General features: G+C 43.7%; 1 non-coding gene across 1 annotated transcript; it reads right to left on the reverse strand.

The window, feature by feature from the left end:
- Positions 1-9262: 9262 nt before the first annotated feature.
- Positions 9263-9337, reverse strand: Trnas-cga. Its single transcript has one exon. It is a non-coding gene; the product is annotated as a tRNA-Ser (tRNA).
- Between the last annotated feature and the right edge of the window lie 62752 nt (positions 9338-72089).

The following is a 72089-nucleotide window of genomic DNA, read 5'->3' on the forward strand; positions in this document are numbered from 1 at the left end:
AGGTTTTCAGCCTCTCCTTTCTCTATCATCACCCAATACAAACACTCTCCTGCACTCAGGAGGTACACTTCAGACGCAAGTCTCACATACCCCTATCACAGGGGCCATTATACGCATAGGACGAAAAGACTTTCTGATTCGACGGCTGCTCAGCCACTTGGGCGTCTCCTAGCTAACAAAGCCGTACGGCGTATTGTTTCTTTCGACAGAATTCATCTTATTTGATGAAGAAAATGTGGGTGGCCGAGCGGTTCTGGCGCTACAGTCTGGAACCGCGCGACCGCTACGGTCGCAGGTTCGAATCCTGCCTCGGGCATGGATGTGTGTGTTGTCCTTAGGTTAGTTAGGTTGAAGTAGTTGTAAGTTCTAGGGGACTTATGACCTCAGCAGTTGAGTCCCATAGTGCTCAGAGCCATTTGAACTATTTGAAGAAAGTGTGGCCCTGTGTTCGGCTGGAACGACTCAATTTCTAATATTAATTACATGTGTTTTCTGAAGTTGAACGAGATGCAGTATCTTGCGTCTGTATACATTGCTTGCCAGTATAATTTCTTGCTATCTTCCCTCGTTTAGCGCACGTTAATTTTCACTAAGTCATGGATTACAAATAGTTCGTATGATTGTCACGCTGACACTACTAGATTGTCGATATTTTTAGAAATATCGGGTACCTGATACATCGGTATATAAAATAACTATTATTGTCGACTCCCGATGTATCGGAAAGACTATCGATATAGTGATAATTCAATGGGTAGCATATCGACGTACCGGCTCCTCATTGTAAATATACTGCCGATTTTAGACCTGCATATTTAAATACTTACTCATTGTTAGATATTCTGTACATAAACAAGCTAGCAGTCTGCCAACCTCCGCAGAGCAAGAAAAGAAAGGGAAACGGCGCACGTTCACGATTGGCGATAGCCACTTTGATTACAGTGGTAACTGCAGGTAAGTGGCACAATAAAAGGTGTCCGATGTGTCCGTCGTTCGGTTTCGTCACGTATCGGGTTTGTCTGTAACACTTCTTGTCGACTTCCCTGCTGTTTCACTTCTGCCAACAGCAGCGACGTAGCAGTTGTGTTAAAATTGCCTGGGGAAGCTAAACGTTGCAGTTTATGTTGGTAGCGCCGATTACGTCAGCACGTCCCCTCACACGTCTCCGGCCACCGCAAACCAATCTTGCTGTTATTTAGCCTTTTGTGTATCATTTTCAGCAGCTTTCTTTGAAGAAGTCTAATGTGAAGAAACAGCACACCAGTTGCGTTAAAAAAAAATTTAACGCAACTAGTGTGCTATTTCTTGACACAGGAAATGTTATTCCATTCACACCGCCAACCCCCAGTGCAACTGGACTACTACTTTTGTGCCACCTATAATTGTTTCACGCAGTCAAACAGAAAGACTGGATTTGATTAAAGTTCAAAACGTAGTATGACTCCTTCACACAGTGAAGTAACATTATGTTATACTACAGTTTCAAAAGAAAAACTTCAAATATTTTTCGAAAATTGTGAAAAGATATAAAACAAAAATATCGATTCTTGATGTTGCTGTTTTTATATCACATCGAAGTGAACGTTACCTTAATTTGTCGGTATTTGTGCGAAGTTATATCGATACTTAATCGGCAGCTCTATTACTACTTTGCTTAACAACATGCTTCGAAACGCTAAAGAGTTGTTCTTCTAGCTGAGTGGAGCAGTTAGCAGCAGTACACAATTTGATTGCCTCTCCCTTCCGACCACGCATCAGCGGGGGCACATTATATGTTGTTTTTGTAAACGTAGCATACTGTGGCGAAATGCTTCTTCCTTCTTGGGTTAGGGACCTATCCACTCCGTAAACTTACTTCTACATTCAAGAGCAATAACGTCAATATCTAGAGTTTGGTAAACTTTTTAAATGCAAACTAAAACTGCAGTTGCGCTAGACTTAGCAGTCAATACCTGTAACTAAACGAAACTGTAGTTCTTTTAAGTCCTGACGTGATTAGGGCCTTTAACCTCACTCTCGTCGGACCAGGGAATACATAAAAACACTGCGAAGTATTGTATACCACCTTCTCATTTTATACACATATCTGTGGAAAATAATACTGGTTGGTTTATTTGGGGAAGGGAACCAAACAGCGGGGTTATCGATCCCATCGGATTAGGGAAGGATGGGGAAGGAAATGGGTCGTACCCTGTCAGAGGAGCCATCCCCGCATTACCCTGAAGCGGTTTAAGGACATCACGGAAAATCTAAATCAGAATGGCGGGACGCGGGTTTGAACCGTCGTCCTCCCGAATGCGAATCCAATGTGCTAACCACTACGCTAGCGCCCTCCGAAATATAATGGTGGAAAAATGTGCGTGTGAATACCTAAGGGACCAAACTACTGAGGTCATCGGTCCCTAGACTGACACTCTACTTAAACTATCTTATGCTAAGAACACACACACACACACACACACACACACACACACACATGCCAGTGGTAAGACTAGAACTTCCGCCTCTAACCGCGCGGCTAGATGTGGTAGGTAATAATTTTAATAATACTAATAATAATAATAGTGATAATAATGGTAAGGTAGTAGGTAAGGTAATAAAGAAAACAACTTCACGAGAAATATTAAAAAATATCAGACAGGATAACGTCGATTTACAGTCATTGCGCAACTGGTTGATGCACGCAGGTCAGAGATTTCTCATAGCGATACAAGATCAGGCCATCGTAACGCGAGACTATCGAAAACATGTCCTGGAAGAGCAACGAGTACATCACAGATCCATGATGTGGCGGGATCAATAAGACATCATATTAGCATCAGACCCGGTTGTGATACCTTGACCCTCGCGGGATGTTGAAACAGCATGCTACAGCAGTAGGAGTCTGTATTGCAGATAGGATCCTCTCACTGTTGTAGAGAACGAAAATGTTAAACTTTAGGCGAATCGCAGCATAGCAACTGATAAAACGATCCGTTATAACCGATTTGACAATAAAGTGATCAATAGACATCAACAAGCCACCTTTCTCATAGACATCGTTGTTTGCAACACATACTTTGCAAACCACTTCCAACGAGGAGATCCCGAGGTAAAGGCACGTAGCGTATTTTGGTAAAAGTCACGTCGAAACAAAAGTCTGTACACAAGGTCCCTGTGGTAACATCGCACATTGACAGACTGTCAAAGGGGACTGCGGGTAGCCTACAGCATTGGAACTTGCAACCTCGCTCTGTTGTCGACTGCAGAACGAAGTTGTACTGTACCGAACACCCGAGGAACAGTTAGTCGGGCTCTTGGAGACCATAATCAGGTCTTTATGTAAACCGCTGTTGTCATATCAACATCATGTACAGACGAGCGAGCCAGTAAATAACAACAACAACAACAATAATAATAATAATAACAATAATATCACAGAATACCAGACTCCACATAAATAATGAATAAAAACCTCTACAACCACAAAGATAAGAAAGTGAATACATCAGGATTATTTCTTGTCTCCATTCTTTCCAGACAAATTAAAGGATGTAAATCTTCGTGTTCTAGCGGCGTAGTGCTTGATCCATAAAACTGATAGAATTCATCCGTGGCCGAATATTGTCTTTTGATTTTATTTCAGCAATAACTTGTTCAGTCATCTTCAGGGCGAGCGCTAAAGATTGTTCGTTAAATGCGTCCGACATACCAGGTGACAATTATCGAAGTATACGAAAAAGTAAAAAATGGTTCAAATGACTCTGAGCACTATGGGACGTAACTTCTGAGGTGACCAGTCCCCTAGAACTACTTAAACCTAACTAATCTAAGGACATCACACACATCCATGCCCGAGGCAGGATTCAAACCTGCGACCGTAGAGGTCGCGCGGTTCCAGACTGTAGCGCCTAGAACCGCTCGGCCGCTCCTACACGAAAAAAATCTAAATTAGTTACAAATTATGGCGCGCACACTATATGCCTGCCATCACTGCCAATGATGTGGCGCCTACTAATAGCGAAATTCTGCATGACTAGCTGAAGTGTCGGAACATCGATGCTGTCGGTGACTTCCTGAATGGCTGTTTTCGGCTCAGCAATAGTTTTTGGGTCATTTCTGTACACCTTGTCTTTAATATAGCCCCCCAAAAAGGAGTCGCATGTGTTCCAATCGAGGATTACGCCAGTGGCCTCTGGGTACCCCAGAGCCAGAATACGTTCCCGAGAGTGCTTCTCCAGGGCATGAAACACTCTCCTGCTTCGATGGGGTCGGGCTCTGTCTTCCATGAACCACATCTTGTCGATATCAGGGTGATTTTGGACAGTGGGGATGAAATCATCTTCCAAAACCTTCACGTACCTTTCGGTAGTCATCGGGCCATCAAGGAATATCGCACCGATTATTCCGTGACTGGACACTGCATACCACGTAGTCACCCGTTGAGGGTGAAGAGACTCCTCAATCGCGAAATGCGGATTCTCAGTCCCCAAATGCGCCAATTTTGCTTATTGACCAAACCATCCAAATGAAAGTGACCGACAACAACAAGACGCGTGAGCATGTGCATACTAATTCTCATCATGCCCTTCGGCCAATCGTGCAGTTTGAACGTCCTAACGCAAACCGTTCAGAAGTTATGACGATTTTATTTCATATAGGTCAATAATTGTCACCCTGCATGAGAAGTCAAGCTGAGAAGAAATTTTACACATACCTGCCTCCCACAGAATCAAGTAATCCTTCAGAGGCAATGAGTGTGGCTGTATTCGAACAACAACATCGACTTTATATAAATCAGTGCACCGGCAATCTATACGGCTCACAACGAATATCGCTGAACGGTTTGGCCCAGCTGAACTATCGCAGTTTTATGGCTCAAGTAAACGGACTCTCTTTCGGCTATAGTTTACACGGTAACCAGCAGTTAAATGGTCACCTTTTTTATACAGAGGAGTTGTAGCTATTAGCAGGAAATGTGAAGATCGAAAATGAAATGTCCAGGATTCAGAGCACGATGTTGAACACGAGACTCCGCACGCGAGCACAGAACCTGTCGTGGTAATCAAAGGCACCTTGACAACTGTCGGCTATGAACACATTATTGCTGACAATCTGCATCCCTTGCTACTTGAGGTCAATCCCGTCGAGCCGCGAGGGATTAGCCGAGCGGTCTTAAGCGCTGCAGTCATGGACTGTGTGGCTGGTTTCGGCGGAGGTTCGAGTCCTCCCTCGGGCATGGGTGTGTGTGTGTTTGTCCTTAGGATAATTTAGGTTAAGTAGTGTGTAAGCTTAGGGACTGATGACCTTAGCAGTTAAGTCCCGTAAGATGTCACACACATTTGAACACTTTTTTTTTTTTTTTCAATCCCGACGACCATGGTATATTACCGAAGGACGTCTATTCAAGTCACAAAGCCACGATCATGCTGCAATATTTTGACGAGCACGATACTGAATTCACGTTGATGTCTTGGCCCTCAAATTCGGCCAGTCTGCACACGGCTTAACACATCTGTGGCGCCATCTCTGCACCCACAAGCCAGTCGGCTCGTAATTTAAGTGATTAGTATGAACTGCGCTTAAACATCTGGTGCTACATACTTTCGGAAACCTTCCAAGGATCTGTCGAATACACAACACGGAGAGTCGCTATGGTCAAGGTTGCTGCTGCATTGTGTTCCAAAGGTGGAACAACTTGCCGATAAACAAGTAGTAATAATGTTTTGGTTCATCAGTGAATGTAATGAATTCACAAAAGAATTGAATAAAGACAGACATTATCGCGTCGTTACGTTCTTCTAGCTATCTAAGCTTTTTTTTCTTTTTTATGCAACTGTTCCAAACGAATTCGGCCACATGTGTACTTTTCACATTATAGGAAACAAGGAGTAGAAATCCGGCCAAATTGTTGGAAAATATAGACAATTAGGGGAAATGACGTTGTCGCGGTGTTTTTTTTTTCTAAATTACATTGTAACATAAAGCGCTTTGCTGAACAACAGGTTTAAAATTAATAATTACGGCGTCGCGGAAGAGCTCGTTATCCACGAATGTTAATTAGGTCATTAAATGCTGATTGCTAAACCGCCGCACTGGTGATTAATTATAATGGGATTTGTTAACGGCGTGGAAAGGCCCTGCGCTGTTTCACGCATTTTCTAGGCGGCAGCACCGCGTACTGCCTCAGTGCCCCACATACCACGCACAGAGGGACATAGCGGAAGGCGGGCAGAGACAGACAGGCAGACGAGACAGGCGCGTGGCCTTTAATCACTGCCCCCCCCCCCCCTCTACCACCCCCACTCCACCACCCTCCAACCCCTGTACTGCACCCACTCATCACGGCAGCGCCGCTGCCCTCTGTCTCGTGCGATACATCCACCCCCGTACCATCCCCACACCACCCCCACTCGGCTGCTCCCGTATTTGCTGGCCACTTCCCTGACGGCGAATCTTGGAGTGCGAACCGCGCTTTAGAGGGAAGGAGGCGATTCAAAAACAGCGCGAGAAAGAAAGACCCCGACACCACAAGCAGAGAAATCGGCAACAAACACACATTCGTTTCACACGCGAGCTGACGTGGGAACTTTTCTGGAAGTACGATTCGCGAGGGTGAAGGATAAGTTCGGAATTCAGCCAGCAGAGGCGCTGCAAGAGTTTTCGTGACGCGCCTGCAAAGCACTACTTTGCCGGTTCTTTGCCGATACGTGCTCTGTCCTAGCTCTGTCCTAGCGGGCACTACTCTGTCGGCCTCTCGGAATTGTGCGTACGTTCCAAACGAATCTTCCAGTCCGTCATAATCAAGCGTGTCTCACCTAAGAGCCGTACGGCGCATTTCATCTGGTGTTTGTGTAGCTCGAATGAGCCCAAACAGATTTCGTTCATCGAGTCTTTCGTGCGACGTCCATTCTGAGCGGTAAGCGTTGGGCGCGCGGGATTAGCCGAGGGGACTTGGGCGCTACAGTCATGCGGCTGGTCCCGGCGGAGTTTCGAGTCCTCCCTCGGGCATGGGTGTGTGTGTTTGCCCTTAGGACAATTTAGGTTAAGTAGTGTGTAAGCTTAGGGACTGATGACCTTAGCAGTTAAGTCCCATAAGATTTCACACACATTTGAACATTTTTTTGTTGTGAGCCCTACTGTCACCACCGCTCAAACATCTGGTGTACCGCACGCCTCTTGTTTCTACGGAGCGATGAAACATTTGTTGTACTCCATGAACTTCCATACCACCACTTGTTCCTCTAAAATTACCCACACAATTGTGTTCTATATGTTCATTGACTTTACAACATTTGCAATATTTAGACATCATCTCCACATTTAACACTTTATCGGTGTCTACACTCGTGGCAGTCACTACTCCATTCATAAAAGTATGTCCTTTTTTCTGCAACTGTAATATCCGAACATCCATCATTTTCTTCCACTCCTTTCCTAGCAGCCAGTTTCATGCTTTCCTGACTTACCTCACAAACAGTTTTCTCTAATATTGCAGTCAGTTTTTCAAATTTATTTGGTGGTTGATGTAAGTTCATCACTGAACAAAATGTTCTCCCTGCAGACATTCCCTTGCCAATGGAGCGTAAGGCATGAACTAATCTAGTATTGATTTCATAAGGGCCACTTGCATATGGTTTTGAAGAACTCAAAAATGAAATCACAGCTGAGCATTGAGTACAAATTAAACCCAAGGCAATTGTTAGTCTTTTTCTCCTACTGGCACTCTCAGAAATTTTTACACTCTGTGACTCACCACACTGTCTACATTGTACAAATTTAGAAATTACACCTGATAATATTCTCAAACTTATAATAATGTTACTGCACCCCTTGTCACTTACAGTAAATTCATTGTAACTCTCTTGAAATAGTGAGAGCTTCTAAGATGATGCACTTGTTGAACACTTACAATTAGAAACATCGTTGCCAGACGACATAACCTTTTGTACAGAAAGCTTTCTAAACTTGTTTCCTCTAAATTGTCATTTCTTGAAAATGCCTTTACGTTTCGTCATCTTGAGTAAACACAACAAAACACACTTAAACAAGCACTGCAAACGTAAGTATAACAACTGCTCGGAGTCACACTTGAACAAAACTAACCGCGTGTTTGAAAGCGTGTTGTTTGCAAACAGCAGACACAAAAGAATACCGACCGTTGCATTCCAAGGATAGCCAACACACTCGTGAGTAAAAAAAAAAAAAGTGCAATGTAGGGGATATAAAGATCTAATATATATGCAGAAAAGTAGGTGACAGGAAAGTGGGCGTGGCACATAAACACAAGTGGTAGGAAAATGCTCTTTAAATGCTCGAAAAAACTTTTTCAGCACAATCCTTTTCGGAGTACTTAAATGAAACCTTAATCTATCGAAATGTGATGAAAACCGAAAATCGATATTTTTCGACCTGCACCACGGTGTGTCCCCCTTAAAGTCCACTGTAGAAATAATTTCGTCTGTAACGGGCGTCGCACGAAACATCTGATCAGCAGTATCTATAAATTGCAGAAACTAAATTGAAAATGTCTGCCGAAACACCAGAGCAAATGTACCTGACGGCTTTTGGGGAACAAAACATATACGAGCCATTCTAAGAAAAGAAAAGACGCAGCAATCCGAAATGAGACTCAACAATGAAGATAATTATTCTCCAGTCAATACGATCCGAGGCTGAAGACATGCCTGGAGACGCTCCGGACACCGGGGGCATACCAGTGTGACCGTCACGCACCGTACGGCCCAGCGACCAGGAGTAATGGTCCGGGTTGCCGTTTCTTTTCACAGTAGAACCGCTTTGGTTGTAATCCGCGGCACACTTACGGCACAGCGGTACGTCGACGATATCCTACGCCCCGTTTTGTCGCCCTTCATGGCAAGCCCGTCTGGGGTTACATTTCAGCAAGACAATGCCCACTCGGACACAGACAGAGTTTCCTCTGCTTGTCTTCGTGCTTGCCAAAACATGTCTCGGTCAGGAAGATTGTAGGATTCCCCAAAAAATTGGGAACGTATAGAGCATTATTGACAGGAACCTCCAATCATCTCGCGATTTTGACTACCTAACGTGCCATCTGGACAAAATCTGGCACGATATCCCTCCGGAGGACATCCAACAATTCTCTCAATCAGTGTCAACCGAAGTAACTGCTTGCATAAGGGCCAGAGGTGCATCTACGCGTTACTGATTTGTTCCATCTGTGAAGTTGTTTCTCTTGAATACTTCAGTCAATTTTTCTAAAATTGTAAGCATATGAAACTTCCTGGCAGATTAAAACTGTGTGCCCGACCGAGACTCGAACTCGGGACCTTTGCCTTTCGCGGGCAAGCGCTCTACCAACTGAGCTACCGAAGCACGACTCACGACCGGTACCCACAACTTTACTTCTGCCAGTACCTCGTCTCCTACCTTCCAAACTTTACAGAAGCTCTCCTGCGAACCTTGCAGAACTAGCACTCCTGAAAGAAAGGATATTGCGGAGACATGGCTTAGCCACAGCCTGGGGGATGTTTCCAGAATGAGATTTTCACTCTGCAGCGGATTTTCACTCCGCTGCAGAGTGAAAATCTCATTCTTGTAAGCATATGTTTGCGTGTAGATGTACATCACATCTACCGATTTCCGTCCCATTCGAATAATTCCTTCGTGGTGCGCCAAGTTATTTCTCATCCTCTATTTTATCCTCGGCACCTTCAAAATTTCAGAAAATATGTTACAGTCAAAGAAGTCAAATGCTTCCTCTATATTTACCATTACTGTAAACGTAGATTTGCTTTCCTCTATCTTCTAAGACACGGCGCTGGGCCCGTGTGGTTTCACACACAGTTTAAGCTGTGAATAAAGTCACGCAGGAAGCCTCCGATCCATATATATATTTTTACAGGTGGCCAACATCGCAAGTATGCCGTACATAAGATCAAAGTTGCAGAGATTATATACAAGTTACTCAAAAAATTTAACATCGTCATTTTTAATGCACGGTTTCCGTATGTGAAACCCTCTCAGGTAGAACATTTAACTATCCCGCTTTGCTACTCCGCGTATCTGATTCCAAAGACTTTTAAAGCAAAGTCGCTCCATACATTCGAAGTATTAGTAAATTTGCCCAAAAAATACAACAAAAATTTCACCTATCGAATTTAACGCAGCATTGATAAATGTACGTCAAAGTAAGGCAACTACAGCAGAAATCATTACCTCAGAATTAGTTAGACCCTTGATAGAATTAAATATGACGAAACTGTTTCTCATGATACGCAAGATATACGAAACAGATGAAATGGCCCTGTGTTTCGATAAGAACGTAATTTTTGCATCTCCACAGAAAGCAATTGCTCACAGGTGTGAATAAGGGAAGAGTTCAATAAATAATGCAAAACGTTTTTTCCTCTGAGAGTTCTGGTTGAAAAATGTGGAATTTGTTGTGGGACATTGTATCATGTTCCCGCTTCATCCCCTACAGTTTGATGAGGTTCCGCTCGGTGGCGGCGCTAAACGAAACCTTCAAAATGGCGTCTATGATGGAGGTGCATTCCAAGCAGAGAGCTGTCACTGAGTTTCTTTCATCGGAAAACCAGAGCATCGCAGATATTCGTAGGTGCTTGCAGAATGTCTATCGAGACCTTCCAGTGAACAAAAGCACGGTGAGTCGTTGGGTCGAGGCATCTGTCATCATCGCAACAGGGTCGCGCAGTTCAGTCCGATCTCAAGCACGCTGGCCCGCTCCCCACAGCTGTGACTCCTGCAATGTTGGAACGTATGGACACTCTCATTCGAGGTGATCGGCGAAGGACAATCAAACACCTCGCTGCACGGCTGAACGTCTCTGTTGGGCAGTACTCAAAAGGTGTGTACCCACTGGGTTCTTCGTCATTTAACACAAGACCATTAAGGGCAACGAAGAACCATCTGCGCGAAGTTTCTTGGCGTTACGACGCTGATAATGACAATTTCTTGTTGAAGATCGTTACAGGCGATGAAAAGTGGGTCCATCACTTCTAACCGGAAATGAAACGTCAACCCACGGAGTGGTGCCACAGCGCCTCTCCTTCGAAGAAACAGTTCAGGGACGCACCCTCAGCAGGCAAAGCCATCGCGGCTGTTTTCAGGGCTGTGAAGGGTTTCTTGTGTTTCGTGTTGTCCCTCACGGTGCAACGATCAAATCTGAAGTGTACTGTACTACCCTCAGGAAATTCAACGTGTTCCTCCCCACAAAAATGTAAATCAACTTCTCTTCCTCCATGACAACGCACTCACAAAACTTCACTGGTGTGTTCTTTCTTATCTGCACTAGAGCTCTGATCTCTCACCTTCCGACTTCCATCTGCTTGTACCTATGGAGGGTGCGTTCCGCGGGAAGCAGTAAGTGAATGATGGGGAAGTTACTGATGCAGCAAGACGTTGGCTCCGACGTCGAACATTAGAGTGACCCATATGGGCATACAGGACTTTCCAGTAACGTGGCTTAGGGCCTTCGCATGGAACGGAGATTATGCTGAAAAATATAGCCAAAAGAGTGAGGAATAGTATGCTGTACTGGAATCCTGCAGAAGAAAGTGTTAAAGGTCCACATAAGTTCTTCATCTATAAAAACGAATTACCGGATAATCTGAGCAGCCATCTTAGCTCGTTTGCATTTGATGCTGTAATTTACCGTCCAGTAAAATCATCAGAACATCAAAATCAACTGCAAAATTATTTACACAGGATTCCTGTACGTTGCGAAAAGTGCTAACTGACCGTAAACAAAGGAAAGTGTGAGGTCATCCACACGAATACTAAGAGGAATCCCGTAAATTTCTGTTACACAATAAATCGCACAAATTAAAAGCCAGTCATTTCAGATATTTGGGGTGAAGAAAAATTGTGTCACGAAATTTTAACCCTCGATAGCTGATGTCAGTAGGAACCAAAATTACTGATCTACATCTACATGGATACTCTGCAAATCATATTCAAGTGCCTGGCAGAGGGTTCATCGAACCACCTTCACAATTCTCTATTATTCCAATCTAGTATAGCGCGCGGAAAGAATGAACACCTATATCTTTCCGTACGAGCTCTGATTGCCCTTATTTTATCGTGGTGATCGTTCCTCCCTATGTAGGTCGGCGTCAACAAAATATTTTCGCATTCGGAGGAGAAAGTTGGTGATTGGAATTTCGTGACAAGATTCCGTCGCAACAAAATACACCTTTCTTTTAATGATGTTCAGCCCAAATCCTGTATCATTTCTGTGACACTCTCTCCCATATTTAGCGATAATTCAAAACGTGCTGCCTTTCTTTGAACTTTTTCGATGTACTCCGTCAGTCCTATCTGGTAAGGATCCCACACCGCGCAGCAGTATTCTAAAAGAGGACGGACAAGCGTATTGTAGGCAGTCTCCTTAGTAGGTCTGTTACATTTTCTAAGTGTCCTGCCAATAAAACGCAGTCTTTGATTAGCCTTCCCCACAACATTTTCTGTGTGTTCCTTCCTATTTAAGTTGTTCATAATTGTAATACCTAGGTATTTAGTTGAATTTACGGCTTTTAGATTAGACTGATTTACCGTATAACCGAAGTTTAACGAGTTCCTTTTAGCAATCATGCGGATGACCTCACACTTTTCGTTAATCACTGTCAACTGCCACTTTTCGCACCATTCAGATATTTTTTTCTAAATCGTTTTGCAGTTTGTTTTGATCTTCTGACGACTTTATTAGTCGATAAACGACAGCGTAATCTGGAAACAACCGAAGACGGCTGCTCAGATTGTCTCCAAAATCGTTTATATAGATAAGGTACAGCAAAGGTCCTATAACACTACCTTGTGTATGTCGACAACGCACCATTTTTAAACTACGGAAACTTGGCGCCACGCGCTCCGATTGGCCATGGGATTGCCCTGTTGGCGTTAGCGCTATAGTTGTCAGCTCACACATACTAACGCCCCCCTCCCCGTCACTGCCCCAACGTGATACGCACCCGTGTCGAACAGGTCTTGCTGTTTGTATACACCTCATGTCAGAGGCACTCACACGTAAGCTTGGCTTCGGAGCACACACACGTCACCTGCGATTTAGTCATACAGTAAGCATGGCGGCACAGTATTTGTTTAAAGAACAATGAGATATGGTTTTTGTTTGTGGACTAGCCGACGGTAACGCGCATGAAGCTCGACGGTTGTATGAGGAACGGTACCCAACAATACGACACACCTGCAAACGTTTATAGCAATTCACCGGCGACTTGACCGAAGACGCTCGTTAGTGGGATATCATGGTGATGCTGGAACACCTCGAACACGGCGGGATGCTCCATTTGAAGACACTGTTCTCGAGCGCTTCGAGGAACCACCTACGATAAGTACTCGAGCGGCTGGACACGACATGGGGTCACTCATCGCTTAGTCTGGGAGGTTTTGAGGGATGACGGACAGCGCCGGCCGCTGTGGCCGTGCGGTTCTAGGCGCTTCAGTCCGGAACCGCGCTGCTGCTACTGTCGCAGGTTCGAATCCTGCCTCGGGCATTGATGTGTGTGATGTCCTTAGGTTCGTTAGGTTTAACTAGTTCTAAGTCTAGGGGGCTAATGATCCCAGATGTTAAGTCCCATAATGCTTAGAGCCAATTGAACCATTTTTTGGACGGCCAGCATCCATTTAGCTTCCATCCTGTCCAAGACCTAAATCCTGTGGCGGACTATGAACACAGGCTAGGGTTTTGCCGGTGGTTTCTGCGACGTGTTGCAAGAGATTCCGACTTCCCCACCATTGTGTTCTTTACCGACGAGGTCACCTTCCATCGTGATGACCTTTACAACACTCGAAACGTTCATTACTTGGCAACGGAAATCCTCACGTCACGTACGTCCACAGACACCAGGAACGATTTTCGCTCAACATTTGGGCAGGCATTGTGGGTGACCATCTAATTGGGTCAGTTCGTCCACCTCCTCGACTTGCCGGTGAAAATTACCTTCACTTTTTGCAAGAAACTGTACCTGGCCTGCTGGAGGATGTTCCCCCGGACATACAGCTACGCATGTGGTTTGAGCATGATAGGGGGCCGCTCAAAACAGTGCTGTGCGAAGATATTTAAATGAACTCTTAGACGGCCGGGTAATTGGCAGAGGTGCTCGTAGGACATGGCCCCCCGCGATGACCAGACCTCACGCCACCGGACTTTTTACTGTGCGGATTCTTCAAGGTTCTAGTTCACCAACCCAGACGCGAACCACCTAGAAACGAAGATGAATTAATGGATCGCATTCAACATGCCGCCAATCACATCAGGGCAATGCCAGGAATCTTTGAAAGAGTTCGTCAAAACACCGTTCGACTTTACCAAGGTTGTGTCTCGTCTGAGGGTAGCCAGTCCGAGTACATGCTTTAAGTAAACAATGTCCTCGTACAGAAAAGACCACTTTTCGGGCCGACACAATTTGTAAAAGACTTTCTGTACGTGAACTAACAGCTGTCGACAGGTTTGTTCTCGGTACGTCTTATCATGAACCTACAATGGATGTGTCGGGACTCCAGAGATTCGCTCCCTGGTCCCCAGAGTGGGAGGCTGGCGCGCTACCACCGAGCGTGCGGCCCGCCTCGGATACATCGCAGGCAAAGCATTGGCCGTCATGCGTTGTCCTGAGCATCCGGCAACAGGGCAATCCCGCGGCCAATCGGAGCACTTGGCGCCAAGTTTCTGTAGTTTGAAAATTGTGTGTTGCCGACCTTCGCAACATTAGTAATTCTTGTTCCTACTGATATCAGATATCAAGGGTTAAAATTTCGTGACACAGTTTTTCTGCTCCCTGTATACTTAGTGACTACAATTATGAATAACTCAAATTGGAACAACATAGATAATTTTATGGGCAAGGTGAACCAAAAACTACACTTTAGTGGCAGAACACTTAGAAGTGTAAGAAAATTAGTAAAGAGACTGCCTACAGTACGCTTGTCCGTCCTCTTCTCGAGTGACGCTACGCGATGTGGGATCCCTACCAGACAGAGATGACGAAGAAGATAGGAGAAGCTGAAAGAGTGACGATTCGTTTCGTATTAGAGTGAAATAGTGAAGAGAGTGTCGCGGGTATGGTACGCAAGCTACGGTGGCAATCATTAAAACAATGGCGTTTTACGTTGTGGTGATGCCTTTTCACGAAATTTCAATCACGAGACTTTCGTTTCGATTGCGAAAATTTTTGTCGACTCTCACCTACATATGGTGAACTGACCATAGCGGTGAAACAAAAGAATCAGAGCTCGCACGGAAGGATTAAAGTGTTCGTTTTTCCTGCGCGCTGCTCTGGAGTGGAACGGTAGAGATAGTCTGAAGGTGGTTGGATGAACCTTCTGCAAGGCGTGGATTCCAGAGTAGTCGTACAGATGCAGGTGAATGTCAAGCGGAAGCAAAACGTAGTCTGTGTTCTGACTGCTCTCTCTGGCGTCGGATCGTAGCTATGGGTTATGGAGAGGACTGTTTGACTGGCTTATTGTGGAAGCATAATATAGTACGTCGTGTGCGTCCTTTGTGGTATCTGACATTACAGCCGTCGGCACACGGACCGTGCTCTCGAACGTCAGCATTTAGCGTGCCAAGTCCACCGTGCTGCTAAACGGCCAGAACCGATACGACTCGAGCTTTCGGTACGTGCTCCTCAGCGTGGTACACGGGATCGCAGCGCGCTCCAGCGGCAGTCATCGGCTGTATCTGGCTCGCACGTCGCACCTTTTGCGATGTGGTCGAGAGTAAAATTTTTACGTTAGTTACATTAAAATGCCCATTTCCTCGCTTGTGCATGTGATGGTCATGTTTTTATGTCCGTAGTACGCACATATAAAAATTTCAATATCAATGAATGTGTTGTAAGACAGAACGGAAAGTACCATGTCCAGTCAATAAGTGCATCGGCTTATAAAAGTTCCATTATAAACAGTGCGATCAAAGTTTACAATAGCTTTCCACGTAAGATAAAAATTATGTCATCATTCTCACTTTTTAGTAGCAGTGTCTGTACAACGCGTGAAATATAGGATGTGAAATAAGTAAGTACAAAATATATTACTGCAAGTAGTGCAAGCTGTCCTGTAGATAAAGCCAATCGAACAAACTTACTCCTCAGGAAGACCTCAACTGTACTTACGTAACATTGAATATTATAGTATAAACTTATAGCAAACTAACAAAAAGGCACCACCAGAAAGTATTAGCAAAAGCGGAGGACAGCAAAAGGCTGTCTGGACCTTGCGTGACGCGAAACAGCAACACACAACAATTCTGCGTCTCTACTCATCACGTCACATCGACCGTGAATGTTTACGACCACACTTTATATCTTCCGATGTCCTAAAAGCTTTACTCGTAGATTGTTATTAATGGACATTTAATTATTACAAACTGCAATATGAACAATGCAATTTTGGTGGATCCTTATTCTGTCACTGCCTTAACACGTCATACTTTCGTCATGCGTAAGTTACAGTAACTCATTAAACACCAATATAACGTTTCCTGGCATTTTATTGCACAACAAATCGTAAATTAACGACGGGTTTTCGAGAGATCCCCAGTTTGAAAGCGCTTAGATAAGGCATTCAACTGAAAGCCAATGTGGTTCTCTCGACTTTGCACTGAAAGGTGATGGCGCCATGTGACGTAAGTGGCGTTCTTGCACCACATTGGTCTACGTTGAAATGTGCTTTCAGAATACCTGACATGCTAGATATTGCTCTGCACATTTAGGAAGACTCCTGGACGCACTTTTTCCGCACTGTGACGCCAGAAAAAGCTCAACGCCCAGTGTTAGAAGGCAGGGTTCGTGTGCCGGCAGCAAATCTGAGTGGTTCCACACTGCACACTGGCCTTGTCGTGTGGCGTCCTGTGTGTGTGTGTGGGGGGGGGGGGGGGGGGGGGGAGTCGTGTACCGTGTCTACCGGAGGACGCAGCAATAATTAGAACCTTCTGACTGCAGCACGCCGTCTGACTTTTACCTACTGGTGAGGAATCAAGTTGGCGTGCGCACACGCTACACCTTTTTGAGCCGTTGCGGCTTTAATTTTGGCGGGCATGGAATTCCGCTGGCGCCAGTAACAACTAGGGGTTGCCGATGTCGATCCGATCATATGTCGCGAGCTAGTCTTTGTTTGAGCCGTGTGTGGTTGGTTTGGCGGGTCCTGGTATATTTAGTTGGCTGGAGGGCACGTGTCTGGCAAGTAGTGGTTGTTGGAGGACTCTGACTGTGCGCTACCGGCCTCCAGAAGCCGCGAGTGGGTAAATCGGTCGGGGTCGGAGGCGAGCCTTGCCCACTCGCTTAAGGATTAGCAGCGGCGAGTTGCGGGAAGAGAGCGGACGTCGAGTGCAACCTGGTCGGCAAGTTCCCGGCCTACTCTGCAAAACTTATAACGGCACCTCAGAGACCGCCTGTACGGATTGGAGGCAATAACACCTTGGCTTCGAATCCTGGAAGTCACGGCTCCTTCACATCTGAGTGGAGTTAAGTGTTGTCTTCTTATTTTTTGGGTACTCTATATTGTAAGACCACCTCTGTGTTAATGTCGTTAATGTGGACCTGTTAAACTGACGCTCCTCCAAGTCATTGCAGGTATGATCATCGGTCAGTGTAACTGATGGTAATTTTTTGGTCCAGGCCATATACTGTGCAAGTGTACGACTATTCTCTGTTATAAATTGACTTGACGAAATCAGATTTATATTACAGGGTTATTACAAATGATTGAAGCGATTTCACAGCTCTACAATAACTTTATTATTTGAGATATTTTCACAATGCTTTGCACACACATACAAAAACTCAAAAAGTTTTTTAGGCATTCACAAATGTTCGATATGTGCCCCTGTAGTGATTCGGCAGACATCAAGCCGATAATCAAGTTCCTCCCACACTCGGCGCAGCATGTCCCCATAGGGTCAGGGATTTTCTCTGCCTCGTGATGGCTGGGTGTTGTGTGCTGTCCTTAGGTTAGTTAGGTTTAAGTAGTTCTAAGTTCTAGGGGACTGATGACCATAGACGTTAAGTCCCATAGTGCTCAGAGCCATTTGAACCATGTCCCCATCAATGAGTTCGAAAGCATCGTTGATGCGAGCTCGCAGTTCTGGCACGTTTCTTGGTAGAGGAGGTTTAAACACTGAATCTTTCACATAACCCCACAGAAAGAAATCGCATGGGGTTAAGTCGGGAGAGCGTGGAGGCCATGACATGAATTGCTGATCATGATCTCCACCACGACCGATCCATCGGTTTTCCAATCTCCTGTTTAAGAAATGCCAAACATCATGATGGAAGTGCGGTGGAGCACCATCCTGTTGAAAGATGAAGTCGGCGCTGTCGGTCTCCAGTTGTGGCATGAGCCAATTCTCCAGCATGTCCAGATACACGTGTCCTGTAACGTTTTTTTCGCAGAAGAAAAAGGGGCCGTAAACTTTAAACCGTGAGATTGCGCAAAACACGTTAACTTTTGGTGAATTGCGAATTTGCTGCACGAATGCGTGATGATTCTCTACCGCCCAGATTCGCACATTGTGTCTGTTCACTTCACCATTAAGAAAAAATGTTGCTTCATCACTGAAAACAATTTTCGCACTGAACGCATCCTCTTCCATGAGCTGTTGCAACCGCGCCGAAAATTCAAAGCGTTTGACTTTGTCATCGGGTGTCAGGGCTTGTAGCAATTGTAAACGGTAAGGTTTCTGCTTTAGCCTTTTCCGTAAGATTTTCCAAACCGTCGGGTGTGGTACGTTTAGCTCCCTGCTTGCTTTATTCGTCGACTTCCGCGGACTACGCGTGAAACTTGCCCGCACGCGTTCGACCGTTTCTTCGCTCACTGCAGGCCGACCCGTTGATTTCCCCTTACAGAGGCATCCAGAAGCTTTAAACTGCGCATACCATCGCGAATGGGGTTAGCAGTTGGTGGATCTTTGTTGAACTTCGTCCTGAAGTGTCGTTGCACTGTTATGACTGACTGATGTGAGTGCATTTCAAGCACGACATACGCTTTCTCGGCTCCTGTCGCCATTTTGTCTCACTGCGCTCTCGAGCGCTCTGGTGGCAGAAACCTGAAGTGCGGCTTCAGCCGAACAAAACTTTATGAGTTTTTCTACGTATCTGTAGTGTGTCGTGACCATATGTCAATGAATGGATCTACAGTGAATTTATGAAATCGCTTCAATCATTTGTAATAGCCCTGTATAACCCGTGTCAGAGGCTAAACACCCTTTGTCGATGAGTATGCCTTAATCATTCCACCAGCAGGCGCTGACATTTCATCTTTTAGTTTACAAGTAATTTTAAGGAGTGTCAAGCTTGTAAATTATATGAGTAACCGCTTCCGTGATAACTTAAAATTTCCTAAATCTTAGACATTCTCGTTTGTAACCTTATTTGTGCAGATAACTGTTCCGTTCTGATGTGTGTAGCAGGGTAGCTTTGGAAGCGGACGACACTTTCCTGTTCCCTGGGCCCGGAGCAGAGACGTGTTTGGTTTCTGCAGCGGCGGCACTTCGGTCCGCGCGACGTCCATGTTGGCCCGCAGTCTGGTGCCTCTACCATCCGTGTCGTGGTACCTCGAGTTAAGTAAAGTGGATCCTTACTGCGTGTCATGTTGGGGTGTCACCGATTAATCACGAACCACACACATCAAAGAAAATTTTGCATCACCCCGGTTCCCAGAACTCCCGAAGGCAGACGTTGACTGTAGATATTGTATCATAGACACAGTCGCTTTGACTGACTGTTCAGAGATATCACTAAACCCGCCCAAAGATGTAAACAACCACGCGTGAGAAGCGACTATTAGACAGAGGGGGTCAGACAGCCGATTTGTTCCAGGCGTTTCACCAGGAAGGAGGTACACTGCTCGTGTCGTCTGTGGTTCAACCGTGCCTAGGCGGTCAATACCGCGGTTCGATCACGTCCGCATTGTTAGTTTGTGCCAAGAGGGCTCTCAACAAGGGAAGTGTCCAGGGTCTCGGAGTGAACCAAAGCGATGTTGTTCAGACATAGACGAGATAAAGACAGACAGGAACTCCTGATGACATTCCTCGCTCAGGCCACGGAAGGGCTATTACCGCAGTGCATCAGCGCTACCTACGGATTATGGCTCGATGGAACCCTGACAGCAACGCCACCATGTTGAATAATGCTTTTTGTGCAGCCACAGCCCGTCGTGTTATTACTCAAACTGTGCACAATAAGCTGCATGATGCGCAACTTCACTCCTGACGTCCATGGTGAGGTCCATCTTTGCAACCATGACACCGTGCACTGAGGTACAGATGGGCCCAACAACATGCTAAATGGACCCCTCAGGATTGGCATCACGTTCCCTTCACCAAAGAGTGTCGCATATGCCTTCAACCAGACAATCGTCGGAGACCTGTTTGGAGGTAACCCGGTCAGGCCGAACACCTTAGACACACTGTCCAGCGAGTGCAGCTAAGTGGAGGTTCCCTGATGTTTTGGGGTGGCATTATGTGGAGGCGAAGTACGCCGCTAGTGGTCATGGAAGGCGCCGTAACGGCTGTACGATACTTGCATGCTATCCTCCGACCGATAATGCGACCATATTGGCGAGGCATTCGTCTTGATGGACGGCAGTTCGGGCCCCCATCGTGCTCATCTTGTTAATCACTTCCTTCAGGATAACGACATCGGCCAGAGTGTTCTCCAGACATGAACCCTATCGAACATCCCTAGGATAGATTGAAAAGGGCTGTTTATGGACGATGTGACCCACCAACCACTCTGATGGATCTATGCCGAATCACCGTTGAGGAGTGGGACAATCTGGACCGACAGCGCCTTGATGAACTTGTGGACAGTATGCCACAACGAATACAGGCATGCATCAATGCAAGATGACGTGTTACTGGGTAATAGAGGTACCGGTGTGTACAGCAATCTGGACCACCACCTCTGAAGGTCTCGCTTTATAGTGGTACGCCATGCAATGTGTGGTTTTCATGAGCAATAAAAAGGGCGGAAATGATGTTTCTGTTGATATCTATTGCAATTTAGTGTACGGGTTCCGGAACTCTCGGAACCGAGGTGCTGCAAAACTATTTTTGATGTGTGTGTTAATCTGCCCTGTTAGGTGGATTCAATAATCTCGCGAGGTTTAAGGCGTGTTCTAGAAGTCCTAAAGTCTTCCCCACTATAACTGCTCTTTAACTAGTCGTTTAAACCTCGCACTCTTATTGCTACTTCTGGAGTGCGTTAAGTTTTAAGACGGTTTACTTATCAATATGAACTATAGAGCCTTTTCTTTTATCCAGATTCTTTAGCTAATCCCACTCATTGTGAAACTTGCCCCTTTGTTCCCTATTGGCTATGATAGCGGGCTGCTGTAGTTCCGAACTTATGTTTTGGGCAATTATATATTTATGTAAGGTTCAAATGGCTCTGAGCACTATGGGACTTAACTTCTGAGGTCATCAGTTCCCTAGAACGTAGAACTACTTAAACCTAACTAACCTAAGGACATCACACACATCCATGCCCGAGGCAGGATTCGAACCTGCGTTCGTAGCGGTCGCGCGGTTGCAGACTGTAGCGCGTAGAACCGCTCGGCCACCCCGGCCGGCATTTATGTAAGGTTCATTCTCAATGTCTCTGATGGTGTGTACCAGTTGCGAATCGCATTTAGATTCTATGCCTTCCCAGCTTCGCTTGTGTTTTGGGGAATCCTGTACTTTACTGCTTAAGGGATTTTATTAAGGCTTATACGTTGTCAATGGCCTTCCAACACCAGTAATCACTGGTATGACTTGTTATTCCTGTATTTTGGCCGGGCATTATCCACTTGTCTAACAAGTCACCCACGTTTGGGAATTGTTATTACATTTGAGGCAGTCATTGTAATTCACTGTACTGATAAAACTCTGTTTGTTGAACCCGCTTGCAGCCACACCTAGTTGGTGTAACTTGTTACTTGTGTTTAGGGACTGGTTTGAAGCCCTACTCTTAGTGGTATAAATTGTTAAAATTTATTGTTAATGAATTGAGCATGTTCAAGCTTTTTAAATGATCGTGAACGTTGTTATTCTTTTAACAAGACTTTTTTTTCAAATTGTAATTATATTATTGTTATTAAGCAATAAAGTGTGTGCAATGAAACAACAAAAGACGAAATATGTGGCTCTACTTTTTCTGTGTCTTTCCTTAAAATCGTCCCATCTCTCGTAGTGAGGTACCACTTATGTTATAGCGGGCAGGTGGCGCTGCCCACCCCCAGGTGGCGGCAGCTGGCAGCTGTGACCGCCGGCCCAGGCTACGCACGGTAGAGCCAGCTAGCGACAGGATCAGTCCCTCTGCCCCTGGGGGATCCCAAATGTCAGCCCCGCTGCCCTAGATTCAGCGGCGCGCCACAGCCACCCACGCACAATCCCACGGCTCTGCGAGTCTCTGACACTGACAACGATAACTCCCCATGGCACCCCCTTGAGATTCAGTGGAAAAATGGCGCAGTGGATGGCCCGTCAGAAACCGAACACAGATCAAGTATGAACACAAGAAGAACAGGGAGAAAAAAGCAAAATGGGAACAGTGAACGGTCCAAGCTCAAGATATGCAACATCGAGTGAGCTGCAAGAACAATGGCGTCATGGTTGTGTGTTCATGCCTTTGAATTTCAAATTGGAAGATACAGGTTTAAACCTCCTTTGTACTCTTTTTTTCCACAAGTTTATGAACTGTCCGTCCAGAAACTGACGTGTCTGTTCTCCTTCTGTAGTCTTGGCAATTGTCATACTTTATATTGGTTATAGAATATGAGTCATCTGGTAAGAATATTTTACCGTCGCAAGTGAATGCGACGAATAGTGAGAGCAGGCGAGATATCTCATAGATCTCCCACAGAAATGAAAACAACTTATAAATGGTTGTGAATTACGTTACGAAGAAGGAAATCAAGTGTCTAAATTTCCAAAAGGTAACGAAAGAGGCATAACAGGTGGTACTTGTGTAGAACAAATAGGAGGTCCCTTCGTTAGATGTCGCTGTAGCAGACGGACGTTACACCACGATACAGACACAAATTTGAATACAGCGAACAGACACGTCAATGACCGGACGGACAATTCACAATTTTGTGAAAAAAAAGTGGACCACGAGGAAGATGTGATCCCTGATCCACCCTTCTGCTCAGCAACACCGTGAGCACATGACCAAAGCGCCACGGTCACTTAAAGTCGGTCGATAATACACATCTTCAGCTTGTACCGTTCACTGTTTCTATTTTGCTTCTTTTTTCCACAGTTCAGCACACCTTCTTCCAGTTTTCGTGCTTGATCTGTGTTCAGTTTTTGACTGGCTATCCAATGGGCTATCTTAGGCCGGTAAAACTATCATATTTCTTTGTCAATGTCGAGACGTCACATTTACACGTAAAAGAAATTTGTTGGTGTAATTAGGAACTTTGTAAAATCTCGCCTGTCGTCAAATAAATATGATCAAATCTAGGCCCTCGCCGTAGATATGATGATAAAAGTTGTTCGTCTTCTGTTCACTGCAATGTGAAATTTAACCGCTCGGAGAGCTGGCGTCCCTACAGCTATTTGATGTCTCTGTTTTGTGTTTGTAAACACGGATTCAAAGTTGGTATATTCCTTCAACTTTTTTTTCTTTTTTAATAAACTTGCTTCGACTAGAGTGATGGGTGAGCAAGGGGCACAGTGCATGCTATTAATTGTGTGTTGATGGTTAGACGGAATATGCTATAGGCGACTTCATATCCACAATCACAGGTACAGCCATCCACCTCTACATCTGGGAACATCCAGACAGCATTTAAGCAAGAATGAATAGAGGATGTGGCCACACTCTATAATAAAAAATTCTTTCTTAGGTTCCTACTTTGTTTATCTTTAAACTTTGGAGGCCACAAGTTAAAAAGCGCTTTATATGTTTCGTACTTTTTATTAATTTTGTGGTTGTTGGAACACTAAGTCCATTAACCAACTTATTCAAAAATAAAAATAGTTCTTATTGCTCATATAGTGTACTAAACATTTATTTACCTTCACTCGCTGCCACTTCATATTGCTTTATAAATCGCTTGACACGTTTCTGGAATTGTTTTGGTTCATGAGCAATGTGATATTCGAGTGCTGTGTTGTAAACTAGAGTCGCATCCTCCTGTAAAGCAGAAATCCCAGAGTTACAGTTTGCCTGTCTTCTGTGCGTATAGCTTTTCTCAAGAGAGTATTCTGTTTTGTAATATGAGAAGCCACTTTACTGAGCAAATACTGAGATGCTCTCTCATCCATTCGTAAGGAATTTATATACAGGGTGTACACAAAGTCCGGGAACACTTTCAATTTTTTATTGCACAAGAACCAAAGAGTGTAAAGATGTCATACGTATTGCATTTTGAGGAGAAACTCTGAAAGGTTTTTTTTACAAACATTCGGAATGCGAACCATGAGTGACCCGGCGGACGTCAACACTGTAATCGAATTTTTGCCGTACCCGTTCCAGCATGGCCTCGTCAACTGTGGCAGTCGCTTCCCGTATTCACTCCCGGAGATCTGCTTCATCACGTGGTGGAGGCGGTACACACACCAGATCTTTAATGTGTTCGCACAGAAAAAAGCCACACGGAGTGAGATCTGGTTCTTTTTGCAATAAATAATTCAAAGTGTTCCCGGTCTTTATGTACACTCTGTATAAGACATGACGTCTTCCACTTGCAGCTCTCGTAACAAATTTTGCTGAATGCTTTTACTACCTCGACGTGACACTTATGGTTTCATCCAAACATATTTCCTTTTTTCCCGCCACTTTTCTTCCAAAAACACACGCAGTCCAATTGTGGTACTAGCAACTGTAGCGCATAGTAACAAGTTATTGTCCGCCATCTTGAAAATTGACAAATAATGTGACGACAGTGTAATGCCCCTTTTTAGCGCTACGTCATAGATCTTTGTCAAATAAATTTGACAAATATTTGATCATATTTCTTTGTCAAAGAAATATGATAGTGTAATACAGGCCTTACCACTAAAATTAAGAGGGGTGCGACGGCGAATTTCCTTTGTGAGATTGTCCGTAATACAGGTTTCAGGAATTACTGCAACCAATCGCCGTTTTTCCTTCATGACCGGTTTCGAATCGCGTAGCGATTCATCATCAGATGATACGATTTAGTTTGGAGTATTGTGGGGGTCGTGCATCAGTGGCAAATATAGAGACGAAAAAGTGAGCGCTGTATGTGCGAAGAATATTAAGATCGTAAGATTAATTTGATGGTATTACTCACTTTTTCTATTCTTGTTGCAAGAACTACTTTGGAAAACATAATGTATGCTTTCCAGTAACGTTAAGCATCAAGTGGAGCAGGTTACTTTTCCACCTATGGCGACTCCCACATAATTTGCGAAGTATAAACAAACCTTAGAGTGTGGCTGTTGCTGTGTCCAAAGATTTTTGTGGAGGCAGAGGTTTTCTTTGCTCATTTTCCGTTTTGTGTGCCATTCGTAGTAAAAATATATATTACATTACTTTCTTTATACAAATTAGTATTATGTTTTTACATTGCAAATTTTTTTTCTCTTTTGCTATTTACAAAACATACAACCAAGTGTTTAGGACAATATTTCTGGTAGTGGTGTTACGTTTAACATGTTTCTCATTGCCCAATAAAGAGGATAGTATGCATATGGGGATGGGAGGGGGGAGGGAGGGATGGGAGGAGGGAGGGAGGGAGGGAATGAGGGAGGGAGGGAGGGAGGGATAGGAGGGGGAAAAAGAAGGAGAGAGGGAGAGAGGGGGTGGGAGAGAGGGGGATGAGAGAGAGGGGGATGAGAGAGAGGGGGGAGGAGAGAGAGGGGGAGGAAAGAAAGGGGGAGGAGAGAGAGGTGGGTAGAGAGACAGAGAGGAGGGAGGAGACAGAGGGGGAGGAGACAGAGGGGGAGGAGAGAGAGGGGGAGGAGAGAGAGGGGGGAGGAGAGAGAGGGGGGAGGAGAGAGAGGGGGGAGGAGAGAGAGAGGGGTGAAGGAGAGAGGGGGGAGGAGAGAGAGAGGGGGGGAGGAGAGAGAGAGGGGGAGGAGAGAGAGAGGGGGAGGAGAGAGAGGGGGAGGGGAGAGAAGGGGAGGAGAGAGAGAGGGAGTAGAGAGAGGGGGAGGAGAGAGAGGGGGAGGAGAGATGGGGAGAGGGGGAAAGAGGGGGAGATAGGGGGAGAGAGGGGTGAGAGAGAGGGAGAGGGGGAGAGAGAGAGGGGGGAGAGAGATAGGGGGAGAGTGAGGTGGGGAGAGAGAGGTGGGGAGGAGAGAGAGGGGGGCACGTGTGTGTGTATGTTGTGTGTGTGTGTGTGTGTGTGTGTGTGTGTGTGTAAAAAAGAGGTAGAGAGGTGCAGGTGTGGTATGAGCAAGGTGTATGGCAGTGGATGAGTACAGTATTTATTAGTTTTTTAAATTTAAAGACTCTTTAAAATTTTGGAAGAATGGGTTATTTACTAAATCAATTTGTTCATTTACAATGGTGTTAGGTGTTTTATTCTTGTGCATGAAAATTTCTAGTTGTTCCAAGAGGTCCCTTTTTACTCCTTTGTCTACAATGTGTAGAATGTGTAGGTTGGTTTTTATATCTGTGATTGAATGACTATTTTGCGCTAGATGGGCTGCAAAAGTGCATCGGATTTCAAAATTTCTTCCTGTCTGTCCTATGTAGAAGCAAGAACAGCTGTCACAAGTTAATTTGTATATACCTGATTTGTGATATAGGGGACTAGTTGTTTTAATGTTGTGGTTCATAATGGCTCTGAGCACTATGGGACTTAACTTCTGAGGTCGTCAGTGACCTAAAACTTAGAACTACTTAAACCTAACTAACCTAAGGATATCACACACATCCATGCTCGAGACAGGATTCAAACCTGCGACCTTAGCGGTGGCCCGGTTCCAGACTCAAGCGCATAGAACCGCTCGGCGACTCCGGTCAGCTTTAATGTTGTGAATTATTTTGATTTGTATTTTGTTGTTTGTGTGGGAACTGATTTTGACTTTGTGTGGTTTGAATATTTTTGCAAGTTGATATGATGCTTTTGTCTGTAATGTCGCAAACACTACTTATTCGAAATACTTTCACAAGGTACTTTCCACACTACTACTATATTTGCATTTAAATGACGTCGCGACTGGCGTCTCAGCGAGTCGAGTGGTTGGAGCCAGCCGCCATCCAGTCGTAGTTCTTCCACGAGCGCCACGTGCTCCGTGCTGTGTCGCCTTTTCAGCGGGCTGCACGTGGCGCCACGTGCAGCGTGACTGGCCGCACACCGGCGGCACCGCCTCCTGGTACTGCAGTCTCTCTGTCACAAAGCAGTTCTAATCCGAGTAAGATAAGGGGCCCAAATTACTGTTCATTCGCGAATCTATTCTCCACTTGTTGGTAAGTCCCTGTTAAAGTGTTGTAACACATTATAGTCAACATCCTCAGTGCAAAAACAGAAATACAAAAACGTGTTCGTAATTCCGTCCGCAGTAAAAATTCTCAAAAGTACGATCAATTTAAGTGTATTTTTCCAATCATTTTCACTATTGTAAATCACTAGAACATCGTGGATAAAGAACGCTTTCAAGCCATTTTCAGCCTGCTAAATATGTGTCACTTATGAATTTGTATGTTTGTGTAGACGAAGAACATGTTTTGTGATATCAAACCAGTCGTTTCATGAAACTAAACCAGTTTCCTTCGCTTGCGTTTTCCAATCTGAAAAAGTATAATAACCTTAATAAATAGCAAATGAAATCAAAATTTGACAACAGTTCCAAATTTAGTTCCTAGAACGAAAATAGGAACTAGAAGGGGAACGAAATCACAAAGATTCCATGACGCAATGGCTGCTGCAGTAACGTGCGCCAGACCCTTGACTGTAGTCATTACACACCATGAGACGCTACACAGGACTTCAAAACAGCCCAATATTTCATCTCAAATCAATGCTTACATTAGGAATAGCAGCCTGTTAATTTGGCTGTTGTACTGACTCACCTCGGCACAAAAAATGAATTTCCTCGCACGCGGAAGCTAAACGTGTTGTCCGCAAAGCACTTCTTCAACGAGACAATGGAATGAGACCAGACCTCCGGACGCGGCTAAACGTTAGTTTTCAACTGCGGAAACTCGAAATTCCAAGGGGGTCGAAATTAGTAGCATTGACGGAATTAGGGCCACTAACCTAACTTAAATGCATATTCCTCCCCTGTAGCTACAGAGCAAAGCCCGTCGTCGCTACACATCTACATTTATATGGTTTCTTTTATCATCAAGTACAGATGAATGCTTTTGCTCATGAGTGACGTCTCAGCGGCGATGCGTCATGTCCGCCACAATAAAGTCACAATGAAGGCAGGTAGTATCTGGCTCCCACAGGGTTCAGTATTAGGTCCTATACTCTTCCACTGTTCGTAAATGATGTGTCATCAATTTTGTAAATTCTGATGACCTCCAATTGTATCTAAGTGCAAAAAGCAATAGAACTGAAGGCAGCTATAGAGAATCTCAGTACTGACCTGTGTCCATTATCAAACTGCGTGCAGGATATGGGCTTAAAGCTCTACTCGTCCAAAGCCCGAACTGTACCGGTTGGTCACCCTGAAATATCGGGAATCCCTACATCTTTAATCCTAAATGGACAAATATCAACGTCTCTCCTTGAGCGAAGAGTCTAGGACTCGTAACAGATGAAAATCTAAATTTGACTCAGTACATAACTACAATGTGCAAGCAGGCATCAGCATCCCTTCGTGTCCTACAAAAATATAAAAATCTGTTCCTTCTTGACCTTAAAAGCAAACTTGTACAAACACTCGTACTTCCAATTACTGATTACAGCGATATTATCCTTCAAAAGTCTTTGTCAGGATAGTTCGCGGCGACTGGAACTGGCATGAATGCCTGTGTTCGGTATATTTGTGATGTTTACTCTTTGATCATATTTCTCCATCATATGTACAGCTATCCTAGCTGCGTGCAGACAAGCGCATACCCCCTACGTTCTGCTGTCTCACCAACGTACAGTATTCCTCATATCCGTTCTCGACCTTAACGATCTTTTCTTAGTGACGTGACAGGAACATCCCATCAAAGAAAAATTCGTTCTGTCCCGCTTTATCGTTCAGCCACTTTCTCAAAGTCCTCAGGATCACCATTGTCCCCGTACGCACTCGTTACCTTTGTACGTCCTCCTTTACAACCACATATTCCTCCTTTTTGAAGTACTGTTAGCTGATGGAATCTCCTTAAATTTCCTTTCACCAGAATTCACTATATCAGATATGTCTATAAAATATATCTATGACTGCCAGTGTCATTATTGTAATTATTATTATTATCTATTATTTAGCCACGTTGCCACTTCAGGATACTCAAATCATTTTAACACTAGTTGTCATATAAAAATTGTTATTTCTTAGGAAACTATGATGTAGACAAGGTACTGCATGTGTGAAACCCTGGTCCTACGTGAGAGAGGACCCCATAGCCCTTGTCAGGTTAGGCTGAAAATTAAATAAATAAATAAAAATAATAATTACAAGTCCCCCTCCATGTTTATCTGTCTGTGCGTAAAGACTAATCTCAGTAATTGCTGTTGCGATTTTGATAAGGTTTTCGATAGTAAACTGAATAACGAGAGAGGTTTGTGGGTGTAATCTGTTACAGCTTCGCCAAACATGTCGTCCGGCGGTTCACACTTAGGGCTGCGCTTTCGAAACTGGAGCGGGCCACTAATGTTGTTTGATAAATGTAAAATGACCACAAAAACTTCTCAGACCGAGATAGAGCAAAGATTACATTTACAGTCACAAGAAGAAAGAGTCAGAGAGAGAGAGAGAGAGAGAGAGAGAGAGAGAGAGAGAGAGAGAGAGTGAGTGTGAAAGGGGGGGGGGGGGGGTGATGGGTCGCTGCAGTGCAGTCGTCAAGAACAGAGGTGCAGAGGTTACGATCTCAGATTGAAAAGAAAAGATTTGAATGATGGTGCAGAGTAGCTCTGTAGCTGGAAGATGTCTTTGTTTTGTTATCGCTGCTGGCAGCGAGGAGCGCGGGCGTTCTGTCGTGAATAGTAGTAGTGGGAAAGACGCCGAGCAGGGGACTCGTGGCAATGTGGACAAAGTTATGTGCATCTGTGTTTAAGTAAAATGACTTGTATTTGAATACTGTGAAACGGGGGAGAAGGAGCTGATTAGTGATTTAGAATGAAAAGAGTACGAAGAGAAATGAATATAATAATTTTTATTTATTGGCGCTGTAGTCGCGGGTTGAGAGATCCATATCTGGGAACTTTAGGTCTTTGATTAAAGACAGTAATTTCCGCTGTACGATTTTTTCATGTTTATTAAATATTTGTCTAACATTTGTGACGGTAAGAGTTTGGTATCAATGCTGCAGTTTGTCAATGTTAATGAGTGTTATAACATGAGTTTCATACTAGCAATAATATATTAAACAATTTAAAAACAGTTTGTTAAACTAATATTTCTCCTAAGAGCATTGTCCACATCCTCGATTCAAGTCATTTTTATTTAAAGGAGTATCTCACTCAATGATGTGTATAAAACAGTTTAGTTGTTGTCTGGAGCACTGCACCTACCTCTCATCAACTGCAGTCAGAAGTTAGCAACTGGCGCACCTGGAGCGACAAGCACCGCGTTTCCAAGCAGTTTCCATTACGTGGTAAGATGTTTTCATTTCAGAATCAGTTTTATACGAAAATTGTCAACGCACAGGGACCATTTAATGAATAGCATTATTAGGCAGATCATTAACGCAAAGGGATCACTTTGTTTAATTAAAGAGATTTACAGTAAAGTTCAGGATTTTATCAGTTCGCACATTTTGTTAGAAAGATTATAAAACAAGGCCAAATTCGTATTCTCGCAGGCAAATATATTTGGTTCCTCTCGCAGTTTGTAATGCACCAAGTCGCCCAGAGCTAAACAACAAAGTTACCAATCAACCCAGTTCAAAATCAAATCAAACGAAAAGAAATTAGTAAAGAAAACTTTCGATTGCAGTGTACTATGCTGTAACTCCAATGCCTGTGTGTGGAAGAGCACATGGAAGTAACATACGGGCCAAAAATCGTAACCAAGAAAAAAGTAATTTTAAACGTGGGAACTGTTTATGATATCGTCAAACCTATTTGTAAGGGAAACGATAGATTTTACAGTGAAATCAATAGATTATTTTAAATAAAGCAGAATGCGTGTGGTCTAACAAAGATTTTACAGAGTCGCAAAAGACCGACAGCGGAAGAGAGGTCTTAAAAAATGTAAATAACTAGTAATTAAAAAAAATACAAGGGTAGCTGTTGTAAATTCGGTGTAATTCATCGAGCAAGAAAGGAACGGTTCTGGGTGTTTACAGTTTCCTGTTCCCGATTTAATCGGGCTGTGAGCACGTCCGTGACAGCTGGATTTCCGCGTCCGTTGGCTGCCCCGCTTTTTCTCTGTGGCACGCGATTAAAACGTTCGGACGTTCTCTGCAAAGCGTTCGGTCGGTGCCTGCGTATGTCGTTTGCGGCATCTGCCAATAAAATTAATTAATGCGGACCGCACTCACTTTATCTGTCGGTTTTTTAATTACGACGTTCCATTGAAAATAGCTCCGGTTTACAATTGAACGGGTACAGAAGATGTGCAAGAACGAAGAAAAATTCCCATTCAGCCAGGGTGCGTACTGGCCGACCGTCAACGACGGTCGGGATCCGACGCATCCAGGACCAGGGGGAGGGTGCGACCATACCGGCTAAGACTACAGCACACCAACTATGACTTATAATATTTATTATTATTAGTTGTAGAAGTAGATTGTAGAAAATTTTCATAGACCTGCAGCGATTGTTGAAAGGCCAGCCCAGTGCCAGGGGCACGCCCACTGGGGTTAGCTCGGTGGGCATGGCCACGAAACATTAGGTTTATATTATATACTGGCACACCTGTAACGCTGCAGGATGTAGTTGTCAGTAGTAAAGTAGGTTAGAGTTGATAGTATGATTGACTAACAGTAAATCACATAGATACTCATAGATAATATAGATACCCGCAGATCGAACTAACTTCCTGTAGCTAATATTAACAGTAGAATATAACAGATACAGTAAATGCTGCTGAGATGTAATTTTGTAGCTAAGTTCGACCCACTAAAGATTTCAGGTGGTGGGTTAGTTATGTATGATATTGGGTTTAGAAGAACGAAGAAAATTCAGCGCAATGGATGCGTCACACACCGTTGGGCCACTACCACGAAAGCAACCACATGTTTCTGACAGTAGCAGTCTGTCTTCCTTGCATCCTTTTACGGTGAACTGTCTCACTGAACGATTTGCGGTTGAGTGATACGTATTCCTCCAGAAGCAAGTACAATGAGTGGACTACCATTAGCTTCTAGATCCAGAAAATTTCTCCTTAGCCAGCTACAATACGCTGATTATTTACATAACAAACTGTGAACCTTATGTCTGAAAACATTGCCCATACCACTATAGGGCAATCAGTCACACTTAAGTCCACTGACACATAGCTGTCGTCGGAAATAATTAATGATAACGTTTGAGACAGCCATACGTCGCTATTACCACTGAAAATCTACATCTACATATCGTGATGTAATTTCATAACCTATTATCGAAGAAAAATACCTCACAACACATTCCAACAAACTTGCTGACTCTAACCAAAATATACATCAGGCCCATTGCACGTTTTTCTTGTAGGTAAGACATATTTATGACAAAGACATAACATTAATTGACGGTTTTGGAAAGTAACATTATTCAACATACGCTGCAGGACAAAATTTCATGTTATAAACATAGCAACTGTAGCCCAAAGGCATCAGCTGAATTAAATATACTAAAATTTAAAACGTAATATCAATTTTCCCTAATTTCAGAAGTGTGATAGATTCACAAAATCACAGACAGGTTTTGGAATCAGCACTAAATGTCTCGTAGGATGAGATACTTTACACATCAAATTCTCAGCCTCTCAACATTTCGTTTTTTTTCATTTTCTTTTAAGATGGAAGATAAGTTGTTTCTACCATACTAATACACATTGAAACAAATTTAACACGAAACAAGAGGTTTTTAAATTAATACTAGTATAAATTAAAAGAACACTAGCCTTCAGGCAGCTTGAACACGCTATTGATTGCACAGACATCGTTTTTGTGACCTTACAAAAGTGACGAGGAGAGGGACGTCCTTAAATGGATTTCAGAGTCATGGTAAAGATCACTTCAGAGCGTATTCATGTTACGGTAGTTCAAGTAGGTCCGCAATACTTTTAATTCTTGTGAACGCCATCCAGATGTAGGCTGGCAACATGCCAAAAACGCATCCGATGTATGCTGCCACTGGGAGCATCCTTTATGACTTTTTTACAAAGTAAATGTTCTGCTATGAAGACATTTTTTGGTTTATCAGTATTTATATGGCACATAGTTACAAAACCCTGATACAAATAAAGGTAACGACTACTCTGAAGTGGATCGCAGAGGATACTTATCACTGATCTACGTGTTAGGGTTATTTCCCGTTTCAGAGCAGGAAGAATGTCTGCCTAAGGATACACCCATACAAACCCTGAACAAGCCACCGTGGTGGAGGGTACCTTGTACCACTGCTAGACATAACTCTTCCTGTTCAACCCGCAAATGGAGTGTGGGAAACACGTCTGTCTGTATAACTCCGTACGTTCTCAAGTTTCTCTTAACTTTTCTTGGCGGACGTTACGCGAGATTTATATTGGCGGCAGTGCAAGCATTCTGCAGTCAGCCGCAAACCCCAATTGTCTAATCATTCTCAATACCGTTTCGCGGAAACACCGTCTCCTTCCCTCCAGGGATTCCCATTTGATTTCACCGATCACACCATAATATTATTGTGTTGATCGAACCTACCGCTAACAAATACAGGAGCAGGCCTCTGTATTATTCCGATGTCTTCCTTTAATCCGACCTGGTGGGGATCCCAGACACTCGAGCAGTACTCAAGAATGGGTCGCACAATTGTTCTTTACGCTTCTTTACAGATGAGCTACTCTTTCCTACAATTCTTCCATTAGACCGAAACCCATCATTTGCCTTCACAATAACTGACATTATGTTCCAGTTCCGTTTCTTGTCGCTTTGAAACGCTACGACTGATATTTAATCGACTGTGTCAAACAGCACACGTCTAATATTGCATTAGAATATTACAGTATTTCATTTCCCTCTCATATTAGCATTAACTTACTTTCAAATTTGGAGCAAGCAGCCATTCATCACACCACATAGAAATTCTTGCAAGTCATCCAGTATCCTCCTACAGTCGCTCAACGACGACCTTTCCGCATAGACTGCACTCGCCGACTGCTGTTGACCCTATCAGACAGTCCGCCCCGATATCTGAATGGTCACAGCGTGACAGACTGCCGTCCTAGGGCTATTCTGACGGTACCCTTTTCTCTGATGATCAATCGCCGTCAAGGAGAACACATTAGGTTGTTATACTTTAGAAGACTTCCAGTCAGTCAACTGATAACGTATTCCCAAGCTCGAACCTTCGTTAATAGTCTGCAGTGGACCACTGCGTCAAAAGCTTTCCGGAAATCTAGGAATATGAAAGCTGGCTGTTGCCCTTCAACCATGGCTTTCGGTATGCCACGTCACAAAAGCGCGAGTTGGGCTTCGCATGGCTCACGTTTTCAGCATCCATGCACAGATAGATTCATTCTGTTCGAGATACCTCATTATGTTTGAGCCCAGAATGTGTTCTTAAGTTTCTACAACAGCTGGGGGGTCAGTGAGTTTGGACGGAGCACGTGCGTGACCTGTGCTTCCTTGCGCCTAAGTACAGTTTTTTGTCCGAGCCGATGTACGGTATACTGTGGTTGAAATACGACGCAACAATACTGCTCGCATGTATACATGCCGACTTCTGCCACAAAGTTTTGCATAGGGAGATAGGAAGATTAGAGATCAACATTCTAACGCAGCCACTCCATAAAAATAGTACAAAATTTTCATATTTTCATGGAATGTAATTTACTTGATGAATTCGTTGACGAAACCATCAACACACTTTACTATATGACATTGATGAAACGGACGCTGCTAGATTGAAAACTTTTGCTTCCATAATTTACACTGATGAGCCAGAACATTATCACCATAGCCGGTAGGTCTACCTTTGGCAAGGGTAACAATGACGAAACGTCGTGGCACGGAAGCAACGAGGCATTGTTAGGTCGCTGGAGGGAGTGGGCACCGCATGTGCACACAAGACAGCTAATTCCCACAAATTCCGGGGAGAGGGGCAATGAGCTCTGACGCCAGGTTCAGTCACATTTGAAATGTGTTCGATCGGGCTCAGATTTGACGAATTTGGGGGGGGGGGGGGGGGGAGAGGGGGCGGGCACCACATCAATTGGAACTCACCACCGTGTTCCTCCAACAACTCTGTCACACTACAGGCCTTATGACATGCAGCAATATCTTGCTGAAAAATCTCACTGCCGCCGAAAACGTGATCGTCATAAAGGGGTGTACGTGGTCTGCGACCAGAGTACAACACTCCTTGGCTGTCAAGGTGCCTTGCACGAGCTCCACTGGACACATGGATGCCACGTGAATATTCCCCAGACCTTAATGGAGCCGCCGTTGTCTCCGACCCGACTACAGGTGTCAAGGAGCTGTTCCCCTGGAAGACGACGGATTCGCGACCTCTCATCGGCATGACGAAGAAGATATCGGAATTAATCAGACCATACAACGGTCTGCCACTGCCCCAAGGTCCAGTGACTAAGATCACGTGCCCATTTCAGTCGCAGCTGACAATGTTGTGGTGTTAACATTGGCACATGCACGCGCCGTCGGGTACAGGACCTATCGTTAGGACTGTTCGGTGCACTTTGTGTTCAGACACACTTGTACTCTGCCCAGCATTAAAGTCTGATGTTACACTACTGGCCATTAAAATTGCTGCACCACGAAGATGACGTGATACAGACGCGAAATTTAACCGACAGGAAGAAGATGCTGTGATATGCAAATGATTAGCTTTTCAGAGCATTCACACAAGATTGGCGCCGGTGGCGACACCTACAACGTGCTGACATAAGGAAAGTTTCCAACAGATTTCTCATACACAAACAGCAGTTGACCGGCGTTGCCTGGTGAGACGTTGTTGTGATGCCTCGTGTAAGGAGGAGAAATGCGTACCATCACGTTTCCGACATTGATAAAGGTCGGATTGTAGCCTATCGCTATTGCGGTTTATCGTATCGTAACAATGCTGCTCGCGTTGGTCGAAATCCAATGACTGTTAGCAGAATATGGAATCGGTGTGTTCAGGAGGGTAATACGGAACGCCGTGCTGGATCCCAACGGCTTCGTATCACTAGCAGTTGAGATGACAGGCATCTTATCCGCATGGCTGTAACGGATCGTGCAGCCACGTCTCGATCCCTGAGTCAACACATGGGGACGTTTGCAAGACAACAACCATCTGCACGAACGGTTCGACGACGTTCGCAGCAGCATGGACTATCAGCTCGGAGACCATGGCTGCGGTTACCCTTGACGCTGCATCACAGACAGGAGCGCCTGCGATGGTGTACTCAACGACGAACCTGGGTGCACGAATGCTAAAACGTCATTTTTCGGATGAATCGAGGTTCTGTTTTTACAGCATCATGATGGTCGCATCCGTGTTTGGTGACATCGCGGTAAACGCACATTGGACGCGTGTATTCGTCATCGCTCTAGTGGCGTATCACCCGGCGTGATAGTATGGGGTGCCATTGGTTACACGTCTCGGTCACATCTTGTTCGCATTGACGGCACTTTGAACAGTGGACGTTGTGTTTCAGATGTGTTACGACCCGTGGCTCTACCCTTCATTCGATTCCTGCGAAACCCTACATTACAGCAGGATAATGCACAACCGCATGTCCTGTACGGGCCTTTCTGGATACAGAAAATGTTCGACTGCTGCCCTGGCCAGCACATTCTCCAGATCTCTCACCAACTGAAAACGTCTGGTCAATGGTGGCCGAGCAACTTGCTCGTCACAATACGCCAGTCACTACTCTTGATGAACTGTGGTATCGTGTTGACGCTGCATGGGCAGCTGTACCTGTACACGCCATCCAAGCTCTGTTTGACTCAATGCCCAGGCGCATCAAGGCCGTTATTATTGCCAGAGGTGATTGTTCTGGATACTGATTTCTCAGGATCTATGCACCGAAATTGCGTGAAATGTAATCACATGTCAGTTCTAGTATAATATATTTGTCCCATGAATACCCGTTTATCATCTGCTTTTCTTCTTGGTGTAGCAATTTTAATGGCCAGTAGTGTAGTTCCGCCATAGTTCGCCGCCTGTCCTGTTTTAACAGTCTGTCCAGCCTACATCTGTAATGAGTGGTGGTCATCTAGACGTAGTTTCATCTCAGTTTTACCACTTGTTGAAAATATTCACAACCGAACTCCTAGAATACCCTACAAGTTGAGCGCTTTCCGAAATGCTCGTGCCGAGCCTCCGGACGGTCACAGTTTGTGTTCGGTCTAACTCAGACAGATCCATCAGCTTCTTACACTATATTGTTGTTTCCATTAAATACAATTGCGGCACTGACAACCATAAGGGCCCCAAGCACAGAAACAAGGTTTTAAGATAAATAGATGTTTTTCAAAATAAAATGTATATAGAAGTCATCAGTCTCATAAGTCTGAAGTGTTTTTTAACCAAATTCTTTAATTTCTCCGAGAATATAATCTACCCTCATAACGTTATGAGATATTAGTATTTGTTATTAATGTCAATTCACTCAATTTTCATATACGTGGTGGAGACAATAGTGCGTTTTGACAACAGTAAGGTTTGTAATTAACCAGGACATAAAGAACGGGTAGTAAATGCACCACAGTCACTAGAATGACCTAGCCCGGCACTTCATTGTTCTTGTTATCATTTTCATTAAGTACATTCTGTGGTTTGAAGTTCAGATAGAAATGCCGATACACCTGCAATTATGAAGTATTACTATTACGTGAATGACGTAGACACTGAATCATGTTGTCAACTCAAGATAACAATTGAGCAGCGTAGAACAAGACAGGTATTGTTTGTATTTCGAGCCCATATGGAGAGGAACATCCGAGAAATCGGCAAGGCACCTATTCACGGACTTCCATATAACTTGGCTCACTGTCAGATCAGTAGATGTCAAGTACTTGCGAGCATGCTACAGTATCAAAAACGATGACGGTGTGCTTTGGGCCCTTATCTGTCTCACCCCCGCAATTGCATTTGCTATTTTACATGTATTCTGCGTTATTTACTATCCTGTAGGTCATTTAGTTTATTGTTTTGTCTTTATAGCTAGTGTTTCTCCTAATAAAACAGTGTTAATACAACTAAATATTAAATTTTTGCATTTTTGTCCTCTAATATTATTTATTATTTTGATAATATCTGATTTCAACTCTCAACCAAATGATTTCAATTCATTGACAGGAATATGAAATCAATTTTGCGTTTCAAATTAATCGTATAATTTGTGATAAATCGAAATTCACTTGCTGTAAACAGTGGGCTGTCTAACGCAGCCACATTTCGATCAGCTTATTAGTTTGATCAATTACTAAATACAATTTTTAAATGAAAAAAGTTCTCCAAAAATTAACTGGAACTGAGAATTAACTGTGAAAAACTAGATGGTAATGCAGAGATAGAACAATAAAATTACGAATATGAGGTACACCATTGTATCGGATTGTGTGTTAGTTTCGTGTATAGAATTCTGCAATACTATTTGACATTGGCAGTTGTATCACAATGTCCGTTCTATGACGAAGACATCAGGGCAGAGTACACGTTCTCACAGGCCAACGATGTGGAAGGAAATCGGCCGTGTTGCATTGAAAGCAACCATTCTGACAGTCTCCTTAACCGATTTTTAAAATTCAAGTTTCGTGAAATAAAAAGGAAAGCTTGTCATATCGATTAATAACGGAAGAAAATTTCTGCAACCCATGTTCCATAATTCCCGTCTTCATGATCTGGCACAGAGTTTAAATCTCTCATTTCTTGTGACGTTGATTACTGTAGTAGAACATATATTGTGTTCCAACATTATGAATTACCTCGAAGAAAACGGTCTATTGACACACAGTCAACATGGGTTTAGAAAACATCGTTCCTGTGAAACCCAACTTGCTCTTTATTCACATGAAGTGTTGAGTGCTACTGACAAGGGATCTCAGATCGATTCCGTATTTCTGGATTTCCGGAAGGCTTTTGACACTGTACCACACAAGCGGTTTCTCGTGAAATTGCGTGCTTATGGAATATCGTCTCAATTATGTGACTGGATTTGTGATTTCCTGTCAGAGGGGTCACAGTTCGTAGTAATTTACGGAAAGTTATCGAGTGAAACAGAAGTGATTTCTGGCTTTTCCCAAGGTAGTGTTATAGGCCCTTTGCTGTTCCTTATCTATATAAACAATTTTGGAGACAATCTGAGCAGCCGTCTTCGGTTGTTTGCAGATGACGCTGTCGTTTATCGACTAATAAAGTCGTCAGAAGATCAAAACAAACTGCAAAACGATTTAGAAAAGATATCTGAATGGTGCGAAAAGTGGCAGTTGACCTTAAATGACGAAAAGTGTGACGTCATCCACATGAGTGCTAAAAAGAACTCGTTTAACTTCGGTTACACGAGAAAGAAGTCTAATCTAAAAGCCGTAAATTCAACTAAATACCTAGGTATTGCAATTACGAACAACTTAAATTGGAAGGAGCACATAGAAAATGTTGTGGGGAAGGCTAACCAAAGACTGCGTGTTATTGGCAGGACACTTAGAAAATGTAACAGACGTACTAAAGAGACTGCCTACCTTACGCTTGTCCGTCCTGTTGTGTAATGGGAGTTAACTTGCACGATCATAGAGTTATACCGTCGAAGACGGATAGGCATGAAAGTCTGAGTATCATGCCGAAAAATTAAATTAAGTGATTACATTTACGTTTGTTTGACGAAGTGGAGTATCCATACGGTAATTCATTTTTGGCCTCACTGGAAATGGTACAGATGGTAGTTCCAAGGCAGACTACAGTTATTCGAAAGTTTTCAATGGATAAATGTTGTAATAGATGATAAAAATGTATACTGTACCTATGTAACATCTCTATTGACGGTATTTACCTGCTAACACAAAATGTTTTGTCATTTACGAGAGAATTAGAAGAGCAGAAAATGCAGCATCAAGGAACTCACTCAATCTATCTTTTAAGGAGCTCAAAATCTTCCTATACCCTGTTTGTATGTTGCTGAGATCACATTTCTCACAAACTATACTGTAGGTACCGAAAACTCTCGACTGAAACTGTACAGACAGACCACGTAATATTAAGACGGTAAAAATACTACGCATTTTTAGCTCGCACTCAAAATGCAACTGTTGAATGCCTTGTAGGTAAGCATTTACTCGGGTAAACTGCTTGAAGCTGTAAAACAAAGTAAGTACATGTTATTTCAATATGAAAAAGTACAAAATCTGTAACAGCTTAGTCGGCATTTCATGATTTTACTTTTCTTTCATTATGTTATGTCATATGGACACATCAGTATTTCATTTAGTTAACATAGGGTATTTTAAAAACTGGAAAACTACACATATTTGTATTATCTATGTATCTGTAGAACCATAAAATATGCATACACTGTATGGATCACACACATAGTATGCCGACTTGGCCCACACAGCACAGTAATTTCGCACATAAAGGCTGAAGTGGACACCCATCATATTATCATGACATTAAATTAGATCTCAACAACAGTCGTCCGCATGGATGCGACTTAAAAACGAGCCATAGAAAGACTGAGTGTTATTGTTATATAAAGGGTGTACATAAAGTCCGGGAACACTTTAAATTATTTATTACACAAGAACTAAACATTGTACAGATGTCACGCATATCGCATTTTGAAGAGAAACCGTTTTTTTTTTTTTTTTTTTTTTTTTACAAACATTCGATCCCATCCTCATTCAATTGTTGCAACTGCGAAGAAAACTCAAAACACTTGTCTTTGTCGTCGTCACTGAGCTTCTGCACTAGCTCCAATTTGAATGGTTTCACAGTCAGCTTCTGTCGCAGGACTTTCCACACTGTCATTGGAGCCATTTAGAGTTCACGGGATGCACGACGCACCGATTTCTTTGGACTCCATATGAATGTCTCTCGTACGCGCTCCACATTCACTTCATTCACACTGGGATGTCCGCTTCTCTTTGCCGGGCACAAGCAACCCGTCGTAACGAATTTGTGTGCCAGTGGTGAATGGCCTTCCTTATTGGTGGCTTCTTACCGTCCTAGGTTCTAAACATCCGTTGAACAGCTGTAGCACACTTGTTTTTGTCGGACTCCAACACACAGAAAGCTCGCTCTGCACCTGAACTCGCCATGTTTGCGACCAGCGCTGACTATCAGCAAATTACCAAACTACGCTGGGGCGGTATACATGGAAAAAAAAAAAACTTTCAGGGTTTATCTTCAAAATGACATATGTATGATATCTGTACAATGTTTGCTTCTTGTGCAATAAATAACTGAAAGTGTTTCCGGACTGTTGGTACACTCTGTACTTACGCTCCCTTACTCTGTACTTACGCCGGCATCGCACGCTCATCTCACCTGTACGTCCTTGTGTGCCAAAACACGCTCAGTGAAAGAGAAGTGGTACCCACCTGAAACGCGAAAGAGATACAATGTCAGTGAGGAACTGCATTCACTGCTGCACGTCTAGGAACTACACTGCTTGCAATTACAACTGCAACATTAGCAAGTATGGCAAGCAACGGAATTTTGATCATAGTCCAAGTACAGTATAGTAGAATGGCTATATGATTAAATTCGTAGGTGATTTGGAAGTATAAATGGTGAGAAAACTAGTAACAGCTGCTGTCCTGATTTCCATCTGTGCGCACCAAAGATGATTGAGTTGTGTACACAACGGCAATATGTCTCCATCGCTGGCACGAGTAAACAGACCAGGTGTAGGGAACAAACAAAAGTTCATTGAACAGAATTTCCACGAAAATATTCTCTACAAAGAAGCAAAAGAAAGGACGGTTCTTCAGTGAATGAAACAAAATGGATGCTAATCCTTCATAAACTGAAACATAATAAATGATGGTTCATTAAATAAAGGAGCCACTTAAACTACCAGAATCACAAAGTAAATACGAGAGTACGTTCCGATCGGTCGCGAAATGGAAAGCTCAGTGGAAATCCGGTGAAGCCTTGCACAGATGTGTTGGGCAGTGCCTCTGGTACGCCAGCCGATCGGCCACGTCGCTCTTTTCAGATCTGAGCGCACACAGAGCAGTAAGGATATCTAGAAAACAGTGTCTCTCGCCAAGTACGAGGGGCTGGTAAGGAATTTCGCCTGAAGTTATGCAGCCCATACAACCTAACTGCCATGCGTTTCCTTCTGTGAGACCATTCTCAGCCGCATTCTGCAAGGGCAATGCAGATGCTCCTGCAGAGTTTTCGATGCGAAACGATTGATCGTCCACAATACAACACGTAATTGACTCCACCTGAGTTTCATCTCTGCTCACATAAAACCGGTTACAATGAGGATAACAGTTTGGCACAGGCACTGAACTGTAGACCAGTGTATAGTTCTGGCGGTAAGCACAGACGGCTACCTTTATGACGAGGGTATTGGAAAGTTGGTGCATATGTCGTAGCTGCGACCCTGTGGAGATGTAACTGGGAGTTGTAGCTAACTTTGCAGCTTTGATTTTCACAGTGATTTCCATTTCGCGGCCGATCGGGACTTACTTTCCAAATATCCCTTAGTAATAAGTTCCGCGATACTTGAAAGTGTTATACACACTTCAGCGAACATAAACTTAGGTTGAAAACAGTGAATTAAGTTACTATAATCACACACTCTTTAATGAACAGTCTTGAAGACCTATTGACCTTAGGTTAAAACAGAAAAGAAGCTTCTCACATCAGGTTTAAAAGCAAAATTTCAGTCAAGAAGAATAAATATTTAACAACTCTTATGGTGTATCTCGCTGAAGAACTATTGAGAGTCAACAGTGCTCAACTATCGAAGTCTAACAAGGATAGAAACTTCGAGTCTGACACTATCTTGCAGGGTAGGACAGCAGTACACTTATATTAAGTGTCAATAAGCATGTCACTGATCAGAGTGTCAGCGGAGGAGACTGTGTGCATTGTCCAGGAGTCGATGGCCCAGTCCTTGGCGCAGCACGGTAGAGTTCATCAGGTTACTGTTTGCAACAGAACTGGTGTCCAGAGCTCGTGCGTCAGTCTCAGTAGCCGACTTGCAGACGGAGACTTGTGGACCTACTTTGCGACCATGATACGGCAAATGCATGAAGCGTTGGGATTTGTCAGTAACCGATATCGTCACTGCGTACACCGCCTGGTGGCCTGGCTGGAGCACTTCACATCCCCCCTGTTGGCCTGACTGTTGAGTTCCGGGGTTGCGAATTGCCGCCGTGTTGTCTGAACTGCAGGGGCTGAACTTGCTGTAACCTGCATGAAGAAAAAGTTGTGCGCGGCGCCATCGGCTCCTAATACCTAGGTCTCCACGGCACACCACATCATACTAAGCGCTGGTCTGTTTTTGACGATGGTGAATGCAAGTGGCAATCTTTATTCTCCCTGGAACCTGTACACACCCAAATGTCTATCGTGATGCTGTTGGCAGAATCGGGTCTCTTCTGAAAAAACACTGCATCAAGTGTTTCTGTTAGATGCAACACAATCGGCGTGCCTCTCTTTGCTGCAGCGTCAAGGCAAGCGATAACAACAGCCACCATGCTGACATTCCGTTGTGCTCCACACACGATCGCACTGTCGTGCCACTAACATGTCTGGTTCCCGATCCAAGGTAGCTGACACAGCTATACGATCCTGCACGGCCGAGCTAACAGTTCGTATGTCCTCTCTACGTACACAGTCTAGATGGGGTCAATCCTATCTAACTTCTGCGGTCGCGCTTAAATGTAAATAATTTGCATATTCGAGCATGCAATACACCAGTTTGTCGTTTCTTGCAAGCCGCCTTCATACTCATGCAATTTTGATGGCCAGCAGCGTGTATCAGACATCTGCAGCGATACTCTTAGTCGAGACAAGAATTTATTCAACAGACTGATGAGTAACATAATTCAGGAGACGGATGGCCTTGTTCATTACATAGCTTCTCAAATATAGATATCAAACTGGATATAGCTATTGACACTTTCCTTTCCATGTTAATTTTCGTACAGTATTTACTCTTTACTACAACAAAATGCCACATGCGCATAAACAGGATGCTGGGAAAGGAGCTAGCGTTGGTTGAGATTTACAACTGAGCAGCGGATGTTTTGTCACACAACGAACTCACAAAGCTGCATGCACCTAAATTTCCTCTTCAGTGCACTATCGAAAGACGTCGAAGAGCGAGATTTTCTTATTGTGAATCTGTAAATTCAGATGCAATATTCGCTCTAAATAGGCTTTGAATTTCTCTAGATTATTTGCATTAAGGCATTTTCCGAACCTCTCGGTACTCTACGATAAATGACCTTCAAAAATTGGTATTACACTTACTGGCCAAAACATTACTAGCACCTCCTCAATATCGTGCTGGTCCACTTTCGGATTGTAATACAGGCGCGATTCTGTGTGTAATGTACGAGCGCTGTCCAGAAAGTAAGTTCCGATCAGTCTCAAAGTGCAAACCGCTGTAAAAACCCGATAAAGCTTTGCACAGATGTGTTGGGCTGTGTCATTAGTATGCCCGTCGATCGCGTCACATCGCACTTTTCTGTTATGAGCGCACAGTGAACACGTAAATGCACCTAGAAAATAGTGTCTCCCGCCAAGTACGAGGGACTGGTGAGAAATTTCGCCTGAAGCTATGCAGCCCACGTAACACAACTGTCACCCCGTTCCTTCTTCATGACAATTCTCAGCTGCACTCTGCAGGGGCAATGAAGATCCTCCTACAACGTTTTCAGTGGGAAGTGTTTGATCACCCACAATACAGACCGCAATTAACCCCTCTGAGTTTCATCTCAGCTCGCACGAACCGCCGAGTATGGTTCAACTGGCTCTGAGCACTATGGGACGCAACTGCTGTGGTCATAAGTCCCCTAGAACTTAGAACTACTTAAACCTAACTAACCTAAGGACAGCACACAACACCCAGCCATCACGAGGCAGAGAAAATCCCTGACCCCGCCGGGAATCGAACCCGGGAACCCGGGCGTGGGAAGCGAGAACGCTACCGCACGACCACGAGATGCGGGCCCGCCGAGTATGAAGACAACATTTTGGCACAGACAACGAGCTGTAGACCGGCGAAGAGAATTAGCGGTAAGGACTGGCGGCTGCCTTCTATGAAAAGGGGAATGAAAATTGATACAACGCCACGGCAAATTTCTAAGTCGGAGCGGCGATTATTTAGATAATTAGCTGGGAGTTATGGCTAGCTGTTGCAAATAAAACACTTTTGATTTTTACAGTAGTGCCCATTTCGCGGACGATCGGAACTTACTTTCTGGATAGCCCTCGTATTCGACAACCGCTTGTTTCCAGAAGTATCTGGCACCGCCATGTCCACTTGCCGATCACGCAGTTCTCGCAGTTTACGTGCTGCACGGGACTGCCTGCTGATAACATCGCAGATGTGTTCCATCGCGTTCAGATCAAGCGAATTTGAGTGCCAGGAAATCAAGGTGGGTTAACTATCGTGCTGCTCAAGCCGCAGTAGCCTTGTGACTTCTACAGTTATCCTGTTGAAAGATGCTATGACCCTTGTGAAAGAAATCAGCCACGAAGAGATGCAAATGGCCCGCGATAATCTTGCCATAGTTCACTATTGTCATGCTACCTTCGATTAATATCACACATCCAACGGAAACCCAAGTAAACGACCTCCACAGGTTAATATTGCCTCCACCGACGTGCGTTCATGACCCGGTTCTTGTTTCGAGCAATAGTTTGCTTGGATGACAGAACATCCGGACATGACCATTGATGTGGTGTAACAAGAAAAACATTTCATATGACCAGGGGACGTTTCCATTGCTCCACGGTCCAAACTCTTTGATCCCGTACCCATTGCAGTCGTAACTGACGATGTCGTTGAGTCAACATGGGAACACACACAAGGCGTCGTCTGCACGGATCCCCATGTTCAACAATATGCCCTGCACGGTGTGCTCCGAAACATACGTGCTTGCACCTGCGTCGTGGTGTGTCACCAGACCTGCAACAGACCGCCACGTAGCCTCCCTCCTATACAGAGCGTGCAAACCTAAGACTACGACGTTCTCTGATGACGCAAAGCCGTCCAACACCTTGTCGCCTACTTGTGTTTCACCATCCTTCAACCATCTTACATAAATGTTCATGACAGCAGCAAGTGGACAGCCGACCAGCTACGCCACGTTTCCACGTGCTTGCTACCACGCGCCGGGCCACAACAATCAGTCCAAGTGTCTTCAGTCAGTGGATTTCCCTACTTCCGGCCCAAGTTGTCGCTACAATATCATTCCCCATTTTTGTCAGCTTCGCTTATACAGCTGGTGGTGTAAGTTTGCATTGTTGTCTGCCATTGTAGTGTTGGGCAGCGGCAGCTGGATGTGAACAGCGCGTAGCGTTGCGCAGTTGGAGGTGAGCCGCCAGCAGTGGTGGATGTGGGGAGAGAGATGGCGGAGTTTTGAAATTTGTCATGAACTGCTATATTTATATATGATGATATCAAGGTAAATACATTGTTTGTTCTCTATTAATATCTTTAATTTGCTAACTATCCCTATCAGTAGTTAGTGCCTTCCATAGTTTGAATCTTTTATTTAGCTGGCAGTAGTGGCGCTCGCTGTATTGCAGTAGCTTGAGCAGCGAAGATTTTTGTGAGGTAAGTGATTTGTGAAAGGTATAGTTTAATGTTAGTCAGGGCCATTCTTTTGTAGCGAATTTTGAAAGTCAGATTGCGTTGCGCTAACAAAATATTGTGTGTCAGTTTAAGCACAGTCGTGTATAATTGTTCAAAGGGGACGTTTCATATGTCGACCCTTGGCCGAGGATACCTCACTGGAATCTTCTGATTTTTTTTTCTTGTAGTTTGTGTAATTGGTGTAGCTATTGTTTACTGGTAGCGCGTAATCATAGAGAGAATTTCCTTTGTAGTTGTAGTTTTTCATTGTTGTACAGTAAAACAGTTGTGGCATGCATGTAGATTTGCACCAAGTATTTCGCAGCTGCGCTGGCAATTAAGTAGACATTATTTCCATTGCTATGTTATTTTATTGTGCTCTTCAAATTGTGCTTTTCTGTGTTATCGTGTGAAATATTGTGACAATTATGGCGTGTGAAAAACGTAATACTAGGCTCCAAAGTAAACTGAGAAATGACAGTGAAGACGAAGGCAGTGTGTTAGCGCCGCAGAGTAATGAATTAACTAATGTTCAAAGTAGTAATTTGGTAATTGCGCATAGGGAAATGGAGCAGGCGGCAAACAATGGTGTAGACAGTGAAACGGGTAGTGAACAGGGAAGCGTTATCGATCGATTGGTCGGCAACAGCTCGCCTCAGGAATCGGGAATGACAGAACACAATATTGCAAATACTGCAGACTCAGGTTTTGGGTTCTCACCGTTTTCTCAAATGAGTCAAGACACATTTTCCGCTTGTCAAAATGTGAATGTTGCCGGTGCAACTTCACTGCCGAAAAGCACTGAGGAACATGTTTCAGACACCAGTGCATTGTTATTACAATTAATGCAACAAATGGGACAAAAGCTTGAAAAGTTAGACACAATGCAGTGGGTCTGCACCTCTGGTGGCCCACCAATACCACAATCTCTACCAGGACTACACTGGGTCTGCTCTGTGATGACCTACCTACCAATACTCCTCAAAATTTCGACTGACTCTGCTGTGGGTTTGCTCTGTTGTGGCCCATTACCCGTATGCATGTCAAGAGTCAGCACTGTCTTTCCGTTGGAAGGACAACACTACTTCTTCAAGACTGCATGGAAATCCACTACTTCTTTGTGCATTTTCTTTTACTGCTCAGACTTTGAGAAAAACACTGCAATTTTACTGTGACGAATGATGAGGACTGTCTTTATGGACTGTGAGAAAATTTTAGCTTTTGACCAACATTGTATCAATAAGTGTGTGCATTTGATGAGTTTTGAAATTTGTCATGAACTGCTATATTTATGTATGATGATATCAAGGTAAATACATTGTTTGTTCTCTATTAATATCTTTCATTTGCTAACTATCCCTATCAGTAGTTAGTGCCTTCCATAGTTTGAATCTTTTATTTAGCTGGCAGTAGTGGCGCTCGCTGTATTGCAGTAGCTTGAGCAGCGAAGATTTTTGTGAGGTAAGTGATTTGTGAAAGGTATAGTTTAATGTTAGTCAGGGCCATTCTTTTGTAGCGAATTTTGAAAGTCAGATTGCGTTGCGCTAACAAAATATTGTGTGTCAGTTTAAGCACAGTCGTGTATAATTGTTCAAAGGGGACGTTTCACTGGTTATAATTAAAGGGCAGCTATTTACAGAGCGCTGTAGTTCTCGTATGGCAGCGGAACTTGGTAGCCATTCCAACGCGTTAATGCGGAACTGATTTACGCCGGAAAAAAAATAGTTCCACTTTGGACACCAGGTGCGAATCTGGCGCTGTGAATGCTCGAAAGACGTATGGAAATTATTCCATACGTAATGGATCGGGACGTGGGCAGAAAAGTGAAACAAGTGTGACATATGTAACATTGATTTTATTACTTAGAGCCGCTTACAAAATTTGCGCAGTAAGACACCAGAGACGTCGAGAAGATGCAACATCCATAAAACGATGTGATCAACAGTTGCTCGCAGCACTTCCGGTGGAATCTGAGCAAAGTGTTTCCGTATACTTAGCATTCAGATCAGGCAGAGACTGAACAGTCCCCTGGTAAATGTATTCTTTTGGTACCTCCAGAGCTAAATGACACTTGGATTCTGATCCAATCATCTTGCAGGCTATGCATCTCGATAATCACTGAAGATAACACTTTCTCGGAAGGCTGCATAAAGCAGATCTTTCACTGGGCGAGCGGCATGAGGTGTTGCCACATCTTGGGTTTCGAAAAAGACGATCGTGTGAAACTCAGCTCGCGCTATTCGTCCACGAGACTCAGAGGGTCATAGACACGGCTTCTCAGGTAGATGCCGTGTTTCTTGACTTCCGCAAGGTGTTTGATACAGTTCCCCACAGTCGTTTAATGAAGTAAGAGCATATGGACTATCAGACCAATTGTGTGATTGGATTGAAGAGTTCTTAGGTAACAGAACATAGCATGTCATTCTCAATGGACAGAAGTCTTCCGAAGTAAGAGTGATTTCATGTGTGCCGCAGTGGAGTGTCATAGGACCGTTGCTATTCACAATATATATAAATGACCTTGTGGATAACATCGGAAGTTCACTGAGGCTTTTTGCGTATGATGCTGTAGTATATCGAGAGATTGTAACAATGGAAAATTGTACTGAAATGCAGGAGGATCTGCAACGAATTGACGCATGGTGTAGGGAATGGCAATTCAATCTCAATGTAGACAAATATAATGTGCTCCGAATACATAGAAAGGAAGATCCCTTATCATTTAGCTACAATATAGCAGGTCAGCAACTGGAAGCAGTTAATTCCGTAAATTATCTGGGAGTAGGCATTAGGAGTGATCTAAAATGGAATGACCATATAAAATTAATCGTCGCTAAAGCAGATGCCAGACAGATTCATTGGAAGAATCCTAAGGAAATGAAGTTCTAAAACAAAGTAAGTAGGTTACAGTGCACTTGTTCGCCCACTGCTTGAACACTGCTCACCGGTGTGGGATCCGTACCAGATAGGATTGATAGAAGAGATAGAGAAGATCCAACTGAGAGCAGCGCGCTTCGTTACAGGATCATTTAGTAATCGCGAAAGCGTTACAGAGATGATAGATAGACTCCAGTGGAAGACTCTGTAAGAGAGACGCTCAGTAGCTCGGTACGGGATTTTGTTGAAGTTTCGAGAACACACCTTCACCGAGGAGTCAAGCAGTATATTGCTCCCTCCTACGTATATCTCGCGAAGAGACCATGAGTAAAAAATCAGAGAGATTAGAGCCCACACAGAGGCATACCGACAATCTTTCTTTCGACGAAGAATACGAGACTGGAATAGAAGAGAGAACCGATAGAGGTACTCAATGTACCCTCTGCAACACTCCGTCAGGTGGCTTGCGGAGTATAGATATAGATGTAATAGTGCCCAAAATTCGGCAGTTCTGTGTCTTCACTGCACCCTGTAGTGTAAAATATGTGTCATCAGTTCATGTAACATTTCTCGGTCACATATCATCAACTTCGATCCGTGCCAGAAATTGAAGAGCAGAATCAGAACGTTACTACAGATCATCAGTTCTCAGTTGCTCCACCATCTGGACCTTGTATGGATACCAGAGTAAAGTAGGCCGCAAAACCGTACCTACTGTTGACCACGGGATGCACTACTCTCGTGACACTGGACGAGCTGTAGCGCTACCCGAGGTACGTGCTGTATGGTCTGTTACAGCAACAGCTACCTCGTCAGTATCTGCCACCGCGCACGCCTTCTTCTTCCAGTCGCCGCCCCAGCTCACTGGTGTTTTCGAATTTCTTTGTCATCTTTGAAACATTTAATGGCATCAAGACTCTCCTCAGACTTTCAGTCGGCGACACTCTCTCCATGCAGCACTGTAACTGCTGCCGTCCACATCAAACAGTTTTACTAACGGTGTACATTCTTCCCCCTCAATAGCGATACTGTTTCTTCACGTTACGGCGTATCATATAACATAGTGGATGTCATACCGTCATAAAAACAGTGTACAGCGCCAGATTAGAACCTGGTGGACACAAGAGGAACTAATTTTTTTTTCAGCTTAAATCAGTTTCTCATTAACAGATGCGGTTCTAGGTGCTTCAGTCTGGAACCGCGTGACCGCTACGGTCGCAGGTTCGAATCCTGCCTCGGGCATGGATGTGTGTGATGTCCTTAGGTTAGTTAGGTTCAATTAGTTCTAAGTTCTAGGCGACTGATGACCTCAGAAGTTAAGTCGCATAGTGCTCAGACCCATTTGAAACATTTGAACAGATTAGCATATCTGCCAAGTTTCGCCGCGATTCGGGAACTAAGGCGCACAATGGACATCCGTGAGAAGGTGCGGTTTAAGTATTTCTGCCCAACATTTTCACTGGCGCGTGAGTTGCGCGCATCTAGTCTCGGTTGAACAGTGGTCGTGAGATATATATATATATATATATATATATATATATATATATATCTACATCTACAGCCATACTCCGCAAGCCACCTGACTGTGTGGGGCGGAGGGTACCTTGAGTACCTCTATCGGTTCTCCCTTCTACTCCAGTCTCGTATTCTTTGTGGAAACAAAGATTGTCGGTATGCCTCTGTGTGGGCTCTAATCTCTCTGATTTTATCCTCATGGTCTCTTCGCGAGATATACGTAGGAGTGAGCAATATACTGCTTGACTCCTCGGTGAAAGTATGTTCTCGAAACTTCAACAAAAGCTTGTACCGAGCTACTGAGCGTGTCTCTTGCATAGTCTTCCACTGGAGTTCATATATCATCTCCGTAGCACTTTTGCGATTACTAAATGATCCCGTAACGACGCATGCTGCTCTCCGTTGGATCTTCTCTATCTCTTCTATCAACCCTATCTGGTATGGATTCCGCACTGGTGAGCAGTATTCAACCGGTGGGCGAACAAGTGAACTGTAACCTACTTCCTTTGTTTTCATACTGCATTTCCTTAGGATTTTTCCCCTGAATCTCGGTCTGCCATCTGCTTTACCGACGATTAATTTCATATTGTCGTTCCATTTTAAATCACTCCTGATGATTACTCCCAGATAATTTATGGAATTAACTGCTTCCAGTTGCTGTTGTTGCACTGTATGGCAAATCAGCTCCACTGAAGGTGACAAACGGAATGCAACACTCGCAAACAATCAGCGATATAATTATCACAGATTTTTCTTTATTATAATTGTATCTTTTTTCTGAATGCACGAAGTATACCGGCTAATTTTAAATGTTCATGATGCGTCCTCTGAGGGAGAAATTCCACGAATTCGTAACATTATATATTCTCACCCAGGAAATGGGTGGCAAAGCGTTATGTGTATATTACGAAACATGTAATGCCGAAAATAGTTAAAGTAACATAATATTGGCGTTAATTTAATACGCAAGCGGGCCGAAAAATGTGCTTCAATGGACGGAATTTGATGGGCCTTTTGATTTCTTGTACCTACACCACTTATTTCGCCTCCCTCTCAAGACTGACAGAAATATGAAAGAGCTGTGGAAATTGTGTAAAATGTCCAGACTTCATTAACAGGGGACAAAGCGAGAAGCTGTAGCCACTTGCTCTCCGAGTCCGTAACTTTCCTTGTCATTTCTTAATTGCTGGTCTCAGACGCTGCTAATTAAAAGTTTGAGAACGGCGTCGAGTTCTGCGTTTCTGCTGCTTCGCGTCCCGGCTTTACGTAACACTAGCCGTGCTCGTTAGGACCCCTCCCTCCCTCCCTCCCTCCCTCCACCTCCCTCCCCTCCCCTACCTTTGCTCTAGGTATTCAATTACCGACGCTCCTTCTCTATTTCTGCCGCATCTTTGTGGAACACACATTTCGGAACAGTTGCAACACAGGTACTTCAAAGAAGTCGGTTGCTCTGCAATTTCATTGCAGAATTCGAGGCAAGTTCTAACTTTTTCTTTTAAGAAAATTTAGATCATTTTCTTCGGGACACATTCTGCGACTATATTATGGAAGACGAAGTAGAGTCTATTTACGATGTATCAAACACACCATTTCTTTTCCTTTAAATAACTTGTAACCGAGCAACAACTTTTTTATTACATGTTGATGATGTCGTTTTTGCGCTTCAAAACAAAGTGTATAACCTAGGCTGTTTATTTTCAGTTTCGTACCATCAATGTCCATGAAGAGTTTGCACCGAACGAAGCGTAGGCAAACCATTTTACGCTTCATCGTCATTACCATGATAGGGTGTTTGCTCTCAGGGAATAATATTGGCACGAAGTACGCTCCACCATGCAGTATGCAATGGTTAGTGGTGTATATAAACGGATTAGCCAAAACATTTTAAGTACCTCCTTAATAGCTTCATGATGGACATTTGGAAGATAATACAGCGGCAATTCTGCGCGTCATGAGTTTGACAAGTATGAGGGGAGATCAAGAAGTTTACGTTTGAGGGCGTTGCGAAAGCGTATATGTATATGCAACGCACCGCGACTGCTACGCGGGCATAGAAGCACTGACATGTAGACAAGAGTTTAGTGTGGCAGTTTCGTCTTTCCGTTGTGCATGCAGACGCTGCTAATTAAAAGTCTGGCATAGCAATCTATAAAAAGGGTAGAAAAACGGTTGCACATGATTACCGGCCAATTACACTGACATCGATTTGTTGTAGAACCATGGAACATATTTTGTGTTCAGACATGATGACCTTTCTAGACTCTGAGAAGCTCATCTGCAGAAACCAGCACGGTTTTATTTATTTATTTAACCTGATCAGATTCATCAGGCCCTTTCTTACATCGGACCAGTGTTTCACACAAGCAGAATTTCACACATCAGAGTTACATTATGACAATACTTTAAATAAGAAAATTAGATTACTCTAGTCACAATATGAATAAAGAGTAATTACTAAGACCTAATAAAGTAAGTGCTGGCAGTATTTTTACAACAGGTGCTAGCGAGACACACCTGGCCCTCTTTGTGCATGATATACAACAGGCTCTAGATACTGGCTCCCAGGTTGACGCCATATTTCCGACTTTCGAAAGGCCTTCGACTCAGTTCCGCACTGTCGCTTGCTACAAAAAGTGCGCGCTTACGGTCTATCCGATGACATATGCGGTTGGACATAAAGTTTTCTAACAGACAGAAGCAGTATGTCGTCCTGAATGGGGTGACTTCAACAGAAACAAGCGTAACTTCAGGTGTACCACAGGGCAGCATAATAGGTCCGTTGCTTTTTACGATTTACATAAACAATCTGGTTGATGGTACTGACAGCGGCATTAGACTGTTTGCCGATGATGCTGTAGTCTACAGGAAAGTAGTACCACACAAAAGTTGTGAACAAATCAACGAGGATTTGCAGAAAATAAATGCGTGGTGTAATGACTGGCAGTTATCTCTCAATATTAGTAAGTGTAACCTGCTGCGTATAACAACGCGAAAATCCCGATTAATGTAGGAGTACAAAATAAATGCCCAGTCTTTGGAAGCGGTGACGTCCGTCAAATATCTGGGTGTGACTATTCGAAATGATCTCAAATGGAATGATCAGATTACACAAGTAACGGGTAAGGCGAACTCTCGACTGCGGTTTATTGGTAGAATCCTGAAGCGATGCAGTCTCTCAACAAAGGAAATAGGTTACGATATGTTAGTTCGTCCATTCTTGGAGTATTGTTCGTCTGTATGGGACCCTTACTAGTTGGGTCGGATTCAAGAGATTGAGAAGGTCCAAAGGAGAGCGGCAAGATTCGTAACTGGTACATTTAGCCATCGCGAGCGCGTTACATATCTCATAGAAAGTTTGAAGTGGGACACATTTTCAATGGTTCAAATGGCTCTGAGCACTATGGGACTCAACGTCTGAGGTCATTAGTCCCCTAGAACTTAGAACTAGTTAAACCTAACTAACCTAAGGACATCACACACATCCATGCCCGAGGCAGGATTCGAACCTGCGACCGTAGCGGTCTCGCGGTTCCAGACTGCAGCGCCTAGAACCGCACGGCCACTTCGACCGGCACACATTTTCAAATAGACGGCGCGCTAAACAGAAGGGCCTGCTCACTAAATTCCGAAATCTGATCTTCGCCGAGGATGTAGAGCATATATTATTACCACCAACTTTCACATCGCGAAATGATTACCATTCAAAGATAAGGGAAATAAGAGCTCGTACTGAGTGTTTCAGACAGTCGTTTTTCCCGCGCGCGATCCGCGAGTGGAATAGAGGGGGGGATATGACTTTGGCGCGAATTGTGCCCTCCGCCACACAGGACCTGGTGGCTAGCGGAGTATATTTGTAGACGTAGATGTAGAAATGGGGAAACGTGAATTATATTGACGTTATTGCCAAATGTGTCAAACAGGGCCAACGTTGTGTCCCTTTCTTGGCTGCCGAAGGACAAACACTGACAGACATCCGTTGGAGAACAAAAAGTGAGTATGTGACAACATGTTAGCCGAAATCTACTGTTGTAGAATGGAGCTCCCAGTTATCCGCTGGTCGCGATTCGACTCAAGGCGTCAGTCGATCTGGGAGGCCAGTCTCATCCACTACTGTCCAGCTCATGCGGGAGACAGCCGAGCACCCACCCTGAAGTGTCGATCTGTCCCTGTGGGCCGGCCGAAGTGGCCGTGCGGTTAAAGGCGCTGCAGTCTGGAACCGCAAGACCGCTACGGTCGCAGGTTCGAATCCTGCCTCGGGCATGGATGTTTGTGATGTCCTTAGGTTAGTTAGGTTTAACTAGTTCTAAGTTCTAGGGGACTAATGACCTCAGCAGTTGAGTCCCATAGTGCTCAGAGCCATTTTTTTTGTCCCTGTGGGATTATCAGGCGTTCGGTCCATTGAGAATGGCCATGAAGGGTTTACGAGCCATCTCGGACGAGAATGTGGAGCAGGTACTTATGGACTTCTTCACACAGAAGGGCACGGCATTTTACCAAATGGGTATCAGCAACCTGGTGTGTGGTTGGAATGACTGCCTCTGGCACACTTTTTACACAGAATTCACCTTCAGAAAATATATGTGCACTCCATATTCGTCGTCATGTCCTTTGATTTCTTACATATTCTTTAGATGACGCTTCAGCAAAATAATGTGGCCCCGGTGCAGGAACGCATTCTCGCCCTGAGCGCTGGGCGAGTTCACCTTGCTGCTCTGAGGAGGCGCGGCTTCGTAATTTCACTGCCACCTTGCGACCAGCACATTTCTGGCGTTCTCACTGCCATCTCCGTTACGCACGGTTGGGCAACAAGCGGCGAGCGGGTCGCATCTGCCCTGCGATTGGCGTCAGGCCAACTTGCAGAACAATTTCCTGGGAACCTCAACAAAACGTTTTCTCAGAAAATGTTTAGAGGCAAAATTTCTTGGCATGGCTTGTCAGGGACGGGGTGTCATTGATATTGGTGTGTTACGCCATAGCCGGCCGGTGTGGCCGAGCGGTTCTAGGCGCTTCAGTCTGGAAACGCGCGACCGCTACAGTCGCAGGTTCGAATCCTGCCTCGGGCATGGATGTGTGTGATGTCCTTAGGTTTGTTAGGTTTAAGCAGTTCTAAGTTCTAGGGGACTGATGACCTCAGATGTTAAGTCCAATAGTGCTCAGAGCCATTTGAACGATTTTTTTTTGTTACGCCATAAACATAACAGTTGCAGACGTTATAATTTTGACTTTTATGGTAGGAGCATTGCTGTCTTGTCATGGCGACGCAGCCAGTGACTTAAGTAAATGTGTGAATTGCCCGCCCGGTTAGCCGTGCGGTCTAACGCACTGATTTCCCGGCGGAAAGGCGTACCGGTTCCCGGACGAATCTGCCCGGCGGATTAGTGTCGAGGTCCGGAGTGCCGGCCAGTCTGTGGATGGTTTTTAAGGCGGTTTTCCATCTGCCAGGGCGAATGCTGGCTGGTTCCCCTTATTCCGTTCCAGTTACACTATGTCGGTAATAGCTGCGCAAACACTTTTTTCCACACATGCGTACACCATAATTACTCTACCACGCAAACATTGGAGTTACACTCGTCTGGTGTGTGACGTTCCCGGGGGGCGTCCACTAGGGGTCGAACGGCACGATAACCCGGGTCCAGTGTGGGGCGGCGGTGAGGTGAGTGGACTGCTGTAGCCTCTTGTGGGGTTATGTACCACTGAGGCTACGGCGGGGAAGAAGACTCTCCGTCGTTTCTAAGTCCCCAGTTCAAAACAATACTGTACAAATGTGTGAATTATGGCTGTAATAGAATATCAATATATCCATCTTAGTTCGAATAAATGCCAATATATATCGGTGATATTTTCCCACCGATATAACGATATACCGATACAAAAAAGACATATTGAGTGCCGGTATTTTTGTTTGATATTTTTTTTCACAATTTTCGGTAAATATCTGAAGTTGTTTTGAAATTGTAGTAGAACACAATTTTACCTTCACTGTGTGGAGGAGGCTCACTACTCTTTGACCTTGCATCACGTCCAGTGTTTCTCTTTAATTGTGTGTAGCAAGTGCATGTGACAGAAAAGAAGTAGTTAGATTGCACTGAGGCAGTATATTTACTACGTGCAACCCATATTTCTATTGGCAGGTATATCGATATTATCCCCGTCCGTATATCGATACTTTTTCCGTTTATCCTTATTCGATAACGAAATTTTTTTTTAATATCGATAAATCGGAGTACCGAATTTTTTGAAAATATCAACAGTTCTAGTGTGAATGAGGCCCGCAGGTCAGCAGAGGTTGCCCATACCTGCTTTACTGTGTGGTATCGCATCGCAGTCTCAGAGCTCTGAAAGAGCAGGGGAAGCGCTTCATAATCAGGCATTTCTCATCATGTACAGCACCATTTAATTTACACTGATACGGCAGAACATTACGACCACTGGCCACTGCAAGCATGGATGTCTCCTGGTGTCGTTGCGGGCACCTTACGCAGTAACGACAGTACGTAATCCTAGCAGGGATGGATCGTGAGTTACCCTAGCGAATATATGCGCTCAGAATGGAGAAATCCACTGATATAACCGATTTCACCAAAGGGCAAATTATTACTGTGCACAGCCTGTGAACGAATATCTCGAAACTGGCGAATCCGGTTGAATGTTGACGAGTTACCGTCTACAGAAAGTCGTGGAAGGACCACTAGGTGCTAAATGGTTGGACGTCCACGACTCTTCACACAACGTGGGGTTCGGAGGCTCGTCTGCTCTCTGCAGTAGGATAAATGGTAATCTGTGGTATCTCTGCAGAAAGAGCACAATGACGGTGGACGCACAATTGTTTCGGAGCACACCGTTCGGGGCACATTGTTGAACAAGGGGCTCCGCAGCAGACCACCCCTGCGTGTTCACATGTTGGCCCAACGACATCGTCAATTACAATTGTAGGGGACTCGGGGTCGTCGAGATTGGAGCGTGGGTCAATGATAACGTGTCGGATCGTCGAATGAATCACATTTTTGCTACGTCAGGTCGATGGTCGACTCCACAAACGCAGTCATCCAGCCGACGTCAGATCGAAAGGGGCACTGCGCCATGGACGGTGGCGGTAAGAGGAGTATTATGTTATGACAGACATTTTCATGCTCTTGCGTGGGACCTACGGTAGTAATCGAAGACACCAGGTCAGCTGCAGACCACCTGCATCCCTTGACGCTTGATGTCTTCCCTGACGACGATGTCGTTTTTTGGCAGCATAATTGTCTCGGAACCAGAACCGTGCTACAGCGTTCTGAAGAGCATTACAGCGAAATCATGTTAATCACTTAGCCACCAAATTCGCCTGATATGAGTTCAATGGTTCCCATCTGGGTCGCTATTGAGCGCCTTCACAGCATACGCAAATCAGCGGCCAGTTATTTATGGGCATTACATAACTTGTGCGTAGACACCCGGTCCCACGTAACTCCACAAATGTATCAACGAACTATACAATCGATGGTACGCAGAACCGGTGATATGTTGCGTTACAAAGGTGGTACAACAAACTATTAAGTAGATGGCCATTGTATTGTCTCATCAGTGTACGTTACAACAGGCAAATGAGGAAACCAAAATAGCATTAAAAAGTGTGCTCGAGAGGGTTTCAGGAACAACTAGCTATTCCACTCACACACCGAAATAAATAAAGGAGAAGCAGGGAAACATAGCTGTAAGTATGTCCCAAGGATTCACTGCTTCAAGGGAGATGTGAGAGAAGGACAAGGAAATTTTATAATCAGGTGATTTTGACGAACAGGCTGTCAGACGACTAATACACAATTTCCACGTGACACATGTTCTTCATACACTAAGGTGACAAACGTCACGAGACAGCGATATGCACATATACTGATGGTGGTAGCATCGCGCACACAAAGTATAAGATGGCAGTGCATTGGTGGAGCTGTGATCTCTATTCACGTGATTAATGTAAAAAGGTATCCAAAGAGATTACGGCCACATGATGGCAATTAACAGACTTTGAACGCGGAATGGTAGTTGGAGCTAGACACAAGGGACAGTCCATTCCGGAAATCGTTAGAGAATTCTGTGTTCTGAGATCCACAGTGTCTAGAGTGAACCGAGAATACCATATTCCACGCTCTAAATCTCACCACAGACAGGCAGTGGTCAACAGCCTTCACTTAATGACTGACAGCAGCAGCGTGTGCGTAGAGTTGTCAGTGGTAAAAGGCAAGCAACAGCGCGTGAAGTAACTATATAAATCATTGTGCGACGTACGACGAATGTATTCGGTAGGGCTGCATGGCGAAATTTGGCATCAATGGGCTATGACAGCATACGACCAATGGCACTCTCTTTGATGACAGCACCACATCGCCTGCAGCGCCTCACCTGCGTTCGTGACTGTAGCAGCTGGACCCTAGACGACTGGAGAAGTGGGCTGGTCACAAGACTACCAATTTCGTTTGGTAAGTTCGACGGTACGGTCAGCGCGTGGTGCAGGCCCTATAAGGCATCAGGATTTCACAGACCTCATGTGAGCTTGATCCATAACGACAGGACAATACAATATGAGAATCTCAAAAAATAATAATTATATGATATCAACAAAAGGCAATTGCAATTAATCTCACGTACTGAATAATAAAAAAAACAACATGTACCAATATATGGACTGGCATGAACATACAAGTTAAAGTGAAACGCATTTTGGAGCCGAACCGAGCAGGTGGTTAATGACATCGTAAAAGTCCCATTTAGCAAGAGAACGGCGAGTTACAGCACAAATAGGAATAAGGCCAGAACAATAACTATTCCTTTTAACGTAAATACGGCTGGGACCAAGGATAAGTGCCTGCACGTCGTTAACAGGGCTAGACTGCGACCCAGCAAGAAAAATAAAAATGTATTCACCTCTAGCGAGACAGTGATCGGCTGAAGCCATACTTAGCTATGCATGAGCGACACGGTTGGGAGATCCCCATTATATAAAATCATTTTGGGACCTAAAATTTCTATCTCTCTCTCTCTCATCTCACAGTGGACCACACAAGTGTGTGGAAATAAGCGAAGGTGTTGAGAGTTTGCTTTCTGGGAAGTGAGGACGTTACGCTTCATATATAGTTATGCTATATATAGCTATGTTAGAATGGTGTTTAAAGAACTGTTTTGTTAATGAACCAGTAAATGAATAACGAAGGTCTGACAAAGTTGAAAGATAACTTTAATATTGATGTAGTAATGAAGTTTAATTATTTTGAGACAGATATAAAGGTATTTAAATGAGCAGTAAATGCGATAAAAAGAGTAGTGACTCATATACTGGAAATCTTGAGCGCATAATAATTTCAGTAATCAAATTTTTTAATACCGTGATCACAACAGTTTCAGGTTCCCCCCCCCCCCCCCCCCTTTTTTTATTCATTTGAATTCTGAAGTGCTCTAAATTGATTTGACCAGCAAAAGTTAAAGTCAATGTAAAAGCCAAAATTTGTCAGTGTTTTATCTTTATCAAAATTGACATTTTGTGTGTGGCTCGAAAGTGCTATTTCTAGGGTAACCTATGCCCGATTTTAATCAGATCAATAGACAGTACGAAGTTTTGTAGTATACATTATAGTGTAGTGTTATGTATTTATGGTTTTTCCATATCAGTACAGAACGTGAAACTATCAGTTAAATAGATTTTCTGGTTCTAAAATTCTACTATATTACGCAGTGTTACTACTTGTTGCTTTGCACGAATATCTGCCAACTTGTACAGGGAAGAAACTCAGTTACTGCCTAATTAGGCTGGCGACCGTATTATTAACAAATTGGTACCATCTTCTGTGTTGTTTTCTTGTCCGTCCTGACGTGTAGTTGCATTTCGGACTTACTTGACGTATCATTGTTATTACAGAGTGGGTGTAAGTCTGATTTGCCTCCATTCAGGTACACGCGGTCAATATCTATACAAAAATCCTGTCTCGTAAGGTAAACCCCAATCACTTACCATAGTACAGGCTTTAATGAGTATTGTGTGCCCCAAGCGCACGTTACAAGTGCACTCGCTGTGTAGCTACAAAGGTCGGACGTTTGACAACCCCACGAAGCCATGGACCCAAGTTGTGAACGAGGCACTGTAAATTTGGGGATGGCTCCATAATGGTGTGGGCTGTGTTTACATGGAATCGACTGGACTGGGTCGTCTGCTCCAGGTGCTACTTCAAGGCCATTTGCAGCCATTCATGGACTTCATGTTGCCAAATAATGACGGAATTTTTATGGATGGCATTGCGCCAGGTCACTGGACCGCAGTCGTTCGTGATTGGTTTGAAGAACATCCTGGGCAATTCGAGCGAATGATTTGGCCACCTAGATTGCCTGACATGAATCCCAGCGGACATTTATGGGAAATAACGGAGAGGTCAGTTCGTGTACAAATTCTGCACTGGTAATACTTTCGCAGTTATGGAAGGCTATAGGGGCAGCTTGGCTCCATATTTCTTCTGGGGACTTCCAACGACCTATTTAGTCCATGCCATGTCGAGATGGTGCACTGCAGGGAGCAAAAGGAGGTCCGATTCGATATTAGGAGATATCCCATGACTTTTGTCATATAAGTTTATACTCTGTCTCGTTTCCATTTGAACGCTCCTTATTACATTGTCACTATCGCACTAAACGACTATACCCGCTACGCTGCATATTTCATATGTTGTGGTTTTATGATACTTCCTATTGTTAGGACGCTACTTGACTTTTTTTGCTCTGGTTATTTCTTTGATATGATGCTATTTCTGTATTCTAGTGAAATACTATGGACTTTGATCGTGTATATGGATCGTCCTGATGTAACTTGTTAATACGATCGTTTCCAGACCCACTGTCATCAGTTGTAGTTTTACTGTCGAACTGCAACTCCCCTGGGTGGCTGTACACTAGGAGAACTCCAACCCTACGAAGGTTATCCTTATTTCCTGTTGATATTGTTTTTGTATGCGGACACAGGAAATATATCACTTTCCTACACGTACATCTAAAGTAAGTACCTTGCTGGTAAAATTACAGGAACTGTGCGTTATATAAAGGGTACTTATTCCCATACACTTAGTAAATTTTTATATGTAGGAAGAGACTACGGAAAATTCCGTTGCGAATATTTAGATGCAGCTGCAGTTTCCTCGAATGATATGAAGACGACAAATTTTCGTAAAAGAAAGCTAACAAAAACATTAAATTCCCCTTTTGTTAGACTGTGCTTATTGTGTAGATGGTTCAACGGAAAACGTGTTAAATTTTTTGCTGAAGGTTTTGTCTTCCACTCCTTCTTGAAGAAAACTGCGAATCTAATTCGAGATTCACTAAGCAGAACGGTTATTTTTTAATTTGTTCATTGTTAACGAGACACGGGAAACGTTATAAAATCTACCATGAGGAACGACCTACTCTGTGCCTTGAAAGGGGAGTACCTTCAACATTTCGCAGAGCTTCCAGTTAATAAAATTAAGTTTCCAATTTCCTTACTTTCCAAAAGTTCTCCGAAGCCTGAACGTTGCTTTAATGTTACACTTGTGCGCGCTGAAGCAGCGGGAAGCGAATTAGCGGCAAGGCGTCTGGTGAATTTAAACGTGAACCAAAGGACTTAGCGTGCCATGTATTATTCTCTTTTACAGCGTGATCAAACGGCCCCGAAAAGCAGCTTACATCGTGAGTGTGTCATTTTCGTAGATTCTGTACCATTGGTGAAAGCACATACTATATGATGCACTGTTATTTTTTATTTTCTTCCTGTGCTAGCGACTGTCAGCGTTTATAATCTAGTCGGAAAGGCAAAAAGTACAAACATGGATAAAAAGACGCAACTGCTTCTTCTCTTTAAAACGTCGCCTCCATAGTGGACAACGCAAATTAACCCTGCACATTGGACTCTGCATGAAGCTAGCTGGTTCAGCCCTCGTGACGCAAAAAAAATTTCATCGATCTAGCGCCTCTGTTTGTATAATAAAATAGGACTCCAAGGTCTTTACAGTTTTATGCAGCTGTAAGGTAACGAGATGGCGGCATGTAGCTGGGACATAAATTCCAGGTGTGTCTCCACTCCGGCAGGAACCATTTCCAGCCGACACATGGGCAGCGCACTCCAGGAGTGTTCTCCAGAAAACGTGGATAATACCTCGCACCCGCTAGCGTTCCAGAGCAGGGAGATTTTCTAACGGAAATCGTAACTTTGGGACTGGACTATGGTGCGAAATCGCGAATCCTAAAGCCGCAAATCATCTGGTTTTATAAATAACAAAGGGTACGATTTGGACACCTATTAAAACGAGAAATACGTCCGGGTTAAAAGAAGTAAAATTACATTGTTTTGCAGCAAAGGGAAGAGGTGTGGCTTGTGGTGGGGGATTTGGCGATCGCGTATTCGATCAGTTCGATACCGTCAGTTGAATGCAATACGGACGGCATGCCCCAGGGGCTTCTCAGTAATATCTTCGATGGAAGTAAACATGCATGAGAAGCTTATTTAGTTATCGGGTAACATGTTAGTGTGAATGACGATGATACTCGTAGCAGGAAACTTTCTTTAGTGTTCTGTGCTCTTAAAGTAATAAAAATGCATTTTTGCTCACTCGTAGGAAGTAATCTATTGTGCTTCATGGTACAAATATCGTAATAGTACGTCAGTAGATGTGCAGCTTCATTGTTCGTGCTCTGAAATGAAGTTCAGCTGAACTTTGTTTCCATCTTTTGTAGGTGATGAAGTCCAGTGGCGACCCTCATATTCAACAGATAATTTGTTCATCTTATTTTCCAGAACCATCTGTTGCCTTGTAACAGGGACTTAGTTAAACATTACTATTCAGGAGTTGTTTGTGGGACCAAGTGTAAACGAAAGAGAGACGATAAAATAATAAAGGAATGACATATTATAGAAGACAATACTTGTCACAACCACCCGAGAAAACCGAAAACCCTTCACAATATGTGAAGCGAATGATGGAAAAACAAGGTTGCTATAGAGTAGTAAAAACATTAGAGCCGGAGAAGTTGACTAGACTGGAGTCGTCAACTTTAAAGACTGTAAAAGGAATTCTGCCGGTAAGTGCAGAGGGTAGGTGCAAAGAATACAATTAAGGCTTTTATGAGGGACGTGGACTTGTTTGATGACGTGCCTGAGGAAGCAATGGATGTCGATATGGAAGACCTAAGAGATCCTATAATAGAATCAAAGTTTAAGAGACCTTTGGAAGACACACGATAACATAAGGCGGAATACATAGATAACAATCCTTGGGAAATCCTGAGATATTTACAGAAAGCGTCCATCAAACAACTATTTAGTCGGTTCGTAAACTTTATGAGACTGAACACATACCATAGGACTTTCGAAATAATAACATCCTATTATGGCATCCTAAAGATACCTAGAGCAGAAAAGTGAACTGTTGACAAAAGCTTAAGAGACCATGCGTTCAATTTCCTGATAATAATAATATACAGAAGAGTGGAATAGACAGTTCAGGATCTGTTAGATGACAATTAGTTTGGCTGTCGGATAGGTAATGGCATCAGAGAGGCAATTCTGACACTACGCTTAACAATGGAAGCGGCTTTTAAGAAATGTCAATACACCTTCAGAGGATCTGTTTACCTGGGAAAAGCGTTCGATTACTTAAAATGGCCCAATATGTTTGTAATTCTCGTATAAATAGATACCCATATAAGCTACGCGGAAAGAATGGGATATCTATACTGCCACATAAAGACAGGTCGTTGTTCAGGGTTGTTACTAAAAATCTCTAATACTTCTTGCCCTTCAAATTTTCACACGATACTGCGATGAACGGTCGGACGGACGCAGGCTAGGTAGCTTTTTAAATATATATGGTATTTAAATATATGCCATATATATTTATATATCATTTACCGGCAAGAACAGTGACTCAATTCAACCAATACTTGAGAAATGTCGACTTAAAGAATTAATCCTATACAACTTTTACTGACATAATGTAAACTTCCTTTAAATTTTAGGACTTCACACGTATTTTTCTGTGACAAACTAAAAACTGCCGTTCTCTTACCAGGGTGCATATGTGTTGTATGATGGGGTAACATGAGTTGCGACTTACTCACAATCAGGATCCAGAACCATCAAGGTAATATTTACTTTATTATAAATCCAGTCACGGGCCACGAAAGTTTATCAATTAATTTCGGTCAACATGAACGTTTTCCTGTTTTAAAAGTAATTAACATACAAAGGTAACTCGATGTACAATGTCTCTAAGTTACATACAATACAGAGTCAGAAATAGTTATTAGCAATCATGACAACATTTCCATACTTGAGCAAATCTAGTGTAACCACATAATTCGTCTTTGTGTATATAGATGGTACAATCATATTAATCAGCCATACAAGCTTCGTCATAAAATCGCTCGAAGTCGCTGATGCCCACCGGTTCACGTAACTTCAACGAAATATTCCTTCTATTTTACTGTGCAAGTGTTTCCTGTATACTGCTCAACATGTGCTTCGAAGTTGCAATGAACGACATGAAAGAAAGGTTCAGAAGCGGTATTATAATTTTAGTGTTTAAGGACATCAGTGATAAGATTCACAGGTGACATTGTTATTTTCAGTGAAAGGGTGGAAGATTTGTATGATCTACAGAATGACATAAACATTCGAAAGAGCACAGAGTTTGGACAGAGAAAAGCAAAGAATGACGCAAGCATAGAGGAATAGTAGCAATGAGATCGGCGGTAGAGCCCGAAGTAGACGAAATGAAGGAGTTCTGCTAACTTAGAAATAAAATAACACACAACGGACGACGACAGGACGACGAAACAATTTGACTAGCACGTGCAAATATAGAATTCTTCGTTAAAATAAATCTAGTAGTGTCAAATATAGTCCTTAATTTGGGGAAGAAGGTTCTGAGGACGGACATTTCGAGCACAGAAATGAACGAAAGTCGGAAAAATTGGAGCCAAGGAATTTGAGATGTGATGGTATCGAAATATGTTGGAAACTGCGTGGACTGATAAGAAATAAAGACCTTCCTCGCAAAATCGGTGAACAGAGGAACGTGTGGAAGACTCTGCCAAGAAGAAGTGATGATGTGTGTTAAGCCATCAGGGAATAACTTCCGTGGTACTACAAGCATCCGTAGCAGGTACAGTGTGTAGGATCTACGAGATTGGTGACGTACCAACAGACTTTCGGAAAAATATCATCCACACAATTTCGAAAATAGCATGGTGCGAAATCTGTCGAACAATCAGCTTAACCTCTCATGCATCAAAGCACCTGGTAAGGATAACACATATAAGAATGAAAATGGAGGATCTATTAGACGATGATCAGTTTGGCTTTAGGAAAGGTACCAGACAGGCAGTTCTGCTTTGCGTTTGATAATGGAGGCAAGACTGAAAAAAATTAAGACACGTTCATCGGAACTGTCGATCTAGAAAAAGCGTTCGAAGATTTGGAATTTTGCAAGATGTTCGAAATTCTGAACAAAACAGCAGTGAGCTACAGGGAAAGGCGGGTATTAGAAAAATTTGTAGAAGAACGGAGGAGGAAAATTAAGATTGAAGGACTAAACACGAAGTGCTCGACTTAAAGTAGGTGTAAGACAGGGATGCGGTCTTTTGTCCCTACTGTTCAATCTATACATCGAAGAAGCAATGACCAAAATAAAAGATAGACAGAAGAGTGTGATTAAAATTTATTGTGAAAGGATGTAAATGGTAAGATTCGCTGATGACATTGCTAACGGCAATAGTATCTACTAAAAGCACTAAAAACAAACAATATCACATGAAGCATTAACAAGACTTTTAACCTGCCTCCCTACTTTAGCTTTCCCCTATCTGACAACAATCAGAGAGTTACGTGAGTCGATTGTCTCAATTTAAGTGAAACCACTAAAACCTGGAGAGTAGACGACGAAGATTCATGCAGCTGAGGTGCCCGCAGAGATTAGTTCCATTTCGTTGGTTCAGTCGACTGAAAAAAAAGTCTGAATGAAAAAACAATCGACTAGCAAATCGGTTGTTTAAAGCACTCTCCTGTTCAATGAATAGTGCCACCGCGGCTGCGGCTGGAAGCCCGATGCTGCGAGAGGACTGTCCACATCACCGCCACGGGTTTGGAGCGCGCTGAATGCGGCTCTGGACGGGTCCACGTAATGGCCGGCCGCCACGCGCGGCCGCAATTATCCAGCGTCCCCCCCCTGCCATCCTGACAAGAGCCGGCGCGCCTCGCTGGACATTCAATCAGGCCGTGGCGCGCTGCGTCGCCCACGCGTCACTCGCAGCCGACGTGGCCGCGTTCCCCGTGGGCTGCCGGAGAAACTCACGTGGCACAGCTGGAAGAGCTTCCAGGACGGGAAGGAACGAGGGCAATGTTTCGCGTAGCGCCGGAGACGACGGCGTTGTGGTCGGACCACCTGGTGGGATAAAGACGCGCAGCGGAAGCGGCTGTGCCGCCTTGAAAGGGAACTGGTCGAGAATGTTACGTAAATGTAATAGTCATTACATTTTAAGGGCTGACGTAGGACAAAATTGCGAAAAAATCGACTTTTTATTGCGTAATTAATTAGATTGATTCTTTAAAAACAACATCGCGAAGTTTCATAACCGTATTCTACCCAGAAATATGTTTAAAAAATGTTTGTTTGGGCATCTGCACCTGCCACGCCCCCTATTTCTATGCTGTGACCCACACCTTCTCTACGCTAAAATTTTTTTGTGCTTTATTTTTTCGCTCACACAATCGAAACTTACTGCAGATGAGTATCGAAGGCTGCGACAACCATTAAACTTGCTTCTTCCTTTGTTAAGAATGTGGTTGTACGTGCTACAAACTTATTTCAGGTTTTAGTTTTGCAATATATCAGCCTGTTTTGCTCGAAATGGGTCATAACAGTCAACACATATTCAAAAAAGTGAGGAAATTTGTGAAAAGGTACAGGAAATTCACGTAACAGTGTTACAGACGCTGCTCTTACGTGGGAAGAACAATTTTCGACAAAGTCACTGAGTTCATCGAAGAAGAAATTTAGTGAAGGAATTGATGATATTGTGTACAGTGCCAAAGAAGAGTTTTCCAGTGGATTTAAGCACCTAGCCAAAGCTGAACTGCTGAAAAATGTCTACACTGGAAAACACAGAACACAAATGAGAGCTACGATCACCTTATACGGTTGCGTTGTCCAAAAGCAGTACTTGTGTCTTGTAATATTATTGGGATTTCCTTAGTATGATAGCTGCGAGTATCCTTGGAAAGGCATTCACCTATCTGTATATTAAATGATCAACTTATGAGATGAGACCTATTCTTTGAAAGACATTTGTTTTATATAATTTACGTAACTGTAAAGATGCGCATCTAGCGCGGACGCTAATACATCGATTGCGCAGTCAAAAAAACATTTTAACAGAAGCTGAACTGACGAAGATGACAGTAAAAAACTTTTGTAGATCTTCAGATTTTAATGTACTTCTGCTTCTAATGTGAAAACGTAATGAAGGTCGACTTTAAGCTATAAAAGTGAGCGGACTTGCCAGCGTGCAGACAACATTATTAATTAATAAAATTCAAGTAATTTATGTTCGAAACCGTAAATCGGCAAGTTACTGTTATGAAAGTGTTGAACAGTGCAAGCATTGTCTCGAGGGAAGGAGAAAAGTAATGACTGTAATTTGTGACAAAAACGTGAACCAAGGATACAGCACAGGGCAGCCTGAAATCTGATCGCACCTACAGTTAGAAAAGTACTTATGTAAGTTATACTGTGTATAAATAAGCCCTAATTTGCTAGTGAGAATTGTATGAATATATTTAGTGTTTACCAGATTTCTTATTCTATTCTTTTCCTTATTTTTTTTCCCTCCATGTCATATTATTTTTTTAAATATCAAACAGCCTTTACTACAGCAGAGAATACTGCGGCATCCTGGTCGTAGACAGAAGGCCGCTCCTTGTCTTCTATACAACTCATAGCTGCCCCATTTATTAATGATTTCATTTGCAAATGTAATTTTTTTATTGTTCATTGTTAAAGGTCCCTTAGGTGCTTACAAAATTCATACTGATTACGTAAAGAAATCCGGGTTGTTCTTTTCCAAATAATAGAAGTCTTTGCGTAATGAAAAACTAGCCTCCTTGTGACAACGATCAGGAGCCGACCAGAAGACGGACGTCTTCGACCGCTTTCGTGTCTCCTGTGGCAAAGCTGTGCCAAACTGGGAACACGACATTCTAGTATGAAACACAATATATATATCAGATTAAAACTGAAAAAAAAATTCAAATATATTTAACCTAAAATTTTTTTTATCGTACTAGAGTCTTCAGTTGTTGTGAAAATAGCTGTATGTTTAAAATGGTTCAAATGGCTCTGAGCACTGTGGGACTTAACTTCTGAGGTCATCAGTCCCATAGAACTTAGAACTACTTAAACCTAACTAACCTAAGGACATCACACACATCCATGCCCGAGGCAGGATTCGAACCTGCGACCGTAGCGGTCGCGCTGTTCCAGACCGTAGAGCCTACAACCGCTCGGGCCATCCATTGCGTCTCAATATATGTAATAATGGCGTTGTGCTGAATAATTATCTGCAGCGATGGTAGATATGCGTCCGTTTAGGACGGCTTCCAGAACAAAAAATGTGCCGTCTTCTCGGCTAGACAACTGAACTGAATAATTATTCTAACGTTTCAGCGGTGACACGCTACAAACGATACAATCGCTTATACTAATTAATATCCTTTACATATATTCTAACCTTATATCTACGTTTTTGCTATACATCCACGCCCATCCTGCGAATGTGCCTTTAAATACATGACGCAATTAACTGTCACAAAAACGGAGCACGGTACACACATATACATTTGACAATGTGAAGAAACTAACGCTACACAGCATAAAGCAGAGGAGTTTTGTGACACGAAAATTATGCGAGTAGGAGTGATGGACAAACTGCGGATCAGGGCAACAGGGCAAAGAATAATAAGTAATTGGCAGGAGAGATGGCAAGCAGAACGAAGGTCGGGGGATTTGCAGTTCCGAGAGCTGTGTACTGAGCAGCGGGCTCACAGCATTCGGCGGCACAAAAGTGTAGCAGACAGGAAGCAAAGTACAGCGAGTTTAGTTACACTGAATGGATAATGGAAGTATATACACTGTAAGCTTTCGTGCGATGGTAGCTCGCCAATCAGAAGCTTGTATTACGATGACACAGTAATGAGAATAGTTCCCTCCTCCTGATCTCACATGGAAAGTTACGTTTCACATTGCGGTGAGACGTGGGAATGCAGTGAATTATTTCTCAGAAAATGACTAGCTAGTTATGAATCGCTTTGCTTTAGAGTAGATAACTGCAGAGGTCTCTTAAATTCGGCCCGCATCTCGTGGTCGTGCGGTAGCGTTCTCGCTTCCCACGCCCGGGTTCCCGGGTTCGATTCCCGGCGCGGTCAGGGATTTTCTCTGCCTCGTGATGGCTGGGTGTTGTGTGCTGTCCTTAGGTTAGTTAGGTTTAAGTAGTTCTAAGTTCTAGGGGACTTATGACCACAGCTGTTGAGTCCCATTGTGCTCAGAGCCATTTGAACCATTTTTTTTCTTAAATTCGTATGCGCTCCTTATCAGGATTTCTCTCTCACGTTTCTGACTAAGTCACTCGGATGGAGAGCGAAAACGTTGTGCGAGGTCGTGCTGAAGAGTAATGCTACCGAATTTTTTATATGAAAATTCTTAAAGCTTTGAAATAAAGCAAACAATTTTAACATTATACATATTTATTCCTCGCGTCTACATACACTACTGCCCATTAAAATCGCCACACCAAGAAGAAATGCTGATGATAAACGGGTATTCATTGGACAAATATATTATACTAGAACTGACATGTGATTACATTTTCACGCAATTTGGGTGCATACATCCTGAGAAATCAGAACCCAGACCAGCCACCTCCAGCCGTAATAACGGCCTTGATACGCATGGGCATTGAGTCAAACAGAGCTTGGATGGCGTGTACAGGTACAGCTGCCCATGCAGATTCAACACGATACCACAGTTCATCAGGAGTAGTGACTTGCGTATTGTGACGAGCCTGTTGCTCGGCCACCAGAGGTTTTCGATTGGTGAGAGATCTGGAGAATGTGCTGGCCAGGGCAGCAGTCAAACATTTTCTGTATCCAGAAAGGCCCGTACAGGACCTGCAACATGCGGTCGTGCATGATTCTGCTGAAATGTAGGGTTTCGCAGGGATAGAATGAAGGGTAGAGCCACGGGTCGTAACACATCTGAAATGTAACGTCCACTGTTCAAAGTGCCGTCAGTGCCAACAAAAGGTGACCGAGACGCGTAACCAATGGCACCCCATAACATCACGCCGGGTGATACGGCAGTATGGCGATGACGACTACACGCTTCCAATGTGCGTTCACTGCGATGTCCCAAAACACGGATGCGACCATCATGATGCTGTAAACAGAACCTGGTTTCATCCGAAAAACTGACGTTTTGCCATTCGTGCACCCAGGTTCGTCGTTGAGTACACCATCGCAGGCGCTCCTGTCTGTGATGCAGCGTCAAGGATAACTGCAGCCATGGTCTCCGAGCTGATAGTCCATGCTGCTCCAAACGTCGTCGAACTGTTCGTGCAGATGGTTGTTGTCTTGGAAACGTCCCCATCTGTTGACTCAGGGATCGAGACGTGGCTGCACGATCCGTTACAGCCATGCGGATAATAT

Source organism: Schistocerca americana, chromosome 8, assembly GCF_021461395.2.
Source record: "Schistocerca americana isolate TAMUIC-IGC-003095 chromosome 8, iqSchAmer2.1, whole genome shotgun sequence".
Classification (NCBI taxonomy): domain Eukaryota; kingdom Metazoa; phylum Arthropoda; class Insecta; order Orthoptera; family Acrididae; genus Schistocerca; species Schistocerca americana.